The 60,948-nt window shown below is 47.0% G+C and overlaps 5 protein-coding genes and 3 pseudogenes across 8 annotated transcripts in view; 5 read left to right on the forward strand and 3 right to left on the reverse strand.

Moving 5' to 3' along the window:
* Positions 1-1,037, reverse strand: part of LOC308511546 (tryptophan--tRNA ligase, cytoplasmic-like) — a 4,548-nt pseudogene extending 3,511 nt beyond the window's left edge. Inside the window, exon 1 of the transcript in view lies at positions 953-1,037. The product of the transcript in view is annotated as a tryptophan--tRNA ligase, cytoplasmic-like (transcript). The remainder of the gene's footprint in view (positions 1-952) is intronic.
* LOC308511548 (ferritin heavy chain-like) lies at positions 1,036-1,584 on the forward strand (the record flags this gene model as incomplete). Its single annotated transcript, XM_081081567.1, has 1 exon — positions 1,036-1,584. The coding sequence occupies one exon, from the start codon at positions 1,036-1,038 to the stop codon at positions 1,582-1,584; it is 549 nt and encodes a 182-aa protein (XP_080937693.1).
* A 15,079-nt stretch (positions 1,585-16,663) lies between these two features.
* Positions 16,664-18,265, forward strand: LOC308511549 (protein FAM47E-like; the record flags this gene model as incomplete). Its single annotated transcript, XM_081081568.1, has 2 exons — positions 16,664-17,315; positions 17,403-18,265. The coding sequence occupies 2 exons, from the start codon at positions 16,664-16,666 to the stop codon at positions 18,263-18,265; spliced, it is 1,515 nt and encodes a 504-aa protein (XP_080937694.1).
* Positions 18,266-20,405: 2,140 nt separating this feature from the next.
* LOC308511550 (tryptophan--tRNA ligase, cytoplasmic-like) lies at positions 20,406-22,541 on the reverse strand (annotated as a pseudogene). Its single transcript has 2 exons — positions 22,506-22,541; positions 20,406-21,647 (listed from the first exon to the last, which is right to left on the reverse strand). The product of its transcript is annotated as a tryptophan--tRNA ligase, cytoplasmic-like (transcript).
* Positions 22,542-28,533: 5,992 nt separating this feature from the next.
* Positions 28,534-29,082, forward strand: LOC308511551 (ferritin heavy chain-like; the record flags this gene model as incomplete). Its single annotated transcript, XM_081081569.1, has 1 exon — positions 28,534-29,082. The coding sequence occupies one exon, from the start codon at positions 28,534-28,536 to the stop codon at positions 29,080-29,082; it is 549 nt and encodes a 182-aa protein (XP_080937695.1).
* A 15,406-nt stretch (positions 29,083-44,488) lies between these two features.
* LOC308511552 (protein FAM47E-like) lies at positions 44,489-46,090 on the forward strand (the record flags this gene model as incomplete). Its single annotated transcript, XM_081081570.1, has 2 exons — positions 44,489-45,140; positions 45,228-46,090. The coding sequence occupies 2 exons, from the start codon at positions 44,489-44,491 to the stop codon at positions 46,088-46,090; spliced, it is 1,515 nt and encodes a 504-aa protein (XP_080937696.1).
* Positions 46,091-48,231: 2,141 nt separating this feature from the next.
* Positions 48,232-50,367, reverse strand: LOC308511553 (tryptophan--tRNA ligase, cytoplasmic-like; annotated as a pseudogene). Its single transcript has 2 exons — positions 50,332-50,367; positions 48,232-49,473 (listed from the first exon to the last, which is right to left on the reverse strand). The product of its transcript is annotated as a tryptophan--tRNA ligase, cytoplasmic-like (transcript).
* Positions 50,368-56,350: 5,983 nt separating this feature from the next.
* LOC308511554 (ferritin heavy chain-like) lies at positions 56,351-56,899 on the forward strand (the record flags this gene model as incomplete). The annotated part of the gene is made up of 1 exon (XM_081081571.1): positions 56,351-56,899. One exon carries the CDS (start codon positions 56,351-56,353, stop codon positions 56,897-56,899), a length of 549 nt encoding a protein of 182 aa, XP_080937697.1.
* Positions 56,900-60,948: the final 4,049 nt, after the last annotated feature.

Consider the following 60,948-nt stretch of genomic DNA (forward strand, 5'->3'; position numbering starts at 1 on the left):
TTCAATTGCGTTCTTCACTGTCTTATTATTTTCAGAGTTCAGACGTTTTTACCTCTTTGGTTAAATTTGCTGGTAGGTATTTTTGATGCAATTGTAAATGGGATGTTTTCTTAATTTCTTTTCTGATGTTTCATTATTGGTACATAACCATGCTATGGATTTCTGAACACTAATTTTTTATCCTGTAACTTTACTAAATTCATTTACCAGTTCTAATAGCATTTTGATGGAATCTTTAGGATGTCTGCGTTGAGACCATGGGAACTGTCCCCCTTGGGGGCAGACAGGGCGGGAGGAATGTGTTTCAGGGCTGTGCTGAGAGATGGAGAGGAGACAGAGTAAAGGGCGGGAAGGCCAGTTCACAGGAGGGAAGATGGGAGGCGGAGAGTCGGTGAGGCTGTGGAGGCCGGGCTCTGCCCGCAGAGAGGGGGGCCTTGATGGTGAACAGGAGGAAGTGCAGGTCGCTTGTGTCACAAGGCCGAGGACCGGGGACAGGCTGTGGGTACTGTGGGTGCAGACGCTGACATCATTCTGATGAAGCGTTGGGATTCATGCTGAGGCAATAAGGATTCCCCAAAAGGGCTGGGCGGCGGTTAAGGACACAACCACAACGGGACCACATTCACACAAGCTGCTCCGAGAAATCAAGTGCAGTTGATGTCCTGGCAGCGGTTGCACTTCTCCTCATGGGTCACACTTTAAAATGCCATGAAGGCCAGGGCCCAGCATGAGACGGGCATGGAATCTGGAGAAGGTCAGCGCTGCCCGCCTCCTCGGGGCCCCCTCAGGCCCCCCTGTGAGGGGCCCCCCGCCCCTCCCCAGACCCCTGAGTAACGGTCACTGCTTCGGGTCCCCTCAGAGCCAACCGCCACCACCAGCGGCCCGCAGCCTTCCACGTGTCTTGTCGCTGCAGACGCCTGACTCTGGTGCCCTGCCCTCACCCAGGACCTACGGAGACCCCAGCCGCCTACACCTGTGACCCGCCGGCCTCCTCCACTCAGCCTCAACCTCCGACCCGCTCCTGCGCCTGCAGACATGGCCACTCCTCCGCCCTCCTCTGAGCGCCAGCGCTACCATCCAGACTGCGAGGCCGCCATCAACCAGCAGATCGGCCTGGAGCTCTACGCGGCCTCCGTGTACACCTCCATCGCCGGCTACTTCCAGAGGCCCGACCGGGCCTGGCAGCAGGGCTCCCAGTACTTCCGGAAGCGGGCCCTCAAGAAGAGGGAGCAGGCGGAGCGGCTGGTGTGGCTGCAGAGCCAGCACGGGGGCCGGGTCCTGCTGGAGGACGTCCCCCGGCCGCAGCAGCACCAGTGGGACAGCAGCCTGATGGCCCTGGAGCAGGCCCTGCTCCTGGCGAAGAGAGTGGACCAGGGCCTGCGGCACCTGCACCGCCGGGCCACCCACCGGGAGGACGCCCACCTGTGCGAGTTCCTGGAGAGCCACTGCCTGCACCCACAGGCGGCCTTCCTCCAGGAGCTGGGCGGCCACATCAGCCAGCTGCGCCAGATGCAGGCCCCCGAGTCCGGCCTGGAGGAGGACCTGCTCCACAAGCTCACCCTGGGCGACGGAGAGGAGCACTGACCGGGACTGCCTTCCCGAGAGCCGAGGGGGCCTCCCTGCCCCGTGCCCGGATGCCCATGGCCACATTGCCCGTGCAAAACGGGCACCTCAGTTCCATGTTCAAGGTCCGCTGTCTCTTCAAATAAAGTCATTGGTTCTTAAATAAATAAAGGTCTTTCTCTGATTCCTGTGAGCAAATCCCTCACATTTCAGTTTTAAAACATGTATCCAGGAGTCTCCACCAAGGACTCAATTAGGTGCAGCTCGGGACCCTGGATGGAGGAGGGAGGAGGGATTCCAAAGGACCCTTATGGAGGGAGGAGGGATTCCATAGGACCCTGATGGAGGGAGGAGGGATTCCATAGGACCCTGATGGAAGGAGGAGGGATTCCATAGGACCCTGAGGGAGGAGAGAGGAGGGATTCCATAGGACCCTATTGAATGAAGGAGGGGTTCCATAGGACCCTGATGGAGGGGGGAGGGGGGATTCCATAGGACCCTGATGGAGGTGGGAGAAGGGATTCCATAGGACCGTGATGAAGGAGGAAGGAGGAATTCCATAGAAACCTGATGGATGGAGGAGGGATTCCATAGGAAGCTGGATGGAGGGAGGAGGGACTCCATAGGACCCTGATGGAGGGAAGGAGGAGGGATTCCACAGGACCCTGATGGATGGAGGAGGGATTCAATAGGATCCTGATGGAGGAGGGAGGAGTGATTCCATAGGACCCTGATGGAGGGAGGAGGGACTCCATAGGACTCTGATGCAGGGAGGAGGGATTCCATAGGACCCTGGATGGAGGAGGTAGGATGGAGTCCAAAGGACCCAGATGGAGAGACAGAAAAAGGATTCCATAGGATACAGTGGAGGGAGGGAGGAGGGATTTGTTAGGATCCTGGACGGAGTGAGGAAGGATTCCATAGGACTCTTGATAGATGAGGAAGGAGCGATTCCATGGGACCATGGATGGAGGAAGGAGGAATATCATGGGACCCTGATGGAGGGAGGAGGGATACCACAGGACCCTGGATGGAAGGAGGAGGAATTCCATAGGACCCTAGATGGAGAGAGGAGGAATTCCATAGGACCCTGGAGTGAAGGAGGAGGGGTTCTATAGGACCCAATGGATGGAGTGAGGAGGGATTCCATAAGATCCTGTTGGAGGAGAGATGAGGGATTCCATAGGTCCCTGATGGAGGCAGGAGGGATTCCATAGGACCTTGGATGGAGAGAGGAGGAATTCCTTAGGATCCTGCTGGAGGAGGAAGGAGGAATTCCATAGGACCCTGATGGAGTGGGTGGAATTCCAGAGAACCCTGGATGGAGGAGGGAGGAGGAATTTCATAGGAAGCCTGGATGGAGTTGGGAGGAGGGATTCCGTATGACCCTGATGGAGGGAGGAGGGATTCCATAGGGCACCGATGACGGGAGGGAGATATTCCATAGGAGGTAGGGAGGTGGGATCCCATAGGACGCTGGATGTAAGGAGGAGGGATTCCATGGGACAGTCATGGAGGAGGGAAGAGGGATTCCAAAGGATCCTGATGGAGGAAGGAGGAGGGATTCCATAGGGCCCTGATGGAAGGAGGAGGAATTCCATAGGATCCTGATGGAGGGAGGAGGAGGGATTCCATAGGATCCTGATGGAAGGAGGTAGGAGGGTTTCCATAGGGCCCTGATGTAGGAGGGAAGAGGGATTGCATAAGACACTTATGGGGGGAGGAGGGAATCCATACGACCCGGATGGAGGGAGGAGGGATTCCATAGGACCCTGGACAGAGAGAATAGGAATTCCTTAGGATCCTGATGAATGAGGGAGGAGGGATTCCATAGGACCTTGGATGGAAGAGGGAGAGGGAGTCCATAGGACCCAGATGGAGCAAGGGAGAAAGTATTCCGTATGATCCAGTTGGAAGGAGGGAGGAGGGATTCGATAAGATCCTGGATGGAGGGAGGAGGGATTCCATAGGACTGTGATGGAGAGAGGAGGGATTCCATAGGACCCTGATGACAGGAGGGAGGTGGGATTCCATAGGACCCTAATCGAGGGAGGAGGAATTCCATAGTACCCTGATGGAGGAGGGAGGAGGAATTCCATAGTACCCTGATGGAGGAGGGAGGAGGAACTCCATAGTACCCTGATGGAAGGAGGGAGGATTATATTGGAACCAGATGGAGGTGGGAGAAGGGATTCCATAGGACCGTGATTGAGGAAGGAAGAGGAATTCCATAGGACCCTGGATGGAGGAAGGAGGGATTCCATAGGACCCTGATGGAAGTAGGAGGAAGTCCTTAGGATCTTGATGGAGGAGGGAGGAGGTATTCCATAGGGCCCTGATGGAGGAGGGAGGAGGGATTCAATAGGATCCTGATGGAGGGAGGAAGGAATCCATAGCATCCTTATGGAAGGAGGGTGTAGAGATTCCATAGGATCCTGATGGAGTAGGAAGATGGGCTTCCATGCGGCCCTGTTGGAGGAGGGAGGAGGGATTCCATAGGACCCTGAAGGAGGGAGGGAGGAGGGATTCCATAGGACCATGGATGGAGGGAGGAGGAATACCATGGGACCCTGATGGAGGGAGGGGTGATTCCATAGGACCCAGATGGATGGAGTGAGGAGGGATTCCATAATATCCTTATGGAGGAGAGAGGAAGGATTCCACAGGTGCCTGATGGAGGGAGGAAGGATTCCATAGGACCCTGGATGGAGAGAGGAGGAATTCCTTAGGATCCTGCTGGAGGAGTAAGGAGGGATTCCATAGGACCCTGATGGAGGGTGGAGGGATTCCAGAGGACCCTCGATGGAGGAGTTAGGAGGGATTTCCAAGGACCCAGATGGAGGGAGGGAGAAAGGATCCCTAGGATCCTTTTGGAGGGAGAGAGGAGCGATACCATAGGATCCTGGATAGAGGGAGGAGGGATTCCATAGGACCCTGGTTTCCGAGAGGAGGAATATCCTAGGACCATGTTTCAGGGTGGGAGGACGAATTCCTTAGGATCCTGGATGGTGGGAGGAGGGATACCATGAGACCCTGATGGAGGGAGGAGGGATTCCATAGGATCCTGGATGAAAAGAGAGATGGGTATTCCATAGGATTCTGATGTAGGGAGGGAGGGAGGAGGGATTCCATAGTTCCCTGGATTGAGGGAGGAGGGATTCCATAGGATCTTGATGGAGGGAGGAGGGATTCTATATGACCCTTATGGAGGTGGGAATAGGGATTCCATAGAATCCTGCATGGAGTAGGAGGTATTCCGTGGGACCCTGCATGGAGGAGAAGTTATTTCATGTGAACCTGGGTGGAGGAGGAGGTATTCCGTGGCACCTGGGAAAACAGAAAATTAACCTACACCTTATTAACAATGCATATGAGGGTGCAGATAGGTGGATGGTCTTCGACCCTTTGAATGTGGATGAATGTTCATGCTAAATGTATAAAATATATCCTTAAAATCACAGCTGTGCTTACCTCTGGTAAAAGGGTGAATAGAATGGGATTGGGCATGGATTAAAAGAAAGTATTCTTGTATTTAACCTACAGTTTTTGGTTTACTAAAATATGCAGATATTAACATTTGTTAACATCTGGGTAGCAAGATGGAGACCCCTTACTCTAAGAACAGAGTAAATGAAATTGCAACATTGCAGGTGATCCTTGGTCAATTGTGAGAGTAAATAGCTGCTCTGTGAAGAGCAGATCTGTTTTAACTTGCTCAGCTCTAACCCTACCCCATCCCTCCTTACATAGGACAGTAAAGATCTTTGGCATCTGAGCCTTTTAATCTCCCTAACTACACTCCAAGACAGTGAATGAATTTAAGACAATTACAGACCTGCAGAGAAGGGAAACAATAGGACACATTTTCCTACAAGCAAAAAAACAAACTACTGTTCTAATGTGAGAAATATTGTGTTTATTTTGGCATCAGAAAGTGTTCCTATTCTACCTATAAGCTCTATGCCATGTATCCCCAAATGAGAAAGAAACTGAATAACTAACACACTCCACTCTCCCATTTTGAACAAAACCCTAGTAGTGAAATGGACATCACAATTCTAGATCAGATCCATGCTACTTACCGAGGTGAATCAAGTAAGTCCTTTATTCATAAATATAAATGGAAAAGGTTTGCCAGATGTATGAGGAGGGTAAAATAGAGGATCACAATAAACACACAAAACTATGTCATTGTGGGGGAAAACTCAGATAAAATATTGAAATAAAAGATAATTTTACTAAAAATTCAAATTCCTATTCTCAGAATTTTAAGGGAAGAAAATAGATTTATAAAATTAAAATGAAATATCTACTATAGAAGGAAACAATTAGAGGACAGATCAAGCACTTGCAAGATAGAAATATTTGCAACAGCATGGATTGACCTGGAGAGTATTGTGCTAAATGAAATAAGCCAGTCAGAGAAAGGTAAGTATCACATGATCTCACTCATATGTGGAATCTAATGAACAAAATAAATCCATGAAAAAATAGATCCAGAAACAATGTCATTTTGATTTTTAAAAAAATGAAAACTAAAAGGGGAAGTCAGTGGAATATTCTGATGTTGAAAAATGTTGCCACATTACAAGGTATCAGAATTATCTTAAATGTGCTTATTATAAGTGATCCAAGTCATGGTAACAACTACCTGTAAGACATAATCTTCACACGCTGTCTACTTAAGAAGCAAAAAAAGGGGACAATTTAGAAAGGTAAGTACTCTACATCAATAATCACTCTTCAGAAATATTTGCCTTGGGAGATGGTAAACAACTACAGCAGGCTCTTTTTCAATAGCCATATTTCCTAATGTTAACTGCCATAGCCAGAGTAGGATGAATACTTGGTGATGCTGATGTTCATACAGTAATGTAACCTCTTGTATTTAAGAGTGAAGAGAGCTCTAGAAACATTATTTGTAACTCCTGAGGCTCATTCATTATGTTTCATTGGCTAATTTTATATATATGTATATATATATCTCCTATCTAATAGTAGACAAACATGGTAATTAACCGTACCTCCGACATGGCTAATCAAAGAGATATGCAAATTAACTGCCAACCAAGACGGTGGCTAATTTGCATATGGCAGGCAGGGCGGGGCAGCGCCATCCTGCCTGCCTTGCTGCCATCCAGGCCTGCTATTTGCGACCGGGGCAGCAGGTGGCCCTTATGAGAACAGACCCAGGGCTGGCAGCGGGACCAGAGATCAGCCAGCAGCCACGCCCACAAACGGCCCTCCCGCAGGGATCCCTGGCTGACAGTTGCTCATGCACTGCTCTGCCAATGGCCACGCCCACAAACGGCCCTCCCATGGGGATCGGAGGCTGCCAGGTGCTAATGCATGTATCTGCCAAAACGCACACCTGGGCTGCCTTTGCCCTGCGCAAACTATGCAGCTGGCAGAGGGGAGTGGGGCCGCTGGGAGCAGGGCGGGAACTTCCCGGGGTTTGCGTCAGGCAGCCCAAAGCAGAGTGCAACTATCCCAACAGGTAGCTGCTTGTTCATTCACTTACTTGCTCATTCATTCACTCATTCACTCATTCATTATTCACGCACTCAACAAACCCTCTCAGGTCCATAGCAGCAGGCCAGGCACTGAAGATGAAGCAGGATAATACAGAGCTATGTCCTCAAGATGTTAGTAATCCAGTAGGGCGAAGCAGACACATGAACGAGGCAGTTGTATGCACAGATGCAGTGTACTAGGTTCTGTGAGGGCTGTAACATACACTGACTTTGTTCTCTTGACAAAATGGGGCCTCGGGAGCCAGGCCGCCCAAGCCTGTAGGCCTGTGCCTAGGCCAGGAGTGGCCGGGGTCCCCGAACATGACAGAGGGTGCAGGTCAGGTTGAGGGGTCTAGCCCCACCCCTCACCCTCACCCCCAAGTGCACAAGTTTTTAGAGAGATAGGGAGAGGGAAAGAGGGATAGAAACATTAGTGATGAGAGAGAATCATTGATCAGTTGCCTCTTGTAGGCCCCTACCGGGGATTGAGCCTTCTTGCCCCCACCACCTGGGCAGGTGACCTTCAACAAAATGTTACCTGGGACACTTCAGTCCCCAGGGTGAGGCTCTTGGCGAATCTTCTGAGCTTGGCGTGTCAGACTTTTGAAAAAACCTAACTTAACTCTGGTGACATGTCACATATAGAATTTTTTTTTACATTTGCAACCATACTAAAACAAAGATTTATATTTTTGATATTTATTTTATATAATTAACTGCCATTTAACAACAACAAAAAAATCAACCAAAAAAATGAGTTCGCGTGTCACCTCTGACATGCGTGTCATAGGTTCGCCATCACTTCTACCCAATGGTCCTAAACAGCTAGGATTCACTTGATAATTTCAATAAGGGGTAAATGTAATTTCTGTTGCACATCTATCACTCCTCTTTGGAAAAAGTATATGTTATATGACAAATAGGGACAATAGTGAACTTTTTTTTAAATTTATTGCTTAAAGTATTACAAAGGGTATTACATATGTGTCCATTTTATCCCCCCGCCCTAGACAGTCCCCTAGCCTCCCCTATCCCCCAATGTCTTATGTCCACTGGTTATGCTTATATGCATGCATACAAGTCCTTTAGTTGATCTCTTACCCCCCTACCTCCTGCCCCCCAACCCTCCCCGGCCTTCCCGCTGCAGTTTGACAATCTGTTTGAGGCAGCTATGCCTCTGTATCTATTATTGTTCAAAAGTTTATAATGGTCTCTACTATCCATGAATGAGTGAGATCATGTGGTATTTTTCCTTCATTGACTGGCTTATTTCACTAAGCATAATGCTCTCCAGTTCCATCCATGACGTTGCAAACGGTAAGAGCTCCTTCCTTTTTACAGCAGCATAGTATTCCATCGTGTAGATGTACCACAGTTTTCTAATCCATTCATCTACTGATGGGCACTTAGGCTGTTTCCAGATCTTAGCTATGGTGAATTGTGCTGCTATGAACATAGGGGTGCATATATCCTTTCTGGTTGGTGTTTCTGGTTTCTTGGGATATATTCCTAGGAGTGGGATCACAGGGTCAAATGGGAGTTCCATTTTCAGTTTTTTAAGGAAACTCCATACAGTCTTCCATAGTGGCTGCACCAGTCTGCATTCCCACCAGCAGTGCACAAGTGTTCCTTTTTCTCCACATCCTCTCCAGCACTTGTCGTTTGTTGATTTGTTGATGATAGCCAGTCTGACAGGTGTGAGATGGTACCTCATTGTTGTTTTGATTTGCATCTCTCGGATGATTAGTGACTTTGAGCATGTTTTCATATGTCTCTTGGCTTTCTGAATGTCCTCTTTTGAAAGGTGTCTATTTAGGTCCTTTGCCCATTTTTTGATTGGATTGTTTATCTTCCTTTTGTTGAGTTGGATGAGTTCCCTATAAATTTTGGAGATTAAGCCCTTATCAGATATGACATTGGCAAATATGTTTTCCCACACAGTGGGTTTTCTCGTTGTTTTGTTGATGGTTTCTTTTGCTGTGCAGAAGCTTTTTATTTTGATGTAGTCCCATTTGTTCATTTTCTCTTTAGTTTCAAGTGCTCTAGGAGCTGTATCAGTGAAGAAATTGCTTCGGCATAGGTCTGAGATTTTGTTGCCTTTGGATTCTTCTAGAATTTTTATGGTTTCCTGTCGTACATTTAAGTCCTTTATCCATTTTGAGTTTATTTTTGTGTATGGTGTAAGTTGGTGGACTAGTTTCATTTTCTTGCATATATCTGTCCAATTTTCCCAACACCATTTATTGAAGAGATTATCTTGGCTCCATTGTATGTTCTTGCCTCCTGTGTCAAATATTAATTGAGCATATTGGTTCGGGCCGATTTCTGGGCTCTCTATTCTATTCCATTGATCTATATGCCTATTCTTGTGCCAGTACCAGGCAGTTTTGAGAACAGTGGCTTTGTAATAAAACTTGATATCTGGTATTGAGATCCCACCTACTTTGGTCTTTTTCAGGATTGCTGCAGCTATTCGGGGTCTTTTTTTATTCCAGATGAATTTTTGGAGAGTTCGTTCTAGATCTCTGAAGTATGCCGTTGGTATTTTAAGGGGAAGTGCGTTGAATTTATAGATTGCTTTGGGTAGTATGGACATTTTAATGATGTTGATTCTACCAATCCATGAACACGGTATGTTCTTCCATCTGTTTATGTCTTGCTCTATATCTTTTTTCAACGTCCTGTATTTTTCTGAGTAGAGGTCTTTTACCTCTTTAGTTAAGTTTATTCCTAGGTAGCTTAATTTTTTTGGTGCGATGGTAAACGGGATTGTTTTTATAATCTCTCTTTCTGAAAGTTCACTATTGGTGTATAGAAATGCCTCAGATTTCTTGGGGTTAATTTTGTATCCTGCTACATTGCCAAATTCATGTATTAAGTCTAGTAGCTTTTGGATGGAGTCTCTAGGGTTTTGTATGTATAATATCATGTCGTCTGCAAATAAGGACAGTTTTACTTCCTCTTTTCCAATTTGAATGCCTTTTATTTCTTCTTCTTGCCGAATTGCAATGGCTAACACTTCCAGTACTATGTTGAACAGGAGTGGTGAGAGGGGGCGTCCCTGTCTTGTTCCTGTTCTTAGGGGAAATGGTGTTAGTTTTTGTCCATTGAGTATGATGTTGGCTGTGGGCCTGTCATATATGGCTTTTATTATGTTGAGGTATGATCCTTCTACTCCCACTTTGCTGAGAGCTTTTATCAAAAATGGGTGTTGAATTTTGTCAAATGCTTTTTCTGCATCAATTGATATGACCATGTGGTTTTTTTCTTTCAATTTGTTTATGTGATGTATCACGTTTATTGATTTGCGGATATTGTACCATCCTTGCATCCCTGGGATAAATCCTACTTGGTCATGGTGTATGATCTTTCTGATGTACTGCTGGATCCGATGTGCTAAGATTTTGTTGAGGATTTTGGCATCTATGTTCATGAGGGATATTGGCCTGTAATTCTCCTTCATTGTGTTGTCTTTACCTGGTTTTGGTATTAGGGTGATGCTGGCTTCATAGAATGAGCTTGGAAGTGTTCCTTCCTCTTGAATTTTTTGTAGTAGTCTGAGGAGGATAGGTTTTAGTTCTTCCTTGAATGTTTGGTAAAACTCCCCTGTGAAGCCGTCTGGTCCTGGGCTTTTGTTTGCTGGAAGCTTTTTGATGACTGCTTCAATTTCTTCCATAGTTATTGGCCTGTTGAGATTTTTAGATTCTTCCTGATTGAGTTTTGGAAGGTTGTATTTTTCTAGGAATTTGTCCATTTCCTCCAGGTTTTCTAGTTTGTTGGAGTAGAGCTGTCCAAAGTATTTTTTAACAATCATTTGTATTTCTGTGGGGTCTGTTGTTATTTCGCCTCTATCATTTCTGATTTTGTTTATTTGGGTCCTCTCTCTTTGCTTCTTGGTGAGTCTGGCTAGAGGTTTGTCAATCTTGTTTATCCTTTCGAAGAACCAGCTCTTGGTTTCATTGATTTTCTGTATTGTTTTCTTGGTCTCTATGTCATTTATTTCTGCTCTAATCTTTATTATCTCCTTCCTTCTGCTCACTCTGGGGTTTTCTTGTTGCTCGCTTTCTAATTTATTGAGTTGTAGAGTTAGCTGATTTACTACCATTTTTTCTTGTTTTTTGAGATAGGCCTGTAGAGCTATAAACTTCCCTCTCAGGACTGCTTTCATTGTATCCCAAAGGTTTTGGATTGTTGTGTTTTCATAGTCATTAGTTTCCAGGATGTTTCGTATTTCTTCTTTGATTTCATTGGTAACCCAATCAATATTTAATAGCATGCTATTCAGCTTCCAGGTGTTTGAGTATTTTGGGTTGTTTTTATTGTAGTTTATTTCTAATATTATGCCATCGTGGTCTGCGAAGATGCTTTTTATAATTTCAATCTTCTTGAATTTGGGGATACTTTGCTTGTGACCCAATATATGGTCTATTTTTGAATATGTCTTATGAGCATTTGAGTAGAATGTATATTCCCTGGCTTTGGGGTGAAGTGTTCTGAAGATGTCTATTAAGTCCATCTGATCTAGTGAGTCATTGAGGATTGCTGTATCTTTGCTAATTGTTTGTCTAGAGGGCTTATCCAGTGTTGTCAGTGGTGTATTAAAGTCCCCTACTATGATTGTATTGTTGTCGATCTCTCCTTTGATATCTTCCAGGAGGTTTTTTTTTTTATGAATTTGGGTGCTCCTGCATTGGGTGCATATATGTTTACCAGAGTTATATCTTCTTGTTGTATTGATCCCTTTAGTATTATGAAGTGGCCTTCCTTATCTCTTGTTATGGCCTTCACTTTGAGGTCAATTTTGTCCGATATAAGTATTGCTACCCCAGCTTTCTTTTCCTTTCCATTTGCCTGAAAGATATTTTTCCATCATTTCACTTTCAGTCTGTGTGAGTCCCTTCTAATGAGGTGGGTTTCTTGTAGACAGCAGATGTATGGGTCATGTTTTTTTATCCATTCAGCCACTCGATGTCTTTTGTTTGGAGCATTTAGTCCGTTTACGTTTAAAGTTATTATTGAAAGGTATTTGTTTGTAGCCATTTCTGTTTTTGTGTGGCTGTTTTCTTTCTGAGCTTTTTATTTCTTATTTTTATACCAGTCCCTTTAGCATTCCTTGCATTGCTGGCTTGGTGGTGATAAACTCCCTTAGCCTTTTTTTTTGTCTGTGAAGCTTCTTATTTCCCCTTCAAGTTTGAATGATAGCCTTGCTGGTTAGAATATTCTTGGATTCAGTCCTTTGCTTTGCATCACTTTGTAAATTTCTGTCCATTCTTTTCTGGCCTGGTGTGTTTCTGTTGAGAAATCATTTGACAATCTAATGGGAGATCCCTTGTATGTAACTTTCCGTCTCTCTCTTGCAGCCTGTAAGATTCTCTCTTTGTCCTGAACGTTTGCCATGGTAATTATGATGTGTCTTGGTGTGGGTCTTTTCGGGTTCACCTTGTTTGGGACTCTCTGGGCTTGTGTGACTTTTTTCTTCCCCACCTCAGGGAAGTTTTCTGATATTATTTCTTCTAATAGGTTTTCTAATCCTTGTTCATCCTTCTGTTGTTCTGGTACCCCTATTATTCGTATGTTGTTTCGTTTCATGTTGTCCCAAAGCTCCCTTAGGCTCTCCTCCTGTCTTTTAATTTTTTTCTCCAATTGCAGTACATTTTGGGTGTGTTTTGCTTCCTTGTCTTCTAATTCACTAATTCGGTCCTCCGCTTCTCCTAGTCTACTGTTGATACTTTCAATGGAGTTTTTCATTGCAGCTATATCACTCTTCATTTCTTCTTGGGTCTTACTTAAGTTGTTGATTTTTTCATCTGTTTCTTCTAGCTTCTTGCAGAAGTTGTGGATTTTTTCCTCCATCCGGTTTATGCACTCTAGGACCCTTATTCTGAATTCTTTTTCTGTCATGTTGCATGCCTCTGTATTACTTAGCTGCTTTTCTGGAGAGTCCTCCTTCTCTCTCCTTTGGGGTTTTTTTTGTCTGCCCATGTTTGATCTCACTGACATATCTAGACGTTGAGTCGTTCAGTGGTTGCTCCCTTGGTGGCAGTGACTCCTTGGTGTGTGGTTGCTCTTCGGGCGGTTGCGGTAGCAGCTGCTCTTCAGTTGGCAGCAGCTCCTCTGGTGGGTGCTGTTCACAGCTGTGGTGGCTCTTCTGGCTGGTGGGGCGAGGTTTCACGTACAGAAGCTGTTCCTCAGCAGAGGGTGTGGTGCTCAGGAGGTTGCTGTTGCTTGGATCTGCTGCGTTGATTTAAAGGCACAAAATACAACACAACAAGGCACCACGTACCAGGCACTATACAAAATATATTCACGATATTAATAATCCCAAATAAAGGTGACCACCTGAATTAAGAGAATTAGGGGATAAGGAAGAAGGAAGAGAAAAAGATAAAAGAGAAAAAAGAAAAGAAAAGTAGGGACCAAAAAAAGGAGTACAAAAATGAAATTGGGAAAATGAATGGGGGAAAATAAAAGCGAGATAAGTAAAGAAAAGAAGAAAGAAAAAAAAAGAGTGAAAAGAGAGAATGAAGTGGAAGAGGGGAAGAGACTTTTTTATATGAGGAGAATACTCCTATAGAACAGCCATTAATCCCAACAAATTCCAGCAACAGCTCCCTGGAGATGAATGCAAACTAGAAACAACCAATAATATAACGATGAAAATAGAATGGAGAACACTAATCCCAAAATAAAATAAAGAGATAATAAAATGGCACTTTAAAAAAAATGGTAAAATGGTAGCAGTAATAATATTGGTTAAAAATAAGACGGTAGTAATTAAAAGGGTAAAATCAGGTGATGGAAAAAAGAAGAAAAAAAAAGAAGAAAAGAAAAAGAAAAAAAAGAAAAAAAATTGGTTTCTTAGTTAAAAGGTGAAAAAAGAAAAAAAAATGGCAGTAGTGAAGGTCCTTCGGTTCTTCTATTCTTCAGTGTGGCTTGCCTTAGACCTGCCAGGTATTCAGGAGAGTGTTGAGTTTCCCTGCGATACACTGTTCCTCTGTGTTGTAAACCACAGTCCTTATTTTAAAGCAAGCCGCATTTGTTTCCCAGACTGCCTTATTTTGTGTTTAGCAAAGAGTCAGTTTGTGGGTCAGCCTCTGAGTAGCAGTGTTCTGGGGTTGGCCTCTGAGGTTATAGGGCCTCTCTGTCCAGTGGAAGTTCACTGCCCAGAGCTGGCTGCGTAATAGTTAGTTACCGGGGCTGTGTTGTTGCTGGGATTAATAGTGAACTTTTAAAGGGCTTTGAATATACTGGGCATTACCTTCAGGCTACTTGTCATTTTTCCTATGAAAATGTCACTTCATTCGTATCCTTAAACGGAGATATTCTCCCTGTGCTTCATACTGCAGGAAACAATAATATTAATATTAATAGTGATATTAATAATAATACTAATTTACAAGCAACGATTTCTAGAATAGATTGAGTTCCCACTGAATCGTGGTCACTGATTTTCTATTCCTTAGCTTCATATTTTAATTTATACCAACCATCTTAAGTCATCTTAGCTGTATTAATATATTTAATGCTATTTCATTGATTTGCAATTTCAGCCTGCTTCACTTAACACTTACTCAGAAAGAATGTACTTCAAAGGTGATGTCTGAAGAAAATCTTTAAAATAATCAGATGGCAAAAATTGATGGGAAATTGATTATAGGGAAAATATAGTGTTTGTATCTTTAATTGCAAGAGTTTGAATATTGGACACACTGCCTCATACAAAAGGAGAACTGAACCAATGTGTGCTGAATAACTAAATGAATAAAAAATGTATTTGAGGACAAGATTCAAGTTGCTGCCATGGTTGAAGAATTACATCTAATCTGTAATTTGTGTATTAGTGTATCATTGGCTATGACCAAGAAAAATCCATGCTGCATTGAGATTGTAAAACACCTAATGTTATATGCTAAGGAGTTTATTATTTATTTTTTGGAAGTTGAAGTAGATGGTTATCCTGAGAATTAGGGAAAAAAGTAAAATAGGTTGGTATGGATTTTAAAAGAGGCATTTGTTTCAATAATGTCGGTGTGATCTACAATTTCTAATCATGGAGAATAGCAAGAATTTACGGTACCACGAGATGGACAGCCCGACTTCACAAAGGGCTGCCATCTCTTGAAGATGTGAACACTCATGGCCCTCGGGCGGGCTTTCTCCCCATGATAGCTCGGAAGCCGTGGTAGACCTTTGCAAAGGCAGACTCACAAATTGATGGAGACGAAACAAAAAAAGTTGATCATATTTTCTCTTCTGGGCAAAGTAGAGTAAAGGGTATCAGATTTATGCCCTGGAGCACGTGAAAAAATAATGAAAGAAAATAAGATAAAATTATGAAAGACACTGGACATCAGGAAGCAGGGACAGATGCCTCACAGATAGGAAATAAATGAGGTGACTCCTATGATGGCTCCACATTCCTTCTGTTTCTAGGCCACAGCTCAGAGAGGTCACGCTATGTAAAGGAGATGGAGCTAAGACACCACAGAGAACAAGGTGGGTAGAGATCTCAAGGCAGACAACCAGAGAGCAAAATGAGAGAAAGAGACGGAACTCTAGAATCTTGCACCCCACAAGAATGATTCAGGGGATTACTGATCAGCTCGTGTGTGAATATTAGAAGCCAGGAAAGAAACCACTGGAAAGGATTCTTGATAACTGATACTCACACAGGGCCTGCAATAGTGACCTTTACTGTCAGCCAGACTAGAAGATCTCTAGCTGCACAGGCATTGAATAATTTACATGGAAGGGTCTTGCTTCAGTAGTGAGGAACAGTTAATTAACCATACCACATGGTCTAACAGTATTTAGCCATGTACTATCACAGGGAACTGCTCTGGTTATTTAAATCAAATCTTAAAAAGGATCCCAAAGAATCAAGCTCTTTCCAAGAAACACAACAGTATCTAAAAAGGGCAAATATTATTTGTAAAAAGAAAATGGATGGTGAACAACCCATGGGTTTTAAGTAAAGACAGGATCCATAGTAGGGCACTGACCTATCCTTTGTCCTCAGGCTTTACTATGGCACTGTTTTCCTGATTATGTTGAAATGTTACCTTAAAAGATAATTGATCTTGATTTCTGAGGGGGATTTGGGGTGCCATCTTAAGTTGTATACCCAATGCCTCACTCACTTCACCCATATTTGGGCAGATATCAAAACCTGACGGCTGTGAGTACATAGAAAAAACATGGTTCTCAGAAGCTCCCTCCTTTCAATTGTTACCTATAATTTATCCAGGAGAAATGAAAGTACTTGTATGAAGATGTGAACACGTGAAATATTCGTGACCCCTTGATTTCCAAACAGCTTCAAACTGGAATCAGTCCAAAAGTCCATCAAAAGATGAATGGGGAGCTGACCTGTGGAGGAGTGCCCATACACGGGAACAGTTCTGTACCACAAGCAAGAATGCAACCTTGCCGGCCATCCCCGGACAATGCAGGCTGTGCAGGGGCACGTGCTGACCCACCTCGGGAAAGAATAAGCATGAGTCAGCACCAGGCAATGGTCTCCTAGCAACGGGGCCGCTGGGACAACAAACCCCTGAAGCCACTGGGCGCCCTGGGCCAAGGGCGCCATGGCGTGCCAGCAGTGGCCCTTACCTGAGCCCCACAAGGGGTGGCTGTTAAAGTCGGACCTGAGGAAGAAGGCGCTCATAGAGTCAGGGCTGATCAAGCCGTGGCAGTCAGGGCCGAAGCTGGACAAGAAGCCGGAGCCCAGCAAGAAGTGGCTGCTAGGGCCAGGACCGCTGGAGCCCGTGCCCCTGGGCATGAAATGTAAGCCCTGGTTCAAGGACAGGGACAGGTTGCCTTCCCGCTATCTCTCCAGGCAGAACAACAAGCTTGGGAAGTGCCCCACCTCCATGGACAGCCGGCGGTGGGTATTTGTGAAGGAGGGACTGGACGACTTCAGAACGGGCTGTCCATCTGCTGAAGATGTGATCACTCGTGGCCCTCGGGAAGGCTTTCTCCCCATGATTGCTCATAGAATTCCCCGCCCTCCGCCCAAAAAGATTCACAGGCAGCCGCCCACGGGAGCGGACCTGTGTTCCAAGCTCTCGCCAGCCCAGCGAGCACGGAAGGCCTTTGTAGAGAACATTGAAGCCAGCCTGACCCAGCATTCCTTGGTTAACTGCCCGAATCTGGAGGAAGCTCTCCCTCCAGACCTCCTGCTCAAGGTCCTGGAAGTGCTAGATCCTGACAGGAAGATGGAGGACACGTGGGCGTATTGTGAGGGCACCAAGGAAAGAAAGAAGACCCCCACACACCTGTGTGAAGAACATCCTGAGGAGGTCAACCTGGAGCCTCCCCAGGCAGTGAACCTGGAGCCTCCTCAGGCAGTGAACTTAGAACCTCCCGAGGCAGTGAACCTGGAGCCTCCCCAGGCAGTCCACCCCAAATCTGCCTGGAAGCTCAACCTGGAACCTCCCGAGGAGGACAACCTGGAACCTGAAGACCAAGCCTACGTGGAAACGGCCAAGGAGAGTCTCCAGTCATATTTATTCAGTTTGTTTCCTGAGGAAGAGACAAATGCAGCATGCACAATGGATATCCCCAAGGATCCTGGGCTCCAGAAATCAAGAAGAAGAATTCGTGAATTCTGCAGATGGATCGATGATAATTTTGGAGACATAGGCATTGATGAAGAGGACCTCATGAAACAGTTTCAAGTTGAGTTAGAGGTCCCACTCACCCATAATACAGTCAAAATAAAGAAAATAAGCCAGCTTCCTTTGAATATAAGGCCCTGCAAACAGCTAGATGACATACAGCAGAGAAAATTCTCCATGCAGGAAGGTAACTGGGAAAGGAAACTCCGCAAACAACAAGACCCTTATAAACCCAAACGGGAGAAGATAAGGTATGGAGCATGGTACCTGGACCCCAAATCCTGGAAAAAGCTGGTCAATGACCAGCCCTTTCCCGACCCTAAAGCCGTCCCTGACAAGGAACATTTGACCGATGGAAGGCATCTTGAACCAGACATTATTGATGAACTTTATGGACCAATTGCCTTCAAAGATTTCATTGTAAGCAAGGGCTACAGGATGCCAGGTGTGATTGAGAAGATGTTTATGAGGAAGGGATGGAACTATGAGTCTGTGAAGACTCCTATACACCGAGTAATGAAACTCCTCTCCAAACCCAAAGAGGAGGATTCAGGGGACGAAGAGGATTAGACAATTTTCTATTTACTGCTCACTTGGCTAGTGTGTCTCTCTCATTTTAACATAAGTCAGAATTCACCATGAGTGCCTCACTGTGTATGGACAATTTGATTCCACAATATCTGTAAATTTTTAACACCTATTTCTAATAAAACTTTCTGAATTAGCTTCTGCTTCAATGTGTTATGTATTTTACCAACTATGAAGTAAATATTTATATATACTCCTCTTGGTTTTGGTTGTGTTAGGAGTATTATATTTTCATTTCAATTATTCATTAAAAATGACCATAAATAAATGAATTACTTAAAAAGGATCTTGTTGCCCAGCCTATGTGGCTCAGTGGTTGAGTGTAGACCTATGTATCAGGAGGTCATAGTTTGATTCCTGCTCAGGGCACATGCCCGTGTTGCTGGCTCGATCCCCAGTGTGTGTGTTGGGGCGGGGGGTACATGCTGGAAGCAGCCGATTAATGTTTCTGTGTCATCATTGATGTTTCTCTCTCTTCCTCTCCCTCTCTGAAAATCAGTAAAAGTATATTAAAAATTGTGCCAGCTACAACTTGGGATGAATTCCAAGATAATCGTGCATAATGAAAGAACTATCGCTCCGATAATACTCAATTTATAATGCATTACGACAATTATTTTGTTAAGCACAACTTGTAACCCGTAGCCGAAGTAATTTTATGCATTTTTTTTTAATTGTCCATGGCTACCTTTGCACTACGACATGAGAATTTAGGAATTATCACAGAGATCATATGGCCTGCAAGCCTAAAATATTTCCTATCTGATTTTTTACAGTAAAATTTACTGTCCCCCTGATCTAGAAGGAAAATATATTCATACATATATTAAATCAATTATTCCACTCTTTAGCTGAACAGAAGATAATACATGCTCATCTATGGAATAGAATAAAGTAAAATATTTTTATAAAATTAACTATTTAGTTAGAACTTTCTGAACACTTTTCAAATCTGCCTATGACTTTTAATATCCTTAGGGTCAAAAATCCCTGAGGCATATCATCATATTTATGATAGTCCCTGTTTCTTGTAATATCTCTCCATGTGATGACTTGTCATACAGAGATTTCCCATGACTCCAAAAATGTGGGTGTTAAATGTGAGGTAAAGCAGCCTGAACATGATAAAGACAGACTAACTTTCTTTCCACTGAAATGGCTAATTAATTCAATGGGATGTCCACAAAGGTAGGTTGGCCAGGAAACATGGATTGTATGTCACATATATATTCTATCCATACACCCACCACCCATGGGACCAAAATTAATTTATTTAGGGTATTGTGCTAAGGAGTCGACCCTTCACCTCCATGAAGGGATTTCCTGGGATATTCTTCTGCTTTCCCAGACTACACAGGGCACAAGACTGAATGTTTTCTTTGGTGCCTAGGGCTGCTGTTTGTTCTCTACAGCCCAGGACACCAGCAAGGCACTGCTCTTTGCAGTCCTCCGAGCCAATCAAGTGTCAGGACAAAGGTTTCTACAAAGAACACACATTCCCCTCAGCTGCCACAGGGTGGGGGCACAGTGTCTGCTTAGGACCAGTCCCTGGAAGCAGCATGGGGAGGCTCAGGGAAGGGCAGAGGTTCCAGGAGAACACATGAGGTATGGATTTCAGGAAGTGAGCTGGAAAGTTTCTCCCACAGACTCAACTTAATAAAAGGGGCCACCTGGGGCTAATACTCAGTGTGAAAAGCAGCTTTCAAGCTGGGAGATCTCTCAGTCAAAAGCACAGCTAGCATTTCTGTTTGATTTTGGGGGGATGGGCTGAAATAGGCCTGTGCCCATTAAACTTCCTGAAATGAACACCTAGACCAAAGGCTGTATAACCATCAGGCTTTAAGGGTGTATGTAGAGTGGGATGTTGTCCAATGGAGGTCCTCCTAGGGGCAGAGCAGGCAGCTCACAGGGTGTCTTTGGAAAGGATGACACAGGGAGAAACAGTACTGACAGACACACAGAGTTACAGACACCAGGAACCGGAAGCCACGTGACAGAGCCTCTGGATAAATTATGGTTCCTTCTGTGCAGATATAAAATGGGCATTATTGAAAGTCATAGGACAGCTCTGGGCAGGGGTGGGGGTGTGTGTCAAGAATTCTTTGAATATCTCTTCCATAGCCTACTTGCACCTGGACTGGTGCTCTGCCAGGAGGGGCTGCAGGACCTGCATGAGCTCCTTCTTGAGCTCCCAGGTGAGCATGGCTCCACTGCTGTAATCCTTCCTGATCTGCTCCAGCTTGTCCTCATCCTCGAGCAAGAAGGTCATGTACATGAAGGACACGTCCAGGTGGCCATTTCCCCCAAACTGCCTGTGCTCCTCCATGATGTGTCTCCGTCCATAAAACACATACTTGTTGACCTTGGACTTGATCTGCTTGGCTGTGTCTGTGAGGAAGTGGACCAGTTGGGGTCACTGGCACTCCTTTGGGTCAGAGTCCCCTGCAGGGAGGGGAAGAAGGTCGAGTGCAGCAGGGTGGTTTAGGATAGAAAATCCTGGGTGTGACATCTCTTGTCATCCTGAAGTAAGGATCCTGGTTGATGGCACAGGGGCTGAGGCCTTGGACGTCCATCTCGCTCCCAAAGTTCTGTGGGAATGAGTTACTGAAGGAGGGAGCAGCCTGGATGGCAGGAAAGCTGATCTTCCCCTTGCAATCACTGTCTGCAAAGCCAAAAAATGCCTTTCACTTGGTTGAAGGTCACGTGCTTCTGATCTTCACCATATTCTTGTAGAAGTCTGTGCTCACCCCCATGTAGTCGAGGTCAGAGAAGATGGGCTTGTTGATGTCAAAGCCACAGGTGATGATGTCCTTGGCATTTTCCATGGAGTAGCCATAGGCCTGGTCCAGGGTCAGGACTTCCACAGGTACTTCTACTCATCTGCCATCCGGATGAGCAAGAGCACATTCAACATGTCCCGCAGCCACTTTGTGAAAATGAACGGGATGTGGTGGCCTACATGCATGGCTTCGGAAGAGGGGCCCCTGCCCATTTACCAGCGAAACAGCTTCTTGTTTTCATAGGCATCGAGGACTTGGTTCACGTCTCTGTTTGAGAAGAAGGTTCATCTGTGCAGGAAGCGGTGCAGTCTCTGGCCCCTGGCTCTCTCTATTCTGTTTATCAGCTCTTGGTCAATGTTATTGCTTCCCAACAGACAATGAGCTTGTCATACTCACTGCCTTTTGCACTGTTCTTCTGTTCATTTCAGGGGTCCACAAAATCCATTTCAGCTTCCATGGCACCTGGACCACTAACCCAGGTGCAAGGGTCTCTGGAAGGCAGTGGCCTTGTAGCTCTCCCCTGTGGCCACGTTGTAGCTCATTTTTAGCAATAACAGCCTCTTCCCTGCAGAATCAATTTCATCCTGGGCTGCGGGGGACACTGAAGAGGTGGCCCGTGGAGTAGCTGAGATCTCTGTGCAGCTGGGCTCTTCTTTTATAGTCTCCCCCCTCTTACCGTTTCCTTTTTTAAGCCCCTTTCTTCTCTTTTCTTCTTGTTCACCCCACCCTGCAGCTACTTGCAGTAAGAATTTCTTAGAAATCAACCAGTTTCTCACAAACACTTGAGCCTCTTGACCAATTCCTCATGAGACAGTCCAATCAGGTTTAGGTTGTGAGTGTGTGTATTTGGGGGAGGGTAGGTGTAGAGACCAATGAAACCCACTCTAAATTCAAACTATTAGCCGGTCATTGCATCATTAGCTGGTCATTAGCCACCCCACACTGCAAGCTGGCCTCCATTTAACCTCCACACTCACTCCCCATCTCACATCCTTAGTCTCAGTATGAGAACTGAGTTTTCATTTGTCCTCATGGGAAGAAAGGCAGACTCCAAGTGCCCTGCGGGTATTGTGCACTAAGGCAATGTTGTGAAAGATCAGTTCTGGGGTCACAGGGACCTGAATTTCCAAAGACAGCTTTGACTTTTTTAAAAAAATATATTTTTATTCATTTCAGAGAGGAAAGGAGATGGAGTGAGATGAAAACTTCAATGATGAGAATTATTGATCATGTGCCTCCTGCACACCCCCTACTAGGGATTGAGCCCATAACCTGGGCATGTGCCCTTGACCAGAATCAAACATGGGACCCTTCAATCTACAGGCCAATGCTCAGTCCACTGAGCCAAACCGGTTAGAGCTGGCTTTTTACTTTTCTTTTTATTGCTGAAAGTATTATACATGTCCCTTTTTTTACCCTAGTGACCTCTCCCAGCACCTTACCCCCAAATCCTTCACCATCCCATTGTCTGTGTCCATGGGTTATGCATATACGCACATGAGTTCAGTGGTTGAATTCTTCCTCCCTCCACCCTCTCCTTCTTTCCCTAGTGTGTTCCATGTCTCTTTGACTCTAGGTCTATTTTTTCATCACTTTATGTTCTTAGTTATTTTTCACATATGACTGAGATCATATGATATTGATCTTTCTCCCACTGGCTTATGCAAATTAACCGCCATCTTTGTTGGGTTAATTTGCATACTCATCCTGATTGGCTGGTGGGCATAGCAGAGTGATGCCAATTTCCATGTTTCTCTTTTATTAGTATAGACTAGAGGCTTGGTGCACAAAAATTTGTGCACTGGCGGGGGGGCGTGTCCCTCAGCTCCACTTGTGACCTCTCACAGTCTGGGACCCCTTCGGAGATAATGACCTGCTGGCTTAGGCCCGCTCCCGGTTGGCAGAGGGCAGGCCCAATCCCTAGGTGCAGCCCCTGGTCAGGCTCAGAGTAGGGCTGATTGGGGAGTTGGGGCGCCACCCTCAGTCACGATCAGGGTAGGGCCGATTGGGTGGTGGAGGTGCCACCCCCTGTCACAATCAAGGCAGGGTCAATGGGGAGGTTGCGGATTCACCCCCTCTCATGCACAGAGCAGGGCCGATAAGGGGGTTGGGGCGCTGCCCCCTCTCACACACAGAGCAGGGCCAATAGGGGAGTTGGGGCACCACCCCCTGTCACACACAGTACAGAGCAGATCAGGGGGTTGGGGAGCTTCCCGCTATCAGGCACAGAGCAGGGCCGATCAGGGGGTTAGGGCGCCATCCCCTGTCATGAACAGAGCAGAGAAGATAGGGAGTTGTGGCCCCGCCCCCTGTCACACACAGAGCCGCAGGGCGATCTGGGGGTTTGGGCGTTGCCCCCTCTCACACTGCTTCAGGGGCCAGGAGGCCTCGTGCCTCCACTGATCAAAGTCCTGGGAGGCCTTGCGGCTCTGCTTGTCACCAGGGCAGTGAGGTCTCGCTGCTCAGCTGATCCAGGTGCTAGGAGGCCTCACAGCTCCGCTGATCCCAGGTTCGGGAGGCCTCACAGCTCCGCTGTTCTCAAGTTCAGGAGGCTTTATGGCTCCGCTGATCCTGGGTTTGGAAGGCCCGGCGGCTCCACTAATCCCGTTGATGGGAGGCATATTACCCTTTCACTATATACTATAGAGGCCTGGTGCATGGGTGGGAGCCATTTCTTTTGCCCTGAAGGGTGTCCCGGATCAGGGTGGGGGGGTCCTGCTTGGGTGCCTGGCCAGCCTGGATGAGGGGATGGTGGCTGTTTTCAGTTAGTCACACCACCTACAGGGTGGGTGTCCCCCCTGGGGTGCCTGGCCAGTCTGGGTGAGTGGCTGAGGGCCGTTTTCAGGCTGTCTGGTGACTAAAGCTCCCAACCTCTCCTTTTTTTCTTTCTTTTTTTTTTTTTTTTATTCTGGGATTTATTTACCTTCTATGGCTGTCACTGCAGCTGAGAGCCAGCTTTAGCTCTGAGGCTCGGCTCCAGCTCTGAGACCTCGGCTGCTGAACTCAGGTATCTGGTTTGTTTGGCTTCTATAATTGGAACACTGTTGCAAATCCAGCTTGGCCGGCTGGTTGAAAGCATGGTGTTTATTTAGCTTCTATAATTGCAGCATTGCTTCTTAGAGTGCAGCTCAGAGGCCAGCAGTGGCAGGCGGGGAACCTTGGCTTCCTCCATCACTGAAGCAAGTAAGCCTCCTGTTCGCTTCAGCTGCCTGGCTCCCGGCCGCCATCTTGGTTGGCAGTTAATTTGCATATCACCCTGATTAGCCAATGGGAAGTGTGTTGGAGGTACGGTTAATTACCATGTTTGTCTATTATTAGATAGGATAAAAAAACCAAGTGACCAACATGACCAGTCACTATGACATGCACTGTGGCTGGCCAATCGGCCTGATCAGGGGTGGTGCTGACCAATCAACCTCTCACGTTCCCTCCCCTGGGCTGGCCCAGCCCCAATTAGACTGATCGGGGCAGGCTTCTGGACCCCACCCATGCATGAATTCATGCACCAGGACTCTAGTCCTATCTAATAAAAGAGAAACATGGTAATTAGCATACATCCGCTACCCTTCCCATTGGCTAAACAGGGTGATATGCAAATTAACTGCCAACAAAGATGGCGGTTAACTGCCAACAAAGATGGCGGTTAATTTGCATACAGAGGCGCAATGATGGGAGGCCATAGGGAAAGGACGGTGATTGGAAATACAGGCAGCAGGCAAGAGCCGGGAGGCACGGCCCCTGGCCCTGAATGGGAGAACCGGCCATCTTTGCCCGCCCCCCTGCCGGTGATCAGAGAAGCCAGAGCGGGGCACCGAAGAGGCCGGTGCCTGCCTCTTCCCTGGCCGCCCCTGCCAGGGATGGGGAACCGGAGATCCCATAGCAGGAAAGGGGGGCCTGCAGCTAGTCCCCCTGTGCGCCTGCCCCTGGGTCACTGCAGCGATCAGGGAGCAGGGAAGAGTGGTCTCTAGCCAGCCCCCATGTGCGCCTGCCCCTGGGTCGCCATGGTGATCACAGAGCAGGAAAGGGCGGCCTGCAGCCAGCCCTGTGTGCGCCTGCACCTGGGTCACCACTGAGATCCCTGAGCAGGAAAGAGCGGCCTCTAGCCAGCCCCCCTGTGCACCTGCCCCTGGGTCGCTGCAGGGATCATGAAGCAGGAAAGGGCTGTCTCTAGGCAGCCCCCCTGTGCGCCTGCCTGTGGAATCGCAGCTGCGATCACGGAGCAGGAAAGGGGGGCCTGCAGCCAGCCCACGTGTGCCCCTGCCCCTGGGTCGCCACTGCGATCCCACAGGAGGAAAGGGGGGCCTGCAGCCAACCTCCGTGTGCGCCTGCAGCTGCGATCATGGAGCAGGAAAGGGGGGCCTCTAGCCAGCCCCCCTGTGCCCCTGCCCATGGGATTGCCCCAGAGATCATGGAGCAGGAAAGGGTGTGAAGTATGGTACCTATTTGCTTTGTTTAACAATGGACAGGTTACTTTGATTTTCTAAATTGTATAAGTCATCCCATTCGATTGAATGCCTTATCGATTGAATGACTATTCCATTGATTGTTATCATACTGGTCTTAGAGAGCACATTCTTCTGTAGCTGGGAAACAGGACAGCACAATTACCCTAAATTGTTTTAGTGGCCACAGGTGGTGCGTTCCAGCTGACTCAGTGGTCCCGAGACCAGGAAAGCACAATTACTCTAAACTGTCCTGACAACTCAGTGGTCGGGAGACCCAAGGGCTCTAGATAATGTATACCTGTCAATTCAGTGACCCCGAGACCCGAAACTGTAATTAACATGCTTAATTCTGCTTCTGTAATCTGCTTTTTTGGGAGCCAGGTGCCACATTCCAAACCCTGGGATGTAATCAATACCTTTGTGATTTTGCCTATATAAGTCTGGTTTTGCCACCATCTTAGGGCTATGAGATTTGGGAATGGCCCCTCATAGTCCCGGGTTGCAATCAATGTGACTCTTTAATTCGACTTCTTGAGGCGTCCTTCTGTGATTCGCGGGGTACGTTACAACAGGTGGCCTGCAGCCAGCCATGTGTGCGCCAGCACCTGGGTCACCACTGCGATTCCTGAGGAGGAAAGAGCGGCCTCTAGCCAGCCCCCCTGTGCGCCTGCCCTTGGGATTGCAGCGGCGATCAAGGAGCAGGAAAGGGGGGCCTGCAGCCAGCCTCCCTGTGTGCCTGCGCTTGGGATCACTGTGGTGATCCCAGAGCAGGAAAGGGCGGCCTGCAGCCATGCCCTGTGTGCGCCTGTCCCTAGGTTGCTCTGGCAATCCCACAGCAGGAAAGGGCGCCTCACCCTGGCCACAGCTCAAGGGAGAGTACAACATGCAGTGGAGGCCAGGAGCCTGAGAGATCAACAGAGAGGGGCACCTCCCAGGTGTGGCTGGGGGCAGGCCCCCAGCAGACACACACACACACACACACACACACACACACACACACACACACAAACGGGACGCCTGCACCGAGCCTCTGCTGCCAGACTGTGGCCATTAGTAGGACATCTACTGAGGGCTCCTGGACTGAGGGGCAGGCTTGGCTGAGGGAACCCCATCCCCCAGTCCACGAATTTCGTGCACCGGGCCTCTAGTATATATATATATAATATATATATATATATATATATATATATATATATATATATATTTAAGAACAATGTCAAAAAGTTTACTGACCATCTTTCTTCTAGGAGTTTTCTGGGTTTGCATCTTATAGTTAACTCTTTAATCAGTTTTGAGTTTATTCTGATATATAGTGTAAGAAAATGGTCTAGTATCATTTTTGCATGTATTTGTCCAGTTTTCCCAGCACCATTTATTGACTAGAGTGATGGTGAACCTATGACACGTGAACTCATTTTTTAGTTGATTTTTCTTTGTTAAATGGCATTTAAATATATAAAATAAATATCAAAAATATAAATCTTTGTTTTACCATAGTTGCAAATATCAAAAAATTTCTATGTGTGACAGGGCACCAGAGTTAAGTTAGGGTTTTTCAAAATGCTGACATGCCGAGCTCAAAAGGTTCGCCATCACTGGACTAGACTGTGCTTATTCCATTGTATGTTCTTCCCCCCTTTGCCATAGATTAATGGCCCGTATAGGTGTGAGTTTGTTTCTGGGTTATTCCGTTTCATTGAGCTAGACATCTTTTGCCATTACCATTTTGTTTTGATTACTAGGGGCTTGTAGAATAGTTCTATCAATGGTAGCATGATACCTCCAACTTTGTTCTTCTTTCTCAAGATTGCTGTGGCTATTTGGGGTCAAAATTTTTGGATTATTTGTTCCAGTTCTATGGTAAATGGCACTGGTATTTTGATATTGATTGTGTTGAATCTATATAATCCTTTTGGTACTATGGACATTTTTTACATTAATTGTTCCTATCCATAAGAAACAGTATATGCTTTTATTTATTTGCTTCCTCTTCAATTGCGTTCTTCACTGTCTTATTATTTTCAGAGTTCAGACGTTTTTACCTCTTTGGTTAAATTTACTGGTAGGTATTTTTGATGCAATTGTAAATGGGATGTTTTCTTAATTTCTTTTCTGATGTTTCACTATTGGTACATAACCATGCTATGGATTTCTGAACACTAAGTTTTTATCCTGTAACTTTACTAAATTCATTTACCAGTTCTAATAGCATTTTGATGGAATCTTTAGGATGTCTGCGTTGAGACCATGGGAACTGTCCCCCTTGGGGGCAGACAGGGCGGGCAGAATGTGTTTCAGGGCTGTGCTGAGAGATGGAGAGGAGACAGAGTAAAGGGCGGGAAGGCCAGTTCACAGGAGGGAAGATGGGAGGCGGAGAGTCGGTGAGGCTGTGGAGGCCGGGCTCTGCCCGCAGAGAGGGGGGCCTTGATGGTGAACAGGAGGAAGTGCAGGTCGCTTGTGTCACAAGGCCGAGGACCGGGGACAGGCTGTGGGTACTGTGGGTGCAGACGCTGACATCATTCTGATGAAGCTTTGGGATTCATGCTGAGGCAATAAGGATTCCCCAAAAGGGCTGGGCGGCGGTTAAGGACACAACCACATCGGGACCACATTCACACAAGTTGCTCCGAGAAATCAAGTTCAGTTGATGTCCTGGCAGCGGTTGCACTTCTCCTCATGGGTCACACTTTAAAATGCCATGAAGGCCAGGGCCCAGCATGAGACGGGCATGGAATCTGGAGAAGGTCAGCGCTGCCCGCCTCCTCGGGGCCCCCTCAGGCCCCCCTGTGAGGGGCCCCCCGCCCCTCCCCAGACCCCTGAGTAACGGTCACTGCTTCGGGTCCCCTCAGAGCCAACCGCCACCACCAGCGGCCCGCAGCCTTCCACGTGTCTTGTCGCTGCAGACGCCTGACTCTGGTGCCCTGCCCTCACCCAGGACCTAGGGAGACCCCAGCCGCCTACACCTGTGACCCGCCGGCCTCATCCACTCAGCCTCAACCTCCAACCCGCTCCTGCGCCTGCAGACATGGCCACTCCTCCGCCCTCCTCTGAGCGCCAGCGCTACCATCCAGACTGCGAGGCCGCCATCAACCAGCAGATCGGCCTGGAGCTCTACGCGGCCTCCGTGTACACCTCCATCGCCGGCTACTTCCAGAGGCCCGACCGGGCCTGGCAGCAGGGCTCCCAGTACTTCCGGAAGCGGGCCCTCAAGAAGAGGGAGCAGGCGGAGCGGCTGGTGTGGCTGCAGAGCCAGCGCGGGGGCCGGGTCCTGCTGGAGGACGTCCCCCGGCCGCAGCAGCACCAGTGGGACAGCAGCCTGATGGCCCTGGAGCAGGCCCTGCTCCTGGCGAAGAGAGTGGACCAGGGCCTGCGGCACCTGCACCGCCGGGCCACCCACCGGGAGGACGCCCACCTGTGCGAGTTCCTGGAGAGCCACTGCCTGCACCCACAGGCGGCCTTCCTCCAGGAGCTGGGCGGCCACATCAGCCAGCTGCGCCAGATGCAGGCCCCCGAGTCCGGCCTGGAGGAGGACCTGCTCCACAAGCTCACCCTGGGCGACGGAGAGGAGCACTGACCGGGACTGCCTTCCCGAGAGCCGAGGGGGCCTCCCTGCCCCGTGCCCGGATGCCCATGGCCACATTGCCCGTGCAAAACGGGCACCTCAGTTCCATGTTCAAGGTCCGCTGTCTCTTCAAATAAAGTCATTGGTTCTTAAATAAATAAAGGTCTTTCTCTGATTCCTGTGAGCAAATCCCTCACGTGTCAGTTTTAAAACATGTATCCAGGAGTCTCCATCAAGGACTCAATTAGGTGCAGCTCGGGACCCTGGATGGAGGAGGGAGGAGTGATTCTAAGGGACCCTTATGGAGGGAGGAGGGATTCCATAGGACCCTGATGGAGGGAGGAGGGATTCCATAGGACCCTGAGGGAGGAGAGAGGAGGGATTCCATAGGACCCTATTGAATGAAGGAGGGGTTCCATAGGACCCTGATGGAGGGGGGAGGGGGGATTCCATAGGACCCTGATGGAGGTGGAAGAAGGGATTCCATAGGACCGTGATGAAGGAGGAAGGAGGAATTCCATAGAAACCTGATGGATGGAGGAGGGATTCCATAGGACCCTGGATGGAGGGAGGAGGGACTCCATAGGACCCTGATGGAGGGAAGGAGGAGGGATTCCACAGGACCCTGATTGATGGAGGAGGGATTCCATAGGACCCTGGATAGAGGGAGGAGGGACTCCATAGGACCCTGATGGAGGGAAGGAGGAGCGATTCCACAGGACCCTGATGGATGGAGGAGGGATTCCATAGGATCCTGATGGAGGAGGGAGGAGTGATTCCATAGGACCCTGATGGAGGGAGGAGGGATTCCATAGGACCCTGATGCAGGGAGGAGGGATTTCATAGGATCCTGGATGGAGGAGGTAGGATGGAGTCCAAAGGACCCAGATGGAGAGACAGAAAAAGGATTCCATAGGACACAGTTGGAGGGAGGGAGGAGGGATTTGTTAGGATCCTGGACGGAGTGAGGAAGGATTCCATAGGACTCTTGATAGATGAGGAAGGAGCGATTCCATGGGACCATGGATGGAGGAACGAGGAATATCATGGGACCCTGATGGAGGGAGGAGGGATACCACAGGACCCTGGATGGAAGGAGGAGGAATTCCATAGGACCCTAGATGGAGAGAGGAGGAATTCCATAGGACCCTGGAGTGAAGGAGGAGGGGTTCTATAGGACCCAATGGATGGAGTGAGGAGGGATTCCATAAGATCCTGTTGGAGGAGAGATGAGGGATTCCATAGGTCCCTGATGGAGGGAGGAGGGATTCCATAGGACCTTGGATGGAGAGAGGAGGAATTCCTTAGGATCCTGCTGGAGGAGGAAGGAGGAATTCCATAGGACCCTGATGGAGTGGGTGGAATTCCAGAGAACCCAGGATGGAGGAGGGAGGAGGAATTTCATAGGAAGCCTGGATGGAGTTGGGAGGAGGGATTCCGTACGACCCTGATGGAGGGAGGAGGGATTCCATAGGGCACCGATGACGGGAGGGAGATATTCCATAGGAGGTAGGGAGGTGGGATCCCATAGGACGCTGGATGTAAGGAGGAGGGATTCCATGGGACCGTCATGGAGGAGGGAAGAGGGATTCCAAAGGATCCTGATGGAGGAAGGAGGAGGGATTCCATAGGGCCCTGATGGAAGGAGGAGGAATTCCATAGGATCCTGATGGAGGGAGGAGGAGGGATTCCATAGGATCCTGATGGAAGGAGGTAGGAGGGATTCCATAGGGCCCTGATGTAGGAGGGAAGAGGGATTGCATAAGACACTTATGGGGGGAGGAGGGAATCCATACGACCCTGATGGAGGGAGGAGGGACTCCATAGGACCCTGGACAGAGAGAATAGGAATTCCTTAGGATCCTGATGAATGAGGGAGGAGGGATTCCATAGGACCTTGGATGGAGGAAGGAGAGGGAGTCCATAGGACCCAGATGGAGCAAGGGAGAAAGTATTCCGTATGATCCAGTTGGAAGGAGGGAGGAGGGATTCGATAAGATCCTGGATGGAGGGAGGAGGGATTCCATAGGACTGTGATGAAGGGAGGAGGTATTCCATAGGACCCTGATGACAGGAGGGAGGTGGGATTCCATAGGACCCTAATCGAGGGAGGAGGAATTCCATAGTACCCTGATGGAAGGAGGGAGGATTCTATTGGAACCAGATGGAGGTGGGAGAAGGGATTCCATAGGACCGTGATTGAGGAAGGAAGAGGAATTCCATAGGACCCTGGATGGAGGAAGGAGGGATTCCATAGGACCCTGATGGAAGTAGGAGGAAGTCCTTAGGATCTTGATGGGGGAGGGAGGAGTTATTCCATAGGGCCCTGATGGAGGAGGGAGGAGGGATTCAATAGGATCCTGATGGAGGGAGGAAGGAATCCATAGCATCCTTATGGAAGGAGGGTGTAGAGATTCCATAGGATCCTGATGGAGTAGGAAGATGGGCTTCCATACAGCCCTGTTGGAGGAGGGAGGAGGGATTCCATAGGACCCTGAAGGAGGGAGGGAGGAGGGATTCCATAGGACCATGGATGGAGGGAGGAGGAATACCATGGGACCCTGATGGAGGGAGGGGGGATTCCATAGGACCCAGATGGATGGAGTGAGGAGGGATTCCATAATATCCTTATGGAGGAGAGAGGAAGGATTCCACAGGTCCCTGATGGAGGGAGGAAGGATTCCATAGGACCCTGGATGGAGAGAGGAGGGATTCCTTAGGATCCTGCTGGAGCAGTAAGGAGGGATTCCATAGGACCCTGATGGAGGGTGGAGGGATTCCAGAGGACCCTCGATGGAGGAGTTAGGAGGGATTTCCAAGGACCCAGATGGAGGGAGGGAGAAAGGATCCCTAGGATCCTTTTGGAGGAAGAGAGGAGCGATTCCATAGGATCCTGGATAGAGGGAGGAGGGATTCCATAGGACCCTGGTTTCCGAGAGGAGGGATATCCTAGGACCATGTTTCAGGGTGGGAGGACGGATTCCTTAGGATCCTGGATGGTGGGAGGAGGGATACCATGAGACCCTGATGGAGGGAGGAGGGCTTCCATAGGATCCTGGATGAAAAGAGAGATGGGTATTCCATAGGATTCTGATGTAGGGAGGGAGGGAGGAGGGATTCCATAGTTCCCTGGATTGAGGGAGGAGGGATTCCATAGGACCCTGGATGGAGGGAGGAGGGATTCCATAGGATCTTGATGGAGGGAGGAGGGATTCTATATGACCCTTATGGAGGTGGGAATAGGGATTCCATAGAATCCTGCATGGAGTAGGAGGTATTCCGTGGGTCCCAGCATGGAGGAGAAGTTATTTCATGTGAACCTGGGTGGAGGAGGAGGTATTCCGTGGCACCTGGGAAAACAGAAAATTAACCTACACCTTATTAACAATGCATATGAGGGTGCAGATAGGTGGATGGTCTTCGACCCTTTGAATGTGGATGAATGTTCATGCTAAATGTATAAAATATATCCTTAAAATCACAGCTGTGCTTACCTCTGGTAAAAGGGTGAATAGAATGGGATTGGGCATGGATTAAAAGAAAGTATTCCTGTATTTAACCTACAGTTTTTGGTTTACTAAAATATGCAGATATTAACATTTGTTAACATCTGGGTAGCAAGATGGAGACCCCTTACTCTAAGAACAGAGTAAATGAAATTGCAACACTGCAGATGATCCTTGGTCAATTGTGAGAGTAAATAGCTGCTCTGTGAAGAGCAGATCTGTTTTAACTTGCTCAGCTCTAACCCTACCCCATCCCTCCTAACATAGGACAGTAAAGATCTTTGGCATCTGAGCCTTTTAATCTCCCTAACTACACTCCAAGACAGTGAATGAATTTAAGACAATTACAGACCTGCAGAGAAGGGAAACAATAGGACACATTTTCCTACAAGCAAAAAAACAAACTACTGTTCTAATGTGAGAAATATTGTGTTTATTTTGGCATCAGAAAGTGTTCCTATTCTACCTATAAGCTCTATGCCATGTATCCCCAAATGAGAAAGAAACTGAATAACTAACACACTCCACTCTCCCATTTTGAACAAAACCCTAGTAGTGAAATGGACATCACAATTCTAGATCAGATCCATGCTACTTACCGAGGTGAATCAAGTAAGTCCTTTATTCATAAATATAAATGGAAAAGGTTTGCCAGATGTATGAGGAGGGTAAAATAGAGGATCACAATAAACACACAAAACTATGTCATTGTGGGGGAAAACTCAGATAAAATATTGAAATAAAAGATAATTTTACTAAAAATTCAAATTCCTATTCTCAGAATTTTAAGGGAAGAAAATAGATTTATAAAATTAAAATGAAATATCTACTATAGAAGGAAACAATTAGAGGACAGATCAAGCACTTGCAAGATAGAAGTATTTGCAACAGCATGGATTGACCTGGAGAATATTATGCTAAATGAAATAAGCCAGTCAGGGAAAGGTAAGTATCACATGATCTCACTCATATGTGGAATCTAATGAACAAAATAAATCCATGAAAAAATAGATCCAGAAACAATGTCATTTTGATTTTTAAAAAAATGAAAACTAAAAGGGGAAGTCAGTGGAATATTCTGATGTTGAAAAATGTTGCCACATTACAAGGTATCAGAATTATCTTAAATGTGCTTATTATAAGTGATCCAAGTCATGGTAACAACTACCTGTAAGACACAATCTTCACACGCTGTCTATTTAAGAAGCAAAAAAAGGGGACAATTTAGAAAGGTAAGTACTCTACATCAATAATCACTCTTCAGAAATGTTTGCCTTGGGAGATGGTAAACAACTACAGCAGGCTCTTTTTCAATAGCCATATTTACTAATGTTAACTGTCATAGCCAGAGTAGGATGAATACTTGGAAGATGCTGATGTTCATACAGTAATGTAACCTCTTGTATTTAAGAGTGAAGAGAGCTCTAGAAACATTATTTGGAACTCCTGAGGCTCATTCATTATGTTTCATTGGCTAATTTTATATATATGTATATATATCTCCTATCTAATAGTAGACAAACATGGTAATTAACCGTACCTCCGACATGGCTAATCAAGGAGATATGCAAATTAACTGCCAACCAAGATGGTGGCTAATTTGCATATGGCAGGCAGGGCGGGGCAGCGCCATCCTGCCTGCCTTGCTGCCATCCAGGCCTGCTATTTGCGACCGGGGCAGCAGGTGGCCCTTATGAGAACAGACCCAGGGCTGGCAGCGGGACCACAGAGATCAGCCAGCAGCCACGCCCACAAACGGCCCTCCCGCAGGGATCCCTGGCTGACAGTTGCTCATGCACTGCTCTGCCAATGGCCACGCCCACAAACGGCCCTCCCATGGGGATCGGAGGCTGCCAGGTGCTAATGCATGTATCTGCCAAAACGCACACCTGGGCTGCCTTTGCCCTGCGCAAACTATGCAGCTGGCAGAGGGGAGTGGGGCCGCTGGGAGCAGGGCGGGAACTTCCCGGGGTTTGCGTCAGGCAGCCCAAAGCAGAGTGCAACTATCCCAACAGGTAGCTGCTTTCTCATTCACTTACTTGCTCATTCATTCACCCATTCACTCACTCATTCACTCACTCACCAAACCCTCTCAGGTCCATGGCACCGGGCCAGGCACAGAAGTTGAAGTAGTATAAGACAGAGCTATGTCCTCAAGATGTTAGTAATTCAGTATGCAGCCAGGAGAGGGGTCCCAGGCCACTGGGAACAGGGGGGAACTTTCCAGGGTGGGCTTCAGGGAGCCGTGTGTGAGGCTGGAACTTCTGCCGCGTTGCCATGGCAATGCGGCAGAAGTTCCCGCCCCTTAGATGCTTGTTCATTCACTTACTTGCTCATTCATTCACTCATTCACTCATTCATTATTCACGCACTCAACAAACCCTCTCAGGTCCATAGCAGCAGGCCAGGCACTGAAGATGAAGCAGGATAAGACAGAGCTATGTCCTCAAGATGTTAGTAATACAGTAGGGCGAAGCAGACACATGAACGAGGCAGTTGTATGCACAGATGCAGTGTACTAGGTTCTGTGAGGGCTGTAACATACGCTGACTTTGTTCTCTTGACAAAATGGGGCCTCGGGAGCCAGGCCGCCCAAGCCTGTAGGCCTGTGCCTAGGCCAGGAGTGGCCGGGGTCCCCGAACATGACAGAGGGTGCAGGTCAGGTTGAGGGGTCTAGCCCCACCCCTCACCCTCACCCCCAAGTGCACAAGTTTTTAGAGAGATAGGGAGAGGGAAAGAGGGATAGAAACATTAGTGATGAGAGAGAATCATTGATCAGTTGCCTTTTGTAGGCCCCTACCGGGGATTGAGCCTTCTTGCCCCCACCACCTGGGCAGGTGACCTTCAACAAAATGTTACCTGGGACACTTCAGTCCCCAGGCTGAGGCTCTTGGCGAATCTTCTGAGCTTGGCGTGTCAGCCTTTTGAAAAAACCTAACTTAACTCTGGTGACATGTCACATATAGAATTTTTTTTACATTTGCAACCATACTAAAACAAAGATTTATATTTTTGATATTTATTTTATATAATTAACTGCCATTTAACAACAACAAAAAAATCAACCAAAAAAATGAGTTCGCGTGTCACCTCTGACATGCGTGTCATAGGTTCGCCATCACTTCTACCCAATGGTCCAAAACAGCTAGGATTCACTTGATAATTTCAATAAGGGGTAAATGTAATTTCTGTTGCACATCTATCACTCCTCTTTGGAAAAAGTATATGTCATATGACAAATAGGGACAATAGTGAACTTTTTTTTTTAATTTATTGCTTAAAGTATTACAAAGGGTATTACATATGTGTCCATTTTATCCCCCCGCCCTAGACAGTCCCCTAGCCTCCCCTATCCCCCAATGTCTTATGTCCACTGGTTATGCTTATATGCATGCATACAAGTCCATTAGTTGATCTCTTACCCCCCTACCTCCTGCCCCCCAACCCTCCCCGGCCTTCCCGCTGCAGTTTGACAATCTGTTTGAGGCAGCTATGCCTCTGTATCTATTATTGTTCAAAAGTTTATAATGGTCTCTATTATCCATGAATGAGTGAGATCATGTGGTATTTTTCCTTCATTGACTGGCTTATTTCACTTAGCATAATGCTCTCCAGTTCCATCCATGACGTTGCAAATGGTAAGAGTTCCTTCTTTTTAGAGCAGCATAGTATTCCATCGTGTAGATGTACCACAGTTTTCTAATCCATTCATCTACTGATGGGCACTTAGGCTGTTTCCAGATCTTAGCTATGGTGAATTGTGCTGCTATGAACATAGGGGTGCATATATCCTTTCTGGTTGGTGTTTCTGGTTTCTTGGGATATATTCCTAGGAGTGGGATCACAGGGTCAAATGGGAGTTCCATTTTCAGTTTTTTAAGGAAACTCCATACAGTCTTCCATAGTGGCTGCACCAGTCTGCATTCCCACCAGCAGTGCACAAGTGTTCCTTTTTCTCCACATCCTCTCCAGCACTTGTCGTTTGTTGATTTGTTGATGATAGCCAGTCTGACAGGTGTGAGATGGTACCTCATTGTTGTTTTGATTTGCATCTCTCGGATGATTAGTGACTTTGAGCATGTTTTCATATGTCTCTTGGCTTTCTGAATGTCCTCTTTTGAAAGGTGTCTATTTAGGTCCTTTGCCCATTTTTTGATTGGATTGTTTATCTTCCTTTTGTTGAGTTGGATGAGTTCCCTATAAATTTTGGAGATTAAGCCCTTATCAGATATGACATTGGCAAATATGTTTTCCCACACAGTGGGTTTTCTCGTTGTTTGGTTGATGGTTTCTTTTGCTGTGCAGAAGCTTTTTATTTTGATGTAGTCCCATTTGTTCATTTTCTCTTTAGTTTCAAGTGCTCTAGGAGCTGTATCAGTGAAGAAATTGCTTCGGCATAGGTCTGAGATTTTGTTGCCTTTGGATTCTTCTAGAATTTTTATGGTTTCCTGTCGTACATTTAAGTCCTTTATCCATTTTGAGTTTATTTTTGTGTATGGTGTAAGTTGGTGGACTAGTTTCATTTTCTTGCATATATCTGTCCAATTTTCCCAACACCATTTATTGAAGAGACTATCTTGGCTCCATTGTATGTTCTTGCCTCCTTTGTCAAATATTAATTGAGCATATTGGTTCGGGCCGATTTCGGGGCTCTCTATTCTATTCCATTGATCTATATGCCTATTCTTGTGCCAGTACCAGGCAGTTTTGAGAACAGTGGCTTTGTAATACAACTTGATATCTGGTATTGAGATCCCACCTACTTTGGTCTTTTTCAGGATTGCTGCAGCTATTCGGGGTCTTTTTTTATTCCAGATGAATTTTTGGAGAGTTCGTTCTAGATCTCTGAAGTATGCCGTTGGTATTTTAAGGGGAAGTGCGTTGAATTTATAGATTGCTTTGGGTAGTATGGACATTTTAATGATGTTGATTCTACCAATCCATGAACACGGTATGTTCTTCCATCTGTTTATGTCTTCCTCTATATCTTTTTTCAACGTCCTGTAGTTTTCTGAGTAGAGGTCTTTTACCTCTTTAGTTAAGTTTATTCCTAGGTAGCTTAATTTTTTTGGTGCGATGGTAAACGGGATTGTTTTTATAATCTCTCTTTCTGAAAGTTCACTATTGGTGTATAGAAATGCCTCAGATTTCTTGGGGTTAATTTTGTATCCTGCTACATTGCCAAATTCATGTATTAAGTCTAGTAGCTTTTGGATGGAGTCTCTAGGGTTTTGTATGTATAATATCATGTCGTCTGCAAATAAGGACAGTTTTACTTCCTCTTTTCCAATTTGGATGCCTTTTATTTCTTCTTCTTGCCGAATTGCAATGGTTAACACTTCCAGTACTATGTTGAACAGGAGTGGTGAGAGGGGGCATCCCTGTGTTGTTCCTGTTCTTAGGGGAAATGGTGTTAGTTTTTGTCCATTGAGTATGATGTTGGCTGTGGGCCTGTCATATATGGCTTTTATTATGTTGAGGTATGATCCATCTACTCCCACCTTGGTGAGAGTTTTTATCAAAAATGGGTGTTGAATTTTGTCAAATGCTTTTTCTGCATCAATTGATATGACCATGTGGGTTTTTTTTCTTTCAATTTGTTTATGTGATGTATCACGTTTATTGATTTGCGGATATTGTACCATCCTTGCATCCCTGGGATAAATCCTACTTGGTCATGGTGTATGATCTTTCTGATGTACTGCTGGATCCGATGTGCTAAGATTTTGTTGAGGATTTTGGCATCTATGTTCATGAGGGATATTGGCCTGTAATTCTCCTTCATTGTGTTGTCTTTACCTGGTTTTGGTATTAGGGTGATGCTGGCTTCATAGAATGAGCTTGGAAGTGTTCCTTCCTCTTGAATTTTTTGTAGTAGTCTGAGGAGGATAGGTTTTAGTTCTTCCTTGAATGTTTGGTAAAACTCCCCTGTGAAGCCGTCTGGTCCTGGGCTTTTGTTTGCTGGAAGCTTTTTGATGACTGCTTCAATTTCTTCCATAGTTATTGGCCTGTTGAGATTTTTAGATTCTTCCTGATTGAGTTTTGGAATGTTGTATTTTTCTAGGAATTTGTCCATTTCCTCCAGGTTGTCTGCTTTGTTGGAGTAGAGCTGTCCATAGTATTTTTTAACAATCATTTGTATTTCTGTGGGGTCTGTTGTTATTTCGCCTCTATCGTTTCTGATTTTGTTTATTTGGGTCCTCTCTCTTTGCTTCTTGGTGAGTCTGGCTAGAGGTTTGTCAATCTTGTTTATCCTTTCAAAGAACCAGCTCTTGGTTTCATTGATTTTCTGTATTGTTTTTTTTTTGGTCTCTATGTCATTTATTTCTGCTCTAATCTTTATTATCTCCTTCCTTCTGCTCACTCTGGGGTTTTCTTGTTGCTCGCTTTCTAATTCTTTGAGTTGTAGAGTTAGCTGATTTACTACCATTTTTTCTTGTTTTTTTGAGATAGGCCTGTAGAGCTATAAACTTCCCTCTCAGGACTGCTTTCATTGTGTCCCATAGGTTTTGGATTGTTGTGTTTTCATTGTCATTAGTTTCCAGGATGTTTTGAATTTCTTCTTTGATTTCATTGGTAACCCAATCAATATTTAATAGCATGCTATTCAGCTTCCAGGTGTTTGAGTATTTTGGGTTGTTTTTATTGCAGTTTATTTCTAATATTATGCCATCGTGATCTGCGAAGACGCTTTTTATAATTTCAATCTTCTTGAATTTGGGGATACTTTGCTTGTGACCCAATATATGGTCTATTTTTGAATATGGCTTATGAGCATTTGAGTAGAATGTATATTCCCTGTCTTTGGGGTGAAGTGTTCTGAAGATGTCTATTAAGTCCATCTGATCTAGTGAGTCATTTAGGATTGCTGTATCTTTGCTGATTGTTTGTCTAGAGGGCTTATCCAGTGTTGTCAGTGGTGTATTAAAGTCCCCTACTATGATTGTATTGTTGTCGATCTCTCCTTTGATATCTTCCAGGAGTTTTTTTTTATGAATTTGGGTGCTCCTGCATTGGGTGCATATATGTTTACCAGAGTTATATCTTCTTGTTGTATTGATCCCTTTAGTATTATGAAGTGGCCTTCCTTATCTCTTGTTATGGCCTTCACTTTGAAGTCTATTTTGTCCGATATAAGTATTGCTACCCCAGCTTTCTTTTCCTTTCCATTTGCCTGAAAGATATTTTTCCATCCTTTCACTTTCAGTCTGTGTGAGTCCCTTCTAATGAGGTGGGTTTCTTGTAGACAGCAGATGTATGGGTCATGTTTTTTTATCCATTCAGCCACTCGATGTCTTTTGTTTGGAGCATTTAGTCCGTTTACGTTTAAAGTTATTATTGAAAGGTACTTGTTTGTAGCCATTTCTGTTTTTGTGTGGCTGTTTTCTTTCTGAGCTTTTTATTTCTTATTTTTATACCAGTCCCTTTAGCATTCCTTGCATTGCTGGCTTGGTGGTGATAAACTCCCTTAGCCTTTTTTTTGTCTGTGAAGCTTCTTATTTCCCCTTCAAGTTTGAATGATAGCCTTGCTGGATAGAGTATTCTTGGATTCAGTCCTTTGCTTTGCATCACTTTGTACATTTCTGTCCATTCTTTTCTGGCCTGATGTGTTTCTGTTGAGAAATCATTTGACAATCTAATGGGAGATCCCATGTATGTAACTTTCCGTCTCTCTCTTGCAGCCTGTAAGATTCTCTCTTTGTCCTGAACGTTTGCCATGGTAATTATGATGTGTCTTGGTGTGGGTCTTTTCGGGTTCACCTTGTTTGGGACTCTCTGGGCTTGTGTGACTTTTTTCTTCCCCACCTCAGGGAAGTTTTCTGATATTATTTCTTCTAATAGGTTTTCTAATCCTTGTTCATCCTTCTGTTGTTCTGGTACCCCTATTATTCGTATGTTGTTTCGTTTCATGTTGTCCCAAAGCTCGCTTAGACTCTCCTCCTGTCTTTTAATTTTTTTCTCCAATTGCAGTACATTTTGGGTGTGTTTTGCTTCCTTGTCTTCTAATTCACTAATTCGGTCCTCCGCTTCTCCTAGTCTACTGTTGATACTTTCAATGGAGTTTTTCATTGCAGCTATATCACTCTTCATTTCTTCTTGGGTCTTACTTAAGTTGTTGATTTTTTCATCTGTTTCTTCTAGCTTCTTGCAGAAGTTGTCGATTTTTTCCTCCATCCGGTTTATGCACTCTAGGACCCTTATTCTGAATTCTTTTTCTGTCATGTTGCATGCCTCTGTATTACTTAGCTGCTTTTCTGGAGAGTCCTCCTTCTCTCTCCTTTGGGGGTTTCTTTGTCTGCCCATGTTTGATCTCACTGACATATCTAGACGTTGAGTCGTTCAGTGGTTGCTCCCTTGGTGGCAGTGACTCCTTGGTCTGTGGTTGCTCTTCGGGCGGTTGCGGTAGCAGCTGCTCTTCAGTTGGCAGCAGCTCCTCTGGTGGGTGCTGTTCACAGCTGTGGTGGCTCTTCTGGCTGGTGGGGCGAGGTTTCACGTACAGCTGCTGTTCCTCAGCAGAGGGTGTGGTGCTCAGGAGGTTGCTGTTGCTTGGATCTGCTGCGTTGATTTAAAGGCACAAAATACAACACAACAAGGCACCACGTACCAGGCACTATACACAAATATATTCACGACATTCATAACCCCAAATAAAGGTGACCACCTGAATTAAGAGAATTACGGGATAAGGAAGAAGGAAGAGAAAAAGATAAAAGAGAAAAAAGAAAAGAAAAGTAGGGACCAAAAAAAGGAGTGCAAAAATGAAATTGGGAAAATGAAGGGGGGAAAATAAAAGCGAGAAAAGAAAAGAAAAGAAGTAAGAAAAAAAAGAGTGAAAAGAGAGAATGAAGTGGAAGAGGGGAAGAGACTTTTTTATATGAGGAGAATACTCCTATAGAACAGCCATTAATCCCAACAAATTCCAGCAACAGCTCCCTGGAGATGAATGCAAACTAGAAACAACCAATAATATAACGATGAAAATAGAATGGAGAACACTAATCCCAAAATAAAATAAAGAGAAAATAAAATGGCACTTTAAAAAAAAATGGTAAAATGGTAGCAGTAATAATACTGGTTAAAAATAAGAAGGTAGTAATTAAAAGGGTAAAATCAGGTGATGGAAAAAAGAAGAAAAAAAAAGAAGAAAAGAAAAAGAAAAAAAAGAAAAAAAAATGGTTTCTTAGTTAAAAGGTGAAAAAAGAAAAAAAAAATGGCAGTAGTGAAGGTCCTTCGGTTCTTCTATTCTTCAGTGTGGCTCGCCTTAGACCTGCCAGGTATTCAGGAGAGTGTTGAGTTTCCCTGCAATACACTGTTCCTCTGTGTTGTAAACCACAGTCCTTATTTTAAAGCAAGCCGCATTTGTTTCCCAGACTGCCTTATTTTGTGTTTAGCAAAGAGTCAGTTTGTGGGTCAGCCTCTGGGTAGCAGCGTTCTGGGGTTGGCCTCTGAGGTTATAGGGCCTCTCTGTCCAGTGGAAGTTCACTGCCCAGAGCTGGCTGCGTAATACTTAGTTACCTGCGCTGTGTTGTTGCTGGGATTAATAGTGAACTTTTAAAGGGCTTTGAATATACTGGGCATTACCTTCAGGCTACTTGTCATTTTTCCTATGAAAATGTCACTTCGTTCGTATCCTTAAACGGAGATATTCTCCCTGTGCTTCATACTGCAGGAAACAATAATATTAATATTAATAATGATATTAATAATAATACTAATTTACAAGCAACGATTTCTAGAATAGATTGAGTTCCCACTGAATCGTGGTCACTGATTTTCTATTCCTTAGCTTCATATTTTAATTTATACCAACCATCTTAAGTCATCTTAGCTGTATTAATATATTTAATGCTATTTCATTGATTTGCAATTTCAGCCTGCTTCACTTAACACTTACTCAGAAAGAATGTACTTCAAAGGTGATGTCTGAAGAAAATCTTTAAAATAATCAGATGGCAAAAATTGATGGGAAATTGATTATAGGGAAAATATAGTGTTTGTATCTTTAATTGCAAGAGTTTGAATATTGGACACACTGCCTCATACAAAAGGAGAACTGAACCAATGTGTGCTGAATAACTAAATGAATAAAAAATGTATTTGAGGACAAGATTCAAGTTGCTGCCTTGGTTGAAGAATTACATCTAATCTGCAATTTGTGTATTAGTGTATCATTGGCTATGACCAAGAAAAATCCATGCTGCATTGAAATTGTAAAACACCTAATGTTATATGCTAAGAAGTTTATTATTTATTTTTTGGAAGTTGAAGTAGATGGTTATCCTGAGAATTAGGGAAAAAAGTAAAATAGGTTGGTATGGATTTTAAAAGAGGCATTTGTTTCAATAATGTCGGTGTGATCTACAATTTCTAATCATGGAGAATAGCAAGAATTGACGGTACCAGGAGATGGACAGCCCGACTTCACAAAGGGCTGTCCATCTCCTGAAGATGTGAACACTCATGGCCCTCGGGCGGGCTTTCTCCCCATGATAGTTCGGAAGCCGTGGTAGACCTTTGCAAAGGCAGACTCACAAATTGATGGAGACGAAACAAAAAAAGTTGATCATATTTTCTCTTCTGGCCAAAGTAGAGTAACAGGTATCAGATTTATGCCCTGGAGCACGTGAAAAAATAATGAAAGAAAATAAGATAAAATTATGAAAGACACTGGACATCAGGAAGCAGGGACAGATGCCTCACAGATAGGAAATAAATGAGGTGACTCCTATGATGGCTCCACATTCCTTCTGTTTCTAGGCCACAGCTCAGAGAGGTCACGCTATGTAAAGGAGATGGAGCTAAGACACCACAGAGAACAAGGTGGGTAGAGATCTCAAGGCAGACAACCAGAGAGCAAAATGAGAGAAAGAGACGGAACTCTAGAATCTTGCACCCCACAAGAATGATTCAGGGGATTACTGATCAGCTCGTGTGTGAATATTAGAAGCCAGGAAAGAAACCACTGGAAAGGATTCTTGATAACTGATACTCACACAGGGCCTGCAATAGTGACCTTTACTGTCAGCCAGACTAGAAGATCTCTAGCTGCACAGGCATTGAATAATTTACATGGAAGGGTCTTGCTTCAGTAGTGAGGAACAGTTAATTAACCATACCACATGGTCTAACAGTATTTAGCCATGTACTATCACAGGGAACTGCTCTGGTTATTTAAATCAAATCTTAAAAAGGATCCCAAAGAATCAAGCTCTTTCCAAGAAACACAACAGTATCTAAAAAGGGCAAATATTATTTGTAAAAAGAAAATGGATGGTGAACAACACATGGGTTTTAAGTAAAGACAGGATCCATAGTAGGGCACTGACCTATCCTTTGTCCTCAGGCTTTACTATGGCACTGTTTTCCTGATTATGTTGAAATGTTACCTTAAAAGATAATTGATCTTGATTTCTGAGGGGGATTTGGGGTGCCATCTTAAGTTGTATACCCAATGCCTCACTCACTTCACCCATATTTGGGCAGATATCAAAACCTGACGGCTGTGAGTACATAGAAAAAACATGGTTCTCAGAAGCTCCCTCCTTTCAATTGTTACCTATAATTTATCCAGGAGAAATGAAAGTACTTGTATGAAGATGTGAACACGTGAAATATTCGTGACCCCTTGATTTCCAAACAGCTTCAAACTGGAATCAGTCCAAAAGTCCATCAAAAGATGAATGGGGAGCTGACCTGTGGAGGAGTGCCCATACACGGGAACAGTTCTGTACCACAAGCAAGAATGCAACCTTGCCGGCCATCCCCGGACAATGCAGGCTGTGCAGGGGCACGTGCTGACCCACCTCGGGAAAGAATAAGCATGAGTCAGCACCAGGCAATGGTCTCCTAGCAACGGGGCCGCTGGGACAACAAACCCCTGAAGCCACTGGGCGCCCTGGGCCAAGGGCGCCATGGCGTGCCAGCAGTGGCCCTTACCTGAGCCCCACAAGGGGTGGCTGTTAAAGTCGGACCTGAGGAAGAAGGCGCTCATAGAGTCAGGGCTGATCAAGCCGTGGCAGTCAGGGCCGAAGCTGGACAAGAAGCCGGAGCCCAGCAAGAAGTGGCTGCTAGGGCCAGGACCGCTGGAGCCCGTGCCCCTGGGCATGAAATGTAAGCCCTGGTTCAAGGACAGGGACAGGTTGCCTTCCCGCTATCTCTCCAGGCAGAACAACAAGCTTGGGAAGTGCCCCACCTCCATGGACAGCCGGCGGTGGGTATTTGTGAAGGAGGGACTGGACGACTTCAGAACGGGCTGTCCATCTGCTGAAGATGTGATCACTCGTGGCCCTCGGGAAGGCTTTCTCCCCATGATTGCTCATAGAATTCCCCGCCCTCCGCCCAAAAAGATTCACAGGCAGCCGCCCACGGGAGCGGACCTGTGTTCCAAGCTCTCGCCAGCCCAGCGAGCACGGAAGGCCTTTGTAGAGAACATTGAAGCCAGCCTGACCCAGCATTCCTTGGTTAACTGCCCGAATCTGGAGGAAGCTCTCCCTCCAGACCTCCTGCTCAAGGTCCTGGAAGTGCTAGATCCTGACAGGAAGATGGAGGACACGTGGGCGTATTGTGAGGGCACCAAGGAAAGAAAGAAGACCCCCACACACCTGTGTGAAGAACATCCTGAGGAGGTCAACCTGGAGCCTCCCCAGGCAGTGAACCTGGAGCCTCCTCAGGCAGTGAACTTAGAACCTCCCGAGGCAGTGAACCTGGAGCCTCCCCAGGCAGTCCACCCCAAATCTGCCTGGAAGCTCAACCTGGAACCTCCCGAGGAGGACAACCTGGAACCTGAAGACCAAGCCTACGTGGAAACGGCCAAGGAGAGTCTCCAGTCATATTTATTCAGTTTGTTTCCTGAGGAAGAGACAAATGCAGCATGCACAATGGATATCCCCAAGGATCCTGGGCTCCAGAAATCAAGAAGAAGAATTCGTGAATTCTGCAGATGGATCGATGATAATTTTGGAGACATAGGCATTGATGAAGAGGACCTCATGAAACAGTTTCAAGTTGAGTTAGAGGTCCCACTCACCCATAATACAGTCAAAATAAAGAAAATAAGCCAGCTTCCTTTGAATATAAGGCCCTGCAAACAGCTAGATGACATACAGCAGAGAAAATTCTCCATGCAGGAAGGTAACTGGGAAAGGAAACTCCGCAAACAACAAGACCCTTATAAACCCAAACGGGAGAAGATAAGGTATGGAGCATGGTACCTGGACCCCAAATCCTGGAAAAAGCTGGTCAATGACCAGCCCTTTCCCGACCCTAAAGCCGTCCCTGACAAGGAACATTTGACCGATGGAAGGCATCTTGAACCAGACATTATTGATGAACTTTATGGACCAATTGCCTTCAAAGATTTCATTGTAAGCAAGGGCTACAGGATGCCAGGTGTGATTGAGAAGATGTTTATGAGGAAGGGATGGAACTATGAGTCTGTGAAGACTCCTATACACCGAGTAATGAAACTCCTCTCCAAACCCAAAGAGGAGGATTCAGGGGACGAAGAGGATTAGACAATTTTCTATTTACTGCTCACTTGGATAGTGTGTCTCTCTCATTTTAACATAAGTCAGAATTCACCATGAGTGCCTCACTGTGTATGGACAATTTGATTCCACAATATCTGTAAATTTTTAACACCTATTTCTAATAAAACTTTCTGAATTAGCTTCTGCTTCAATGTGTTATGTATTTTACCAACTATGAAGTAAATATTTATATATACTCCTCTTGGTTTTGGTTGTGTTAGGAGTATTATATTTTCATTTCAATTATTCATTAAAAATGACCATAAATAAATGAATTACTTAAAAAGGATCTTGTTGCCCAGCCTATGTGGCTCAGTGGTTGAGTGTAGACCTATGTATCAGGAGGTCATAGTTTGATTCCTGCTCAGGGCACATGCCCGTGTTGCTGGCTCGATCCCCAGTGTGTGTGTTGGGGCGGGGGGTACATGCTGGAAGCAGCCGATTAATGTTTCTGTGTCATCATTGATGTTTCTCTCTCTTCCTCTCCCTCTCTGAAAATCAGTAAAAGTATATTAAAAATTGTGCCAGCTACAACTTGGGATGAATTCCAAGATAATCGTGCATAATGAAAGAACTATCGCTCCGATAATACTCAATTTATAATGCATTACGACAATTATTTTGTTAAGCACAACTTGTAACCCGTAGCCGAAGTAATTTTATGCATTTTTTTTTTAATTGTCCATGGCTACCTTTGCACTACGACATGAGAATTTAGGAATTATCACAGAGATCATATGGCCTGCAAGCCTAAAATATTTCCTATCTGATTTTTTACAGTAAAATTTACTGTCCCCCTGATCTAGAAGGAAAATATATTCATACATATATTAAATCAATTATTCCACTCTTTAGCTGAACAGAAGATAATACATGCTCATCTATGGAATAGAATAAAGTAAAATATTTTTATAAAATTAACTATTTAGTTAGAACTTTCTGAACACTTTTCAAATCTGCCTATGACTTTTAATATCCTTAGGGTCAAAAATCCCTGAGGCATATCATCATATTTATGATAGTCCCTGTTTCTTGTAATATCTCTCCATGTGATGACTTGTCATACAGAGATTTCCCATGACTCCAAAAATGTGGGTGTTAAATGTGAGGTAAAGCAGCCTGAACATGATAAAGACAGACTAACTTTCTTTCCACTGAAATGGCTAATTAATTCAATGGGATGTCCACAAAGGTAGGTTGGCCAGGAAACATGGATTGTATGTCACATATATATTCTATCCATACACCCACCACCCATGGGACCAAAATTAATTTATTTAGGGTATTGTGCTAAGGAGTCGACCCTTCACCTCCATGAAGGGATTTCCTGGGATATTCTTCTGCTTTCCCAGACTACACAGGGCACAAGACTGAATGTTTTCTTTGGTGCCTAGGGCTGCTGTTTGTTCTCTACAGCCCAGGACACCAGCAAGGCACTGCTCTTTGCAGTCCTCCGAGCCAATCAAGTGTCAGGACAAAGGTTTCTACAAAGAACACACATTCCCCTCAGCTGCCACAGGGTGGGGGCACAGTGTCTGCTTAGGGCCAGTCCCTGGAAGCAGCATGGGGAGGCTCAGGGAAGGGCAGAGGTTCCAGGAGAACACATGAGGTATGGATTTCAGGAAGTGAGCTGGAAAGTTTCTCCCACAGACTCAACTTAATAAAAGGGGCCACCTGGGGCTAATACTCAGTGTGAAAAGCAGCTTTCAAGCTGGGAGATCTCTCAGTCAAAAGCACAGCTAGCATTTCTGTTTGATTTTGGGGGGATGGGCTGAAATAGGCCTGTGCCCATTAAACTTCCTGAAATGAACACCTAGACCAAAGGCTGTATAACCATCAGGCTTTAAGGGTGTATGTAGAGTGGGATGTTGTCCAATGGAGGTCCTCCTAGGGGCAGAGCAGGCAGCTCACAGGGTGTCTTTGGAAAGGATGACACAGGGAGAAACAGTACTGACAGACACACAGAGTTACAGACACCAGGAACCGGAAGCCACGTGACAGAGCCTCTGGATAAATTATGGTTCCTTCTGTGCAGATATAAAATGGGCATTATTGAAAGTCATAGGACAGCTCTGGGCAGGGGTGGGGGTGTGTGTCAAGAATTCTTTGAATATCTCTTCCATAGCCTACTTGCACCTGGACTGGTGCTCTGCCAGGAGGGGCTGCAGGACCTGCATGAGCTCCTTCTTGAGCTCCCAGGTGAGCATGGCTCCACTGCTGTAATCCTTCCTGATCTGCTCCAGCTTGTCCTCATCCTCCAGCAAGAAGGTCATGTACATGAAGGACACGTCCAGGTGGCCATTTCCCCCAAACTGCCTGTGCTCCTCCATGATGTGTCTCCGTCCATAAAACACATACTTGTTGACCTTGGACTTGATCTGCTTGGCTGTGTCTGTGAGGAAGTGGACCAGTTGGGGTCACTGGCACTCCTTTGGGTCAGAGTCCCCTGCAGGGAGGGGAAGAAGGTCGAGTGCAGCAGGGTGGTTTAGGATAGAAAATCCTGGGTGTGACATCTCTTGTCATCCTGAAGTAAGGATCCTGGTTGATGGCACAGGGGCTGAGGCCTTGGACGTCCATCTCGCTCCCAAAGTTCTGTGGGAATGAGTTACTGAAGGAGGGAGCAGCCTGGATGGCAGGAAAGCTGATCTTCCCCTTGCAATCACTGTCTGCAAAGCCAAAAAATGCCTTTCACTTGGTTGAAGGTCACGTGCTTCTGATCTTCACCATATTCTTGTAGAAGTCTGTGCTCACCCCCATGTAGTCGAGGTCAGAGAAGATGGGCTTGTTGATGTCAAAGCCACAGGTGATGATGTCCTTGGCATTTTTCATGGAGTAGCCATAGGCCTGGTCCAGGGTCAGGACTTCCACAGGTACTTCTACTCATCTGCCATCCGGATGAGCAAGAGCACATTCAACATGTCCCGCAGCCACTTTGTGAAAATGAACGGGATGTGGTGGCCTACATGCATGGCTTCGGAAGAGGGGCCCCTGCCCATTTACCAGCGAAACAGCTTCTTGTTTTCATAGGCATCGAGGACTTGGTTCACGTCTCTGTTTGAGAAGAAGGTTCATCTGTGCAGGAAGCGGTGCAGTCTCTGGCCCCTGGCTCTCTCTATTCTGTTTATCAGCTCTTGGTCAATGTTATTGCTTCCCAACAGACAATGAGCTTGTCATACTCACTGCCTTTTGCACTGTTCTTCTGTTCATTTCAGGGGTCCACAAAATCCATTTCAGCTTCCATGGCACCTGGACCACTAACCCAGGTGCAAGGGTCTCTGGAAGGCAGTGGCCTTGTAGCTCTCCCCCGTGGCCACGTTGTAGCTCATTTTTAGCAATAACAGCCTCTTCCCTGCAGAATCAATTTCATCCTGGGCTGCGGGGGACACTGAAGAGGTGGCCCGTGGAGTAGCTGAGATCTCTGTGCAGCTGGGCTCTTCTTTTATAGTCTCCCCCCTCTTACCGTTTCCTTTTTTAAGCCCCTTTCTTCTCTTTTCTTCTTGTTCACCCCACCCTGCAGCTACTTGCAGTAAGAATTTCTTAGAAATCAACCAGTTTCTCACAAACACTTGAGCCTCTTGACCAATTCCTCATGAGACAGTCCAATCAGGTTTAGGTTGTGAGTGTGTGTATTTGGGGGAGGGTAGGTGTAGAGACCAATGAAACCCACTCTAAATTCAAACTATTAGCCGGTCATTGCATCATTAGCTGGTCATTAGCCACCCCACACTGCAAGCTGGCCTCCATTTAACCTCCACACTCACTCCCCATCTCACATCCTTAGTCTCAGTATGAGAACTGAGTTTTCATTTGTCCTCATGGGAAGAAAGGCAGACTCCAAGTGCCCTGCGGGTATTGTGCACTAAGGCAATGTTGTGAAAGATCAGTTCTGGGGTCACAGGGACCTGAATTTCCAAAGACAGCTTTGACTTTTTTAAAAAAAAAATATTTTTATTCATTTCAGAGAGGAAAGGAGATGGAGTGAGATGAAAACTTCAATGATGAGAATTATTGATCATGTGCCTCCTGCACACCCCCTACTAGGGATTGAGCCCATAACCTGGGCATGTGCCCTTGACCAGAATCAAACATGGGACCCTTCAATCTACAGGCCAATGCTCAGTCCACTGAGCCAAACCGGTTAGAGCTGGCTTTTTCTTTTCTTTTTATTGCTGAAAGTATTATACATGTCCCTTTTTTTACCCTAGTGACCTCTCCCAGCACCTTACCCCCAAATCCTTCACCATCCCATTGTCTGTGTCCATGGGTTATGCATATACGCACATGAGTTCAGTGGTTGAATTCTTCCTCCCTCCACCCTCTCCTTCTTTCCCTAGTGTGTTCCATGTCTCTTTGACTCTAGGTCTATTTTTTCATCACTTTATGTTCTTAGTTATTTTTCACATATGACTGAGATCATATGATATTGATCTTTCTCCCACTGGCTTATGCAAATTAACCGCCATCTTTGTTGGGTTAATTTGCATACTCATCCTGATTGGCTGGTGGGCATAGCAGAGTGATGCCAATTTCCATGTTTCTCTTTTATTAGTATAGACTAGAGGCTTGGTGCACAAAAATTTGTGCACTGGCGGGGGGGCGTGTCCCTCAGCTCCACTTGTGACCTCTCACAGTCTGGGACCCCTTCGGAGATAATGACCTGCTGGCTTAGGCCCGCTCCCGGTTGGCAGAGGGCAGGCCCAATCCCTAGGTGCAGCCCCTGGTCAGGCTCAGAGTAGGGCTGATTGGGGAGTTGGGGCGCCACCCTCAGTCACGATCAGGGTAGGGCCGATTGGGTGGTGGAGGTGCCACCCCCTGTCACAATCAAGGCAGGGTCAATGGGGAGGTTGCGGATTCACCCCCTCTCATGCACAGAGCAGGGCCGATAAGGGGGTTGGGGCGCTGCCCCCTCTCACACACAGAGCAGGGCCAATAGGGGAGTTGGGGCACCACCCCCTGTCACACACAGTACAGAGCAGATCAGGGGGTTGGGGAGCTTCCCGCTATCAGGCACAGAGCAGGGCCGATCAGGGGGTTAGGGCGCCATCCCCTGTCATGAACAGAGCAGAGAGGATAGGGAGTTGTGGCCCCGCCCCCTGTCACACACAGAGCCACAGGGCGATCTGGGGGTTTGGGCGTTGCCCCCTCTCACACTGCTTCAGGGGCCAGGAGGCCTCGTGCCTCCACTGATCAAAGTCCTGGGAGGCCTTGCGGCTCTGCTTGTCACCAGGGCAGTGAGGTCTCGCTGCTCAGCTGATCCAGGTGCTAGGAGGCCTCACAGCTCCGCTGATCCCAGGTTCGGGAGGCCTCACAGCTCCGCTGTTCTCAAGTTCGGGAGGCTTTATGGCTCCGCTGATCCTGGGTTTGGAAGGCCCGGCGGCTCCACTAATCCCGTTGATGGGAGGCATATTACCCTTTCACTATATACTATAGAGGCCTGGTGCATGGGTGGGAGCCATTTCTTTTGCCCTGAAGGGTGTCCCGGATCAGGGTGGGGGGGTCCTGCTTGGGTGCCTGGCCAGCCTGGATGAGGGGATGGTGGCTGTTTTCAGTTAGTCACACCACCTACAGGGTGGGTGTCCCCCCTGGGGTGCCTGGCCAGTCTGGGTGAGTGGCTGAGGGCCGTTTTCAGGCTGTCTGGTGACTAAAGCTCCCAACCTCTCCTTTTTTTCTTTCTTTTTTTTTTTTTTTTATTCTGGGATTTATTTACCTTCTATGGCTGTCACTGCAGCTGAGAGCCAGCTTTAGCTCTGAGGCTCGGCTCCAGCTCTGAGACCTCGGCTGCTGAACTCAGGTATCTGGTTTGTTTGGCTTCTATAATTGGAACACTGTTGCAAATCCAGCTTGGCCGGCTGGTTGAAAGCATGGTGTTTATTTAGCTTCTATAATTGCAGCATTGCTTCTTAGAGTGCAGCTCAGAGGCCAGCAGTGGCAGGCGGGGAACCTTGGCTTCCTCCATCACTGAATCAAGTAAGCCTCCTGTTCGCTTCAGCTGCCTGGCTCCCGGCCGCCATCTTGGTTGGCAGTTAATTTGCATATCACCCTGATTAGCCAATGGGAAGTGTGTTGGAGGTACGGTTAATTACCATGTTTGTCTATTATTAGATAGGATAAAAAAACCAAGTGACCAACATGACCAGTCACTATGACATGCACTGTGGCTGGCCAATCGGCCTGATCAGGGGTGGTGCTGACCAATCAACCTCTCACGTTCCCTCCCCTGGGCTGGCCCAGCCCCAATTAGACTGATCGGGGCAGGCTTCTGGACCCCACCCATGCATGAATTCATGCACCAGGACTCTAGTCCTATCTAATAAAAGAGAAACATGGTAATTAGCATACATCCGCTACCCTTCCCATTGGCTAAACAGGGTGATATGCAAATTAACTGCCAACAAAGATGGCGGTTAACTGCCAACAAAGATGGCGGTTAATTTGCATACAGAGGCGCAATGATGGGAGGCCATAGGGAAAGGACGGTGATTGGAAATACAGGCAGCAGGCAAGAGCCGGGAGGCACGGCCCCTGGCCCTGAATGGGAGAACCGGCCATCTTTGCCCGCCCCCCTGCCGGTGATCAGAGAAGCCAGAGCGGGGCACCGAAGAGGCCGGTGCCTGCCTCTTCCCTGGCCGCCCCTGCCAGGGATGGGGAACCGGAGATCCCATAGCAGGAAAGGGGGGCCTGCAGCTAGTCCCCCTGTGCGCCTGCCCCTGGGTCACTGCAGCGATCAGGGAGCAGGGAAGAGTGGTCTCTAGCCAGCCCCCATGTGCGCCTGCCCCTGGGTCGCCATGGTGATCACAGAGCAGGAAAGGGCGGCCTGCAGCCAGCCCTGTGTGCGCCTGCACCTGGGTCACCACTGAGATCCCTGAGCAGGAAAGAGCGGCCTCTAGCCAGCCCCCCTGTGCACCTGCCCCTGGGTCGCTGCAGGGATCATGAAGCAGGAAAGGGCTGTCTCTAGGCAGCCCCCCTGTGCGCCTGCCTGTGGAATCGCAGCTGCGATCACGGAGCAGGAAAGGGGGGCCTGCAGCCAGCCCACGTGTGCCCCTGCCCCTGGGTCGCCACTGCGATCCCACAGGAGGAAAGGGGGGCCTGCAGCCAACCTCCGTGTGCGCCTGCAGCTGCGATCATGGAGCAGGAAAGGGGGGCCTCTAGCCAGCCCCCCTGTGCCCCTGCCCATGGGATTGCCCCAGAGATCATGGAGCAGGAAAGGGTGTGAAGTATGGTACCTATTTGCTTTGTTTAACAATGGACAGGTTACTTTGATTTTCTAAATTGTATAAGTCATCCCATTCGATTGAATGCCTTATCGATTGAATGACTATTCCATTGATTGTTATCATACTGGTCTTAGAGAGCACATTCTTCTGTAGCTGGGAAACAGGACAGCACAATTACCCTAAATTGTTTTAGTGGCCACAGGTGGTGCGTTCCAGCTGACTCAGTGGTCCCGAGACCAGGAAAGCACAATTACTCTAAACTGTCCTGACAACTCAGTGGTCGGGAGACCCAAGGGCTCTAGATAATGTATACCTGTCAATTCAGTGACCCCGAGACCCGAAACTGTAATTAACATGCTTAATTCTGCTTCTGTAATCTGCTTTTTTGGGAGCCAGGTGCCACATTCCAAACCCTGGGATGTAATCAATACCTTTGTGATTTTGCCTATATAAGTCTGGTTTTGCCACCATCTTAGGGCTATGAGATTTGGGAATGGCCCCTCATAGTCCCGGGTTGCAATCAATGTGACTCTTTAATTCGACTTCTTGAGGCGTCCTTCTGTGATTCGCGGGGTACGTTACAACAGGTGGCCTGCAGCCAGCCATGTGTGCGCCAGCACCTGGGTCACCACTGCGATTCCTGAGGAGGAAAGAGCGGCCTCTAGCCAGCCCCCCTGTGCGCCTGCCCTTGGGATTGCAGCGGCGATCAAGGAGCAGGAAAGGGGGGCCTGCAGCCAGCCTCCCTGTGTGCCTGCGCTTGGGATCACTGTGGTGATCCCAGAGCAGGAAAGGGCGGCCTGCAGCCATGCCCTGTGTGTGCCTGTCCCTAGGTTGCTCTGGCAATCCCACAGCAGGAAAGGGCGCCTCACCCTGGCCACAGCTCAAGGGAGAGTACAACATGCAGTGGAGGCCAGGAGCCTGAGAGATCAACAGAGAGGGGCACCTCCCAGGTGTGGCTGGGGGCAGGCCCCCAGCAGACACACACACACACACACACACACACACACACACACACACACACAAACGGGACGCCTGCACCGAGCCTCTGCTGCCAGACTGTGGCCATTAGTAGGACATCTACTGAGGGCTCCTGGACTGAGGGGCAGGCTTGGCTGAGGGAACCCCATCCCCCAGTCCACGAATTTCGTGCACCGGGCCTCTAGTATATATATATATATATATATATATATATATATATATATATATATATTTAAGAACAATGTCAAAAAGTTTACTGACCATCTTTCTTCTAGGAGTTTTCTGGGTTTGCATCTTATAGTTAACTCTTTAATCAGTTTTGAGTTTATTCTGATATATAGTGTAAGAAAATGGTCTAGTATCATTTTTGCATGTATTTGTCCAGTTTTCCCAGCACCATTTATTGACTAGAGTGATGGTGAACCTATGACACGTGAACTCATTTTTTAGTTGATTTTTCTTTGTTAAATGGCATTTAAATATATAAAATAAATATCAAAAATATAAATCTTTGTTTTACCATAGTTGCAAATATCAAAAAATTTCTATGTGTGACAGGGCACCAGAGTTAAGTTAGGGTTTTTCAAAATGCTGACATGCCGAGCTCAAAAGGTTCGCCATCACTGGACTAGACTGTGCTTATTCCATTGTATGTTCTTCCCCCCTTTGCCATAGATTAATGGCCCGTATAGGTGTGAGTTTGTTTCTGGGTTATTCCGTTTCATTGAGCTAGACATCTTTTGCCATTACCATTTTGTTTTGATTACTAGGGGCTTGTAGAATAGTTCTATCAATGGTAGCATGATACCTCCAACTTTGTTCTTCTTTCTCAAGATTGCTGTGGCTATTTGGGGTCAAAATTTTTGGATTATTTGTTCCAGTTCTATGGTAAATGGCACTGGTATTTTGATATTGATTGTGTTGAATCTATATAATCCTTTTGGTACTATGGACATTTTTTACATTAATTGTTCCTATCCATAAGAAACAGTATATGCTTTTATTTATTTGCTTCCTCTTCAATTGCGTTCTTCACTGTCTTATTATTTTCAGAGTTCAGACGTTTTTACCTCTTTGGTTAAATTTGCTGGTAGGTATTTTTGATGCAATTGTAAATGGGATGTTTTCTTAATTTCTTTTCTGATGTTTCATGATTGGTACATAACCATGCTATGGATTTCTGAACACTAAGTTTTTATCCTGTAACTTTACTAAATTCATTTACCAGTTCTAATAGCATTTTGATGGAATCTTTAGGATGTCTGCGTTGAGACCATGGGAACTGTCCCCCTTGGGGGCAGACAGGGCGGGCAGAATGTGTTTCAGGGCTGTGCTGAGAGATGGAGAGGAGACAGAGTAAAGGGCGGGAAGGCCAGTTCACAGGAGGGAAGATGGGAGGCGGAGAGTCGGTGAGGCTGTGGAGGCCGGGCTCTGCCCGCAGAGAGGGGGGCCTTGATGGTGAACAGGAGGAAGTGCAGGTCGCTTGTGTCACAAGGCCGAGGACCGGGGACAGGCTGTGGGTACTGTGGGTGCAGACGCTGACATCATTCTGATGAAGCTTTGGGATTCATGCTGAGGCAATAAGGATTCCCCAAAAGGGCTGGGCGGCGGTTAAGGACACAACCACATGGGGACCACATTCACACAAGTTGCTCCGAGAAATCAAGTTCAGTTGATGTCCTGGCAGCGGTTGCACTTCTCCTCATGGGTCACACTTTAAAATGCCATGAAGGCCAGGGCCCAGCATGAGACGGGCATGGAATCTGGAGAAGGTCAGCGCTGCCCGCCTCCTCGGGGCCCCCTCAGGCCCCCCTGTGAGGGGCCCCCCGCCCCTCCCCAGACCCCTGAGTAACGGTCACTGCTTCGGGTCCCCTCAGAGCCAACCGCCACCACCAGCGGCCCGCAGCCTTCCACGTGTCTTGTCGCTGCAGACGCCTGACTCTGGTGCCCTGCCCTCACCCAGGACCTAGGGAGACCCCAGCCGCCTACACCTGTGACCCGCCGGCCTCATCCACTCAGCCTCAACCTCCAACCCGCTCCTGCGCCTGCAGACATGGCCACTCCTCCGCCCTCCTCTGAGCGCCAGCGCTACCATCCAGACTGCGAGGCCGCCATCAACCAGCAGATCGGCCTGGAGCTCTACGCGGCCTCCGTGTACACCTCCATCGCCGGCTACTTCCAGAGGCCCGACCGGGCCTGGCAGCAGGGCTCCCAGTACTTCCGGAAGCGGGCCCTCAAGAAGAGGGAGCAGGCGGAGCGGCTGGTGTGGCTGCAGAGCCAGCGCGGGGGCCGGGTCCTGCTGGAGGACGTCCCCCGGCCGCAGCAGCACCAGTGGGACAGCAGCCTGATGGCCCTGGAGCAGGCCCTGCTCCTGGCGAAGAGAGTGGACCAGGGCCTGCGGCACCTGCACCGCCGGGCCACCCACCGGGAGGACGCCCACCTGTGCGAGTTCCTGGAGAGCCACTGCCTGCACCCACAGGCGGCCTTCCTCCAGGAGCTGGGCGGCCACATCAGCCAGCTGCGCCAGATGCAGGCCCCCGAGTCCGGCCTGGAGGAGGACCTGCTCCACAAGCTCACCCTGGGCGACGGAGAGGAGCACTGACCGGGACTGCCTTCCCGAGAGCCGAGGGGGCCTCCCTGCCCCGTGCCCGGATGCCCATGGCCACATTGCCCGTGCAAAACGGGCACCTCAGTTCCATGTTCAAGGTCCGCTGTCTCTTCAAATAAAGTCATTGGTTCTTAAATAAATAAAGGTCTTTCTCTGATTCCTGTGAGCAAATCCCTCACGTGTCAGTTTTAAAACATGTATCCAGGAGTCTCCATCAAGGACTCAATTAGGTGCAGCTCGGGACCCTGGATGGAGGAGGGAGGAGTGATTCTAAGGGACCCTTATGGAGGGAGGAGGGATTCCATAGGACCCTGATGGAGGGAGGAGGGATTCCATAGGACCCTGAGGGAGGAGAGAGGAGGGATTCCATAGGACCCTATTGAATGAAGGAGGGGTTCCATAGGACCCTGATGGAGGGGGGAGGGGGGATTCCATAGGACCCTGATGGAGGTGGAAGAAGGGATTCCATAGGACCGTGATGAAGGAGGAAGGAGGAATTCCATAGAAACCTGATGGATGGAGGAGGGATTCCATAGGACCCTGGATGGAGGGAGGAGGGACTCCATAGGACCCTGATGGAGGGAAGGAGGAGGGATTCCACAGGACCCTGATTGATGGAGGAGGGATTCCATAGGACCCTGGATAGAGGGAGGAGGGACTCCATAGTACCCTGATGGAGGGAAGGAGGAGCGATTCCACAGGACCCTGATGGATGGAGGAGGGATTCCATAGGATCCTGATGGAGGAGGGAGGAGTGATTCCATAGGACCCTGATGGAGGGAGGAGGGATTCCATAGGACCCTGATGCAGGGAGGAGGGATTTCATAGGATCCTGGATGGAGGAGGTAGGATGGAGTCCAAAGGACCCAGATGGAGAGACAGAAAAAGGATTCCATAGGACACAGTTGGAGGGAGGGAGGAGGGATTTGTTAGGATCCTGGACGGAGTGAGGAAGGATTCCATAGGACTCTTGATAGATGAGGAAGGAGCGATTCCATGGGACCATGGATGGAGGAACGAGGAATATCATGGGACCCTGATGGAGGGAGGAGGGATACCACAGGACCCTGGATGGAAGGAGGAGGAATTCCATAGGACCCTAGATGGAGAGAGGAGGAATTCCATATGACCCTAGATGGAGAGAGGAGGAATTCCATAGGACCCTGGAGTGAAGGAGGAGGGGTTCTATAGGACCCAATGGATGGAGTGAGGAGGGATTCCATAAGATCCTGTTGGAGGAGAGATGAGGGATTCCATAGGTCCCTGATGGAGGGAGGAGGGATTCCATAGGACCTTGGATGGAGAGAGGAGGAATTCCTTAGGATCCTGCTGGAGGAGGAAGGAGGAATTCCATAGGACCCTGATGGAGTGGGTGGAATTCCAGAGAACCCAGGATGGAGGAGGGAGGAGGAATTTCATAGGAAGCCTGGATGGAGTTGGGAGGAGGGATTCCGTACGACCCTGATGGAGGGAGGAGGGATTCCATAGGGCACCGATGACGGGAGGGAGATATTCCATAGGAGGTAGGGAGGTGGGATCCCATAGGACACTGGATGTAAGGAGGAGGGATTCCATGGGACAGTCATGGAGGAGGGAAGAGGGATTCCAAAGGATCCTGATGGAGGAAGGAGGAGGGATTCCATAGGGCCCTGATGGAAGGAGGAGGAATTCCATAGGATCCTGATGGAGGGAGGAGGAGGGATTCCATAGGATCCTGATGGAAGGAGGTAGGAGGGATTCCATAGGGCCCTGATGTAGGAGGGAAGAGGGATTGCATAAGACACTTATGGGGGGAGGAGGGAATCCATACGACCCTGATGGAGGGAGGAGGGACTCCATAGGACCCTGGACAGAGAGAATAGGAATTCCTTAGGATCCTGATGAATGAGGGAGGAGGGATTCCATAGGACCTTGGATGGAGGAAGGAGAGGGAGTCCATAGGACCCAGATGGAGCAAGGGAGAAAGTATTCCGTATGATCCAGTTGGAAGGAGGGAGGAGGGATTCGATAAGATCCTGGATGGAGGGAGGAGGGATTCCATAGGACTGTGATGAAGGGAGGAGGTATTCCATAGGACCCTGATGACAGGAGGGAGGTGGGATTCCATAGGACCCTAATCGAGGGAGGAGGAATTCCATAGTACCCTGATGGAAGGAGGGAGGATTCTATTGGAACCAGATGGAGGTGGGAGAAGGGATTCCATAGGACCGTGATTGAGGAAGGAAGAGGAATTCCATAGGACCCTGGATGGAGGAAGGAGGGATTCCATAGGACCCTGATGGAAGTAGGAGGAAGTCCTTAGGATCTTGATGGGGGAGGGAGGAGTTATTCCATAGGGCCCTGATGGAGGAGGGAGGAGGGATTCAATAGGATCCTGATGGAGGGAGGAAGGAATCCATAGCATCCTTATGGAAGGAGGGTGTAGAGATTCCATAGGATCCTGATGGAGTAGGAAGATGGGCTTCCATACGGCCCTGTTGGAGGAGGGAGGAGGGATTCCATAGGACCCTGAAGGAGGGAGGGAGGAGGGATTCCATAGGACCATGGATGGAGGGAGGAGGAATACCATGGGACCCTGATGGAGGGAGGGGGGATTCCATAGGACCCAGATGGATGGAGTGAGGAGGGATTCCATAATATCCTTATGGAGGAGAGAGGAAGGATTCCACAGGTCCCTGATGGAGGGAGGAAGGATTCCATAGGACCCTGGATGGAGAGAGGAGGGATTCCTTAGGATCCTGCTGGAGCAGTAAGGAGGGATTCCATAGGACCCTGATGGAGGGTGGAGGGATTCCAGAGGACCCTCGATGGAGGAGTTAGGAGGGATTTCCAAGGACCCAGATGGAGGGAGGGAGAAAGGATCCCTAGGATCCTTTTGGAGGAAGAGAGGAGCGATTCCATAGGATCCTGGATAGAGGGAGGAGGGATTCCATAGGACCCTGGTTTCCGAGAGGAGGGATATCCTAGGACCATGTTTCAGGGTGGGAGGACGGATTCCTTAGGATCCTGGATGGTGGGAGGAGGGATACCATGAGACCCTGATGGAGGGAGGAGGGCTTCCATAGGATCCTGGATGAAAAGAGAGATGGGTATTCCATAGGATTCTGATGTAGGGAGGGAGGGAGGAGGGATTCCATAGTTCCCTGGATTGAGGGAGGAGGGATTCCATAGGACCCTGGATGGAGGGAGGAGGGATTCCATAGGATCTTGATGGAGGGAGGAGGGATTCTATATGACCCTTATGGAGGTGGGAATAGGGATTCCATAGAATCCTGCATGGAGTAGGAGGTATTCCGTGGGTCCCAGCATGGAGGAGAAGTTATTTCATGTGAACCTGGGTGGAGGAGGAGGTATTCCGTGGCACCTGGGAAAACAGAAAATTAACCTACACCTTATTAACAATGCATATGAGGGTGCAGATAGGTGGATGGTCTTCGACCCTTTGAATGTGGATGAATGTTCATGCTAAATGTATAAAATATATCCTTAAAATCACAGCTGTGCTTACCTCTGGTAAAAGGGTGAATAGAATGGGATTGGGCATGGATTAAAAGAAAGTATTCCTGTATTTAACCTACAGTTTTTGGTTTACTAAAATATGCAGATATTAACATTTGTTAACATCTGGGTAGCAAGATGGAGACCCCTTACTCTAAGAACAGAGTAAATGAAATTGCAACACTGCAGATGATCCTTGGTCAATTGTGAGAGTAAATAGCTGCTCTGTGAAGAGCAGATCTGTTTTAACTTGCTCAGCTCTAACCCTACCCCATCCCTCCTTACATAGGACAGTAAAGATCTTTGGCATCTGAGCCTTTTAATCTCCCTAACTACACTCCAAGACAGTGAATGAATTTAAGACAATTACAGACCTGCAGAGAAGGGAAACAATAGGACACATTTTCCTACAAGCAAAAAAACAAACTACTGTTCTAATGTGAGAAATATTGTGTTTATTTTGGCATCAGAAAGTGTTCCTATTCTACCTATAAGCTCTATGCCATGTATCCCCAAATGAGAAAGAAACTGAATAACTAACACAC

The sequence above is a fragment of the Myotis nattereri genome (genome assembly GCF_964212035.1).
Source record: "Myotis nattereri genome assembly, chromosome: X".
Lineage (NCBI taxonomy): Eukaryota > Metazoa > Chordata > Mammalia > Chiroptera > Vespertilionidae > Myotis > Myotis nattereri.